Here is a 72089-nt window from a genome sequence, read left to right as displayed (position 1 = left end):
CAATATATATCCACCAATCACTATCGACATTACCACCATCAACCACCAATATATTGCTAATATCATTATTAGTCATTAAAATGTTACGCTTTTGGTTAAAACCAAAACCAAACGAAAATTTAACCAAACCGAATAAAAAAACGACATTTGGTTTGGTTTGGTTTGGTTGGTTTTAAATTAAAACCGATAATATTTGGTTTGGTTATGGTTATAGTAAAAAAAATCCAATAAATCACCAAACCGATAATTATATACATAAAATTTATAATTATTTATATGTATAATATTAACTTTTCATAAATAATTAAAGATATTTTATACCTTTTAATTATTAATTTAATTTTAGTCTACTTATTTTTAAGGTCATGTCTTAAAAGAATATGTCCAAGTCCAACAATCTAGGCGGCTAATTTTAAAAAGTATCTCCTCCATTTTACCATCATTACCAGTATATATCCACCAATGTAGAGAGAATATTTGAATTACATTACCCAAACCATCGACAATAACCACCGTGGTTATATATTGCTAATATGGTTATGGTTTTTATTAGTCATCACCACCATTATTATCTACCACAAGTATCAGTCTCCACTAATAGCCACCATGAAGCTAAGGCATCAACCCCATTGTTAACCACTACTATCAGCCACTATCACTTCTAGCTATTACGTACACACAACCAAGTCATCAGTCAACACCACTATCAACTACCATCCGTAGTCGTCACCCACATTCACCAATGTTACCATTATCGCTGCATACGACCATAACCTTTTTAAATATTTTACTGATATAATATTAGATTACATATTCTATACAAATTTTATATTATAATTTTAGATAAAGATAAGTAATATATTCATTCACTTTTGAATTCGATAATTTAAAGTCTGAATCTGCTTCAAATAACTTCTATTTTTAATATGTCATCTTAAAAACTACTTCAAGGCTTCAAGCTTTGAATAATAAAGAGGAAGAGGAGTTTAGGAAAAAAAAAAAAGGAAAGAAGACGACGGATGCAATTGGGCTAGGTGGCAGTTGGAACAATTAATAATAGTACGTGTAATATAATGCCACGTCATCAGGGGTTGAAGGAGTTTATATTACCACGTTTCAGGGAGGGAACAAGAGGAGTAATTGCAGACGTGGACGTTCTTGTCGAGTAGCAGTCGACACGTAGACAAAACAATCCACGTGGCTGTCATATTCTGGGACCCACAAAGGTGACGTGGACACCGACGCATCATGAGGTCTGTTGGTTCTTTTGGTAGCAGAAAAACATCCAACCATCCATCTTGTCTCTTTACTCTTTCTTAATCTTATAACCATATGTTAATTTATTTTTCCAATTTCTAGTCAGGAACTAAGCTTCAAGTTACGAGTTCGATAATATATATATGATTAAATAATATATATATATGATTAAATTTAAACCTTAATTATTGATACTTAAGGACTTAAGTTCATTGTAGTACAATTGAGAATCAATAAAATTTAAGTTACGAATCCGCTTCTATTTTTAAAATTTATGAGTATTAGAACATAAAATACAAGTATATATAGGAGACTTGCGAGTTTTTTTAGCGGAAGCGGAACTATATCAACCACAACTCGTGTTACCGGTCATTGGAAATCCTCACGAAGCGAGGTAATTCTCTTTCTCCACAACCTAGATATCCTCTAGCAGATACGTTTTTCGTGTAAAACTCTAACCGTCATATTATTGGTAGAAAAAATACTCTCTTTTTTTTTTTTTTTAAATCCATAATGATATATTTATACCCCAAAAGTCAGAATTTAAAAGGACAAACTATTAAGTAACGAGCTAATTAGCACAATTTATGGATGGATCCAACCAAACAACTATTTCAAACATTTGTGTATTATAAATGTGCAGTAAAAACAAAAATATAGATCTCTTAAGTAAATTCACAAAAATGGGATGAAAAGTACACTACATGTATCTTCCTCGGTGTTGATGTGTCGGTGTTGTGTTTATTTTTGAACTTTGAATAAAGACCTTTGAATTAAAGTTTTTGAAGCAAGTTTGGTTTTATATTACTTTTTACCTAATTCTTGGATTTGCCGGAATTAATGGAAGAATGAGAGAATTCCGTTAGGTTACGTAGCCGTCCAGTCGTCGTTTTGCATGGCGGCAATTTACCGCAATTATATAGATTATCACTTTTCTAATTAAGTAATTAAACTATATAGATTACAATTTATTATACCTATTTGATAGCATGGAGCCGGTTTTTACCAAAAGAAATCAAAATATAAAGAAAATAGATGCAATAACATATAGTTTTATACATAAATTTTTTAATTATCTGCGCATGTGATTTTCTAGCAAAGAGATGTAAATTGACACTTCTTACGAGAACAAGAATGGTTCCGCTACTGACCGTCGGCTGACCTAACGACAAGTAATTGGATCTACTGATCTACATAACAATTCTGATATAGTAATTTGAAAGATAAAATAATAACATGTTATAATTGATTAAATTGCACAAATAGTATAATAGGAGTAGTTTTTTCAGAATAGCATATATATATAACAAAATTTTTGATTAATTTATAGGGTCTCCAAGTTAAAAGCATTTTGTAATCTTCCATTTTGTACCATCTGTCTTTTGTATCATAGTGGCAGCTTACGCTTGATATTGATCTTTCGTTGCTTGCCCTTTCCTATGTAGTATTCCCTCTGTTTCAATTATGTAACCTATTTGATTGGGCATGGAGTTTAAGAAAGAAAGGATATTTTTAAATTTGTGGTGTTAAATAATTCACATATATTTTGTGTGACTATAAATCATTACGTAAAGGTAAATTATTTCCAACTATAATAAAAGCGTCATTCATTTTTATACGGATTAATAAGAAAATAGATTTACATAAATTAAAACGGAGGAAGTATTAATTATCTTATTATAAATCAAAAATTTTGATTAATTTATAGGGTCTCCAAGTTAAAAGCATTTTGTAATCTACCATTTTGTACCATCTGTCTTTTGTATCATAGTGGCAGCTTACGCTGCCTTGATATTGATCTTTCGTTGCTTGCCCTTTCCTATGTAGTATTCCCTCTGTTTCAATTATGTAATTTATTTGACTGGGCACAGAGTTTAAGCAAGAAAGGATATTTTAAACTTGTGGTGTTAAATAATTCACATATATTTTGTGTGGCTATAAATCATCGTGTAAAGGTAAATTATTTCCAACTATAATAAAAGGGTCATTCTTTTTTATACGGATTAATAAGAAAATAGATTTACATAAATTAAAACGGAGGAAGTATTAATTATCTTATTATAAATCAATTTTAAAAACATTTCAAATTATTTAAAGTGGATGTGTTAATTATACCAGAGCATCATAAAACATGTTATAAAACACCTTTCTCTCCTCTTGTGTTCATTTATTTTTTTATGTTTTTTCTTTTAACAAAAAGTTTGTCGTGAAAAAAAAAAAAAAAGGAAATTCCTTAAAATTGCCGTCTTAAAAAAATTAACCACTGCAATTTCAAACTCTCTTTTTGAAATTTCTAAACTATTAATTTCCATGCATTTACAGTTTCAAATATTCAATAGCCTTTTCTAATGAAGAGCCAAGCTGGAATTAAATAGAGAAGACTTTTGCGATGATTTTGAGCATTTGTGGCGAGCAATCTATCAGCCGACAGAGAAACATTTGATATTTTGTTAAAAGAAATCCTTATAATTTTTAAAAAAAATTCACCATTTAATTTTTTGTATATTTGATTATTTATTTAATTATTTCAGACATGTTTTAGGAATATGTTTGGACAAAAAAGAAACGGCAGTTATGCAATCTAGTGTGGGAGTTAGCTGGCTTCCACTTTAATTGGATGGCTTAATTACTAGCTACCCAAAAAACTGTGAGGAAATTAAATTAATTTAAGAATAAGGTTGTACTCTATATAAGTACGAATTAACTAATAATTGTGATTTGAATAGAAGAATGATTAAAAATTAATTGTTATGAATTTAACAAGGTAATACCTTGGGGAAACGCTTTCAGTTTCAACTTTAAACTATGAATTGCTATTTAAGAAAATTAAAATCTAGGGTGTGTTTGGCATGGAGGAAAAAAGTTGAATGTTTTTCCAATTTTTTCAGGGTTGTTTGGTCTAGTAAAACAAATTCCTTAAAATGGGGAAAATAACTTTCCTAGTAAAAGTAGGAAAAACAAGTTTCATAAGCGACATTCCAAGTTCATTGTTTCCTCCTCTCCCACTCAACACCTCCAAGGCCCCAACCACAACCCCAAGGCCGCCCATCCCCTGCCCTCCTGAACCCCCACTCCCCTCTCCATTTTGCTAGATTACACTATAAATGCTTTTGAGATAATGTTTTTTTGCTTATTTAGAAAATGCTAGAAAGTTATGAGTAATTAACAAACCCACAAGTTTTTCAAGAAATCATTTTCTAGGAAAATATTTTTCATGAAAAACATTTTCCTTCACACCAAAAGCACACCCTTACTTGTCATTTTAAATCACAGCAAGCAAAAATTATTGAGGAAATGTTCTCCTAGGGTCATTTGTATATTTGAACAGAAAAAAATGACATTTTCAGATCTCTTATGTCTAAAAATAAAAAACTACTTGTAAGAAGGATATAAAACCAAAGATAAATTTATTTATAAAGAACCGCAAAACTAATTGATCCAAAATTATTTAATCACTTCAAGAGTTCAAGCAAAAATAATCAAGTGAAATGAATCATCTAGAAAAGGCTTGGATGGTCTTGACTCGATCACGTGTATAAATAAACTGAAAAATCGGTGCCTTCCTGCAAATTAAATTATGATTAGGATGGAAACTTATGAATGTACAGTAATTAAGTTCTTACCATATAATTAAAAGATGGGGGAAATGTAAACGCTTCAAGTTGAAGCCAACGATCATATAAACAGTGGCGTACGGAGGATTTTTGGCAAGCAGTGTCACATTTTATATATATATATATATATATATATATATATATATATATAGAGAGAGAGAGAGAGAGAGAGAGAGAGAGAGAGAGAGAGAGAGTAACAATTCATGTATATTACTACAACTCTCTCATTGAGTTTCGATTTTTTGTAAATGTATTCAAAATAACCTCATTAGAAATAATATTAAATAGTCGTACTTTTCATATATAGGGAATTAAACGACACTAAACAATTCCTTACTTTGTTGATTTCGCAAATTGTTCTTAATCAATTACATTGCCCTGCGAGAAAGAAGGTAAAAGGAAAAGTAAATGAAAACAAATAGTACAACGATTAACGATGGAAGCAGCAACATATTCCAAATAGTTTTTTCTCAAATTAGACCACAGGACTAATTGGTTCATATTCTACAACATATGTAGTTGTTTGACACAAATGAGGAGGAAAACAAATTAGACCACAGAGATTCGAACTCGCGGTCTCAAGGTTAAAATTGAGGCGCCTAACCAAATAAATTGGGTAGGTGGTTGTACCAAACGGTGTCATTACATTTATTTAATAGGTTTTTGGTTCTGTGTTTTGGTTATATATACAAATATTTAGTAAAATTTTCCGACGAAACAGTATCACGTGACACCCCTCGGCATTAGGTAAATCCGCCCCTGCATATAGACATCTTAATTATTCTAGTGATTAGATAAACCCATCAAATATATGTTCAGTTGATCCTAAAAAATATATTTGACTTTAACCACGAATGAAATCCATTAAAATTTATCAATGAAATAGTTTGACAACGAATTAGTGATGGATTACAACTCGTAAAAGAAATCGTCATAGCTAAACATATTTTGGATCATTGGCCATTTAAAATAACACACATGTACGTAGTTCTTACCATCAAGATTGATATTTTTTATTGAGTTTAACATTTTGTTTGGTGAAACATTTTTAAAAATCTTTTATTATTTTAATAAGTGCTTATTTTAAAAAAAAAAAAAAAAAGCGAGGTGTTTGGCCATGCTTTTGGGAAAAAATAAGCGTTTTTGAGGAATGTGAACGAGTTTTTGAAGCTTAAAAAAAATAGGCTTTTTCTTACTTTTTTTTTTTTTGAAAAGCGCTTTTGAAAAATACACATAAAAGCTTTTTAAAAGCTTTTTAAAAAACATTATTTAATTCTCGCTTAAAAGTACTTTTTAAATTAATTGATCAAACACAAACTGCTTTTAGCTAAAAATACTTTTTAAAATAAGTTGTTTTTAGAAGCTTGGCCAAACAGGCTATAAGTTTTATATACTGTTAGCGTAAGAAAAAAAAAAGAAAAAAAATGCACTATCATTTAAGGCACTCAAAGGAAACTAAAATCTGTTGAGAAGTTCAACTTCTTAATCAAAATGGAACCCACAATTTGATAAAACGTTACTGAATATATTTTGAACAAATATTTCATGTCGTCTTAACTGCCAAAACTATCAAATGATCGATAGATGTTGTTGTATTTATCTCCAACCAAGTCCACCATTTCCGCTAAAATTTGAAAGGCAACAATTTGGCCAGCAGTTCAGTTACTAAATGAAGAAGTAAGAGAATATCGATATGTCTCATCTTTATTATATAAAACACATTTTATTTCTAAATTTGCATTTTATGTGGCTATATAGTGAAGGTGTTTAGATTGGATTGGATTTGATCAATAACGTTGAAAATGTATTAATGTCCATTAAGGTCTTTTTATGTCAAACTGATAAGAGAATCTCATTGAAGGTCAATCATTCATGTGTCAAATAAAATGTTGGGATTATATTTTAGGTTTAATTTATATACACTCTGCTAGTGTAACTATATTAACTGGTTTAAGAGTTTATTTACTTTAGATTACTAAAATTATATTTATAAATTGATAGTTATATGTTATTGTAAGTCATATTATTAATATGAATATGTGACGGTGTAACTAATTTACTTTTACTTGTTTAAGTTACATGTCACTATTGGAAATTCGCCAAATTTCAACTGAATACTTTTCCATTGCAATCAAGATGGGTTCCGTTGCAAATTTGAAAAAGAAAAATAGTCTGAGGGGTTGAAGAGTGAAAAAAGTCTCAAATTGGTGGTTAATGAGATGGGTGGTCTCCTAATTATATGAATTTAGGCAATTCTCCCCTCATGATCTAGTTTTTGGGGTTGATTGCCACGATCCATTTCTTACTGCACTCGTCGAAACAGACCCATCTCATTGAAAATTTTTGGAGTTGAATTAGGCCCGTAATTCATTTCTTTACAAATCAATTGAAAAAATTATATTGATTTAATTTTTGGACAAATTTCATTGGAAGTTTCGAAGAAGCTGCTTTTTAGTTGCACAAATTTCGTCTGAACCCGTTTGAAATCTCTGATTTCTTATGGAAATATTGGTAAAAATAGGGAATTTCTAGAAGTGATGAGACCTCGAAATAGTTGTGCAAAGAATAGAGTTACATCCTTGTTTGAAATTGTTATATTTTTCAGGAAGGAGTGTGTGTGTGTGTTTGGGGGGGGGGGGGGGGGGCGGCGAGGCGGGGAGAGTAAGAGTCCAAACGAAAAATAAAACATTTTCAACAAAATGCGTAATATTCTCAAGTAGATCTGGTATGAGCAAATTATACTAATAATCAACAGTAAGATAGTACATACTATAAATTTAGTAATTTTAGAATTTTGAATTGGTAAACTACTAAAAGCACAAGGTATATATGTCCATTTTCTTAATGACTTGTCTCGGTAGGGAGTTACTTTTTGGTTTAATTATTCGGTATTTGAAATTAATTAACTCGTAAATTAGTTTTGATTCGTGTTGCATAGAGCTTATTAAAGGGAAAACGCTATTTACTATAGGAGTTTTTCTATTTCAATTATTCCATCACATTCTTTGAGCATCTCGCTGTGCCCTTCTTGAATTTTAATAAAAACTTATATCAATCACTGCGACCTTCCAGCACAGAGTAGGTGTCTGACTTTATACATCGTGTTGCTACATAGCACAACCTATGTTTTAATGAGCATTTGCTACCCCTGGTATGTGAGCTTTCCTAATTAAAAAAGATAGGAGAGGACTTCTTCTCCCAAAGTTACAGGGTTGTCATTTTGCCTAACGTTCCTTCGACATGATTCTCGCAAACACCCCAATTTGAAATATTTAATTTTCTGAAAGTTTCAGTCTTGTTGATTGTGGCAATAATCACGACGAAGTTTTTCAACTGGCTAGCTATATATTGCATGGCAATTGATGGGAATTAATTAATTCCCTTTTGTACTAGCTAGTTACAACATAACTAGGAGTAATAAATTAAAGACGACCTTCCACCATGAAAATACATAAATGTGAAGATCTTTATTATATTTCATAATTACAGAATAAATGCTACCAAACTCAAGTGCATAGAACTAAGAAGATGAAAAAACATACTCATCGGGCTTAATTAATGGCCTTCCTTTAAATTTCCTTTTTCTTTTCGGATTTCTTGATCTATTCTTGTACTTTTTTCTTGTTTTTGATAAATGTAGGACCACAAATTCAAACAAAAAGAAAAGTAAATAAATAAATGAAGGAATGGGTAATGCAAGTTGAGGAATTATTAATTGCACATGAAAAGAAAAATCATCTCGTGCATGATTAAATGCAAAGACATATAGGCCACAAAATAACTCAGGCAGGTATTTCAGATAGATTTGTATTTAATGCCACGAAACTATATAGTATATGGGAGAAGCCATAATTTTGGTGAACAGCCAGTGGATCGAATAATTTCGGCATGGCTAAAAAACGTACTATATATTCCCGTATACAAGGGTTATTAATTAAGGTGGCATGTACGTTATTGATTCGAGGGATGTCAGATGTACAACTAAAAATATATAGCATGTGAAGGAATTGTCCTTAGTTTCCAAGTATTTAGCCAAAAAAAAAAAGTGAAATTTTCGTCGGTTATTCCTTTTTAGGATAATTATTTAGTAAATGTCTCTCTTTTTATTTCTATTGCAATTTATAGATCTTTTAGACCACAGTTTAAAAATATCTTTTGAGCACCCTAAAAATCTTCTGAAAAACATTAGACCACAATATAAATTTGTTTGTTATTGTTATTTAACAATTTGTCTATAAGGTTAGACAATATATGAGCAAACATTACTCGAGTCTAACGTTGACGGAAAGTGTAATTTTCCAAAAGAGATATATTTGCACAACTTTTAAAAATAAGGATAAAATCTAAATGTTGGCCTAAAATAGGGACGTTTGCGCAGAAAAAGGTTTTAACCATTTGATAAAAAAAGATAGACATATTGTATAAAAGTTCTTAAGAAAGAAACATATTGCATAATATTTGATAGACAACGAAAAAAAAAAGTTTTTAACCAAAAAGTGTTGGAAGATACTTTATATTTTTTAGTTTTCCACCTTATATTCGATATTAGTATTGGGGCTCGATTAATCTGGATTCGCGTCAAGAAATCTCATATTGGGGATAAAACACTTCCTAAATATCTAAGGTTCGAACATGAGAACTTTGATTAAGGATGACGGAATACTCAACACTCCATTACAATTATGCTCGTTAATGTTGGAAGAAACTTGATAATGTACTTGAGAAGAAGTTAGTTGGATGTATGCTTCATTATAGTTGAAATTAAACCCTAGAATGAAAAGTCTTCTAATTAAGAGTTCAACAGACCAGCAGCCGGACATGGACCAAACTCTTCACCAAAAGCTAACCCATACCAAGACAAGGAGATCTCCACCTCCATCATATGTAGGCACTCAATTAATGTTTTTTTTTTATGCCTCTCTTTTTGTTCTTTGTAAGACTCTCTTTACAGGTAACATTTCTGGTAGATTGGGAATGAAACTGTTTTTGGCTGCAAAAAAGGTTGTTTATGGCTCAGAAACAGATCCAGAACTATATTGAGTTTGAAAACAATTACTCTCTCCGTCCCAAAAAGATTGTACTCTTTTGACTTGTCACAAAGTTTAAGAAAGAAAGGAAGACTTTGAAATGTGTGGTCCAAAACAAGCTTAGATATTTGTGTGGTCATGTAAATCATCTCATAAAGTTAAATTATTTTAAATATAGAAAGGGACAATCTTTTTGGGACGGTAAAAAGAAAAGGAAGACAATCTTTTTGGGACAGAGGGAGTATTTTTTTGATAAATTTTTAACATATACATAAGGTTTGTGCAAAAGCTATTGATTTAGATGAATTCGTAGCTTACAATGATTGGCACAAATAGAACATTTTTGTGCCACTAGCTAAATATTGATCTTGTTTAGTTAAGTTTAGCAAAGATAATTTGCAAGTCAAAACTTGAAATTAATTTTCAGTTTAGAATTTGGTGGCAAGTTCTGGGAAATCGCCAGAAGTTCGGTGGATAGGCAGAGGCTTGCCTTGCCACAAGTCCCGGCGAATCACCAGATTTCAGTACAAATTGTATTGTAACTTTGGAACAAATTATTCACAATCACCAGGGGGGATTTAAGTGTAGGTGAACACCCTTGGAAAAAAATTACAGTGTATATATAGGATAGATTTTCTGTGTTTATGTACATATATTAACTTTTAAACACCCTAAGTATATACAACAAGTTAGTTCAAGTGATCCAAGGTGTTCAAAACTGTCTTTAGCATCCTAAGTTCGATTCCCATCGACAATATTATTTTTTATATTTAGCTTTTGTTGTTGTTTTTTTTTAACCTCCTGAGCGAAAATCCTGAATCCGCCACTGTAGATCACTAGCATCCAACGTTACTATTAGAAAAATGTTGGGAAGAAACAAGTAACAACCAAATTGCACGACGAGGTAACAACGGAAGAAATACACAAGTCAAAACTTCCCACACTATTTTAACCAAGAGAACACAATAAACACTAGCACAAATGAAAATCCGGGCAGCAGCTATACCAACAATAAAATAGCAAAGCAAGCAAAAATAAATCGAATGCAAGAGACACCAAATTTATGTGGTAAACCCCCTTCAAGGTGAAGAGAAAACATCCACGGGACCTCCGGCCCACAAAAGCTCCACTATAATCAACAAGAGTTACAACAATGTTCTCCAAATGGCTACAACAACAAAGCCAAGCACGGAGCAATAATAAATAAAAGATAGCACCAAAACTAGTGAAGAAAGGAGAGAAATCACCCCCAAAAATGAGCTATTGTTCGTACTAGAAAACTGGAGCTATAGACCACAAAATCCGATCTCCACCGTTGAAATCGAAGAACCAGAAGTTGAGAACCCCCAGTTCAAATTTAAGCACGATCCAACGGTTAACGAATCGAGAAAAACAATTTAAAGCGGACTGTTGTAGCAGAAAATTTCTAGACAAAAATCTGCTTTCTCTCACGTTTTTCTCTCTATATGGCTGCTATGAATTCACTCTTGTGTTCTAAAATAAGACCTAAATTGATCCTATATATAGAGGAATTTTTGGGCAAAAGTGGCCTGATCCAAATTGGATTGGGTTTTATTAAACCAATTACACATAGGAAGAGAAAACCCAAAAAACCTAACAAAAATCGCTAATTTCTAACGAATACGAACGTCTAGTCAAAACTTGATTCGTCGGTAAGGGGTTTCCGACAAAAATCCATCGAAAAAATTATCGACGAATCAATTTTCTGTCGGAATCCGTCCACAAAATAGCGATTTTCTAGCGGTAGTCAGCAGATACAAGACATTATTTTAATTGTTTGTACAATTATGCTAGCTATACTAGTACTAGAAAATAACAATAGTGTCATACACTCAAAAAAGGAGAAAGTTCTATAATGATTTGATTTTGATTAGATCTTTGAAATGTAACATTTTATTTGTACTCTTTATCTAAAAACACGTCTTCCCATACCAATTTGTTTAAATTTGGACAAACAGTCAACACATTTTTTGAAGCAACTTCACATGGCAATGACCCATCTGCCCACTCTTGTAAACATTTTTGCATGGCTCATTTGTAGAATCTGTTTTGTTCCAAAAAGAAATGCACTCCTATTTGGTGTAATTGACATAAATCTTAATTGTTGGTTGGCCTGTAGTATATGATGTGAAGTGTCACTGAAAGACTGGTTGGACCAAAATGAGCTGTCAAGAAAGAACGTACAAAAAGGAGAGATAATTGAAACTTCTAGTACAAAAAGGAGAGATAATTGAAACTTCTACAGAAATGGTTCGTCTTGCAAATGGTTGCCAAACAAATCAACTAGTCACATTTTGGGGTCGTTTGGTCGGAGGGCTTAGGTGGATTATTCTGATCTAGAATTTGGGAGTAAATTTATTCCTTGTTTGTCGGAGTCATTAGCTAAAATCGATACTAAAATCAGAAGAACTATAATCTGGATAACTTATCTCATATAGAAGGGGTCATTTCGTTTAGGTATATGCCATGTTTATTTTGGTATATAACTCAGTATTGATTTATATCATGTTTCATTCCCAGTATTAATTAAAATTCATAAAAGTTGTTCTGATTCTGAAGTTGTAAATCAAATGTTGTAAGTTGATATAATTTATACGAGATTTATTTATTATTTTGTACGAGAAAAAAAGTTGAAAAAAGTAATACATGTATTTGTAATACGTGGATAAGAGTGTGTAAAAACGAAATGCCCCCTAAAAATGATTCCATTATTATTAATTCACTGCATATGTAACAATCCTTATATTATTTACTCTTCGCATAACAATCCCCATATTGTTAGTCTTCGTACAAGCAATTCATGTGTTACAAGTTCCGAGCCAAAAGACCCCTTATGGATTCTAGTTATATATAACAATATAAATTTTTTGAATTATTTACGTAATTTAATTGCATACAGTGGATTGTTATTCTACTTTTTCGGTCATTATATCAACTATTGTATGCAAATTTGCATTGCATGTTATTATACGTCATTTTAACCAAATGGTGTTAAAATGGGTCATCCACACAAATGTCCTATTTCGAGGGTGGTTTTAAAGTTTTGCCCCTCAAATAGCTCGTCTTTATTTTTTTTTTCCTTTCGGCACTTTAAGTAATAAAAAAGTGGTCGAAAATATTTTTGAAATTTTGGGTTCTAACCCTAGCAGAGTAGGACAAAAAATTCGTATGGTAAGGTTTTCATAGAAACTACGCCTATTCGGGCAAGGTTACGCCTTAAGACATAGTTCTGTTGCATGCCTTTTACGCCGTAGTTTTGTAGGATAACTTAATTTCTACAAAACTATGCCGGACAAGGCATAGTTTCTATGTTACTATATAGAAACTATGCCGACATAGAAACTATGCCTTGTCCAGCATAGTTCTGTAGAAATTAAATTACATAGAAATTATGCCTTGTCCGACATAGGTCTGTCGAAATTAAGTTATCCTGCGAAACTATGCCTTAAGACATAACTTTGCCCCGAATAGGCATAGTTCTATGAAAATCTTACCTTGCGATTTTTTTTTTTTACTCTGCTGGGGTTCGAACCCAGAATCTCTGATTTCATAGACCAACGAATAAGGATACTTTGACCCGTAAATTTGTATTAAATGAGAAGTAGGCGTAAAAATTAAAGACCAGCAATTTGAGTGACAAAAATTAAAGACCAGTCCCTATGAAGGGCAATCCACGCAATTTTCTGTTGAAAATTCATACAAAGGGTAAAGTTCACACTTCCATAAGGGTTGGTCTTGATTTTTTAGCCCCACTTAACTTTTTTTTTTAGAGAATAGCCTCCGCTTCAGAAAATTTGCTAGGCCAAGCTTTTATTATTGTGGACATAAATTAATTTAACGAATCTCTATTTCAATTGGCCACAAGTCATGTCTTATAGGCAAGAGTTAGAACTTATGTTTGGTGGGCAACAGAGGGAAGCTTTTGTTGCCCATTAGGCATAACTTCTGGCTCTTGCCTATAAGACATGAGTTGAGGATATTTCAAAAACAAGTTCCGTCTTATTGGCAAAAGAATTTATGCCCGATGATCAACAAAGTTCTTCTCAACAAATTTTTTAAGTTAAGATTAATTTAAAAAGATTTTATTTAGGAGCGACAAAATTTTTAGATCGGACACCCTTGGGGCACCACGCTTAATTTCCACCATTTTCAATATACAAAACTTAAACATCGTTCAAAAGTTATTTTTTTTATTAGCCTCTTTTTGAAACCCCACACAACCAACAAATGAAAACCGTACTTCAATAGGTTTCACAAAGTCCACCCAAAAGTTCAATCCCGCTGATACATGTATCATGTATGGATGACATAAAATCTTATAGTAATGTTTTCTTCTTTTTTCTTTCAGATTTCATCCAAAGTTAGAATTTGTTTCTTTTTATATTTTAGATTTTTAGGTAAAATATAATCATCCAATGACTATGATTAAAGGCCAATTGCCGGACACTTCAACTAGTTTAATGAACCGGCCATAAGAAATCAAACACATGTTTCTGAAAAATATTTTTCCAGAAGTAATTTTGTCTCACTATCTTATATTTTCTAGAATTTAGAAACCACTAGCACTCATTGCAAAGGAAATTTCCAACTAGATACCAAGTCATTGGAGTGCTTTAAAAGGTAAGGAACAAGCTAGAAGATCTGTTGCAATTGCGAATTTCTAAACTGAACAGAGAAGACTGCAATTTACTAAAATTAATGTAGCGTGTAAGCAGTAAAGAAACAAGAATGTTTTTGGAAGAATTTTCTCTGCATTTGTTTAACTCTATTCTAATAGAACTACAAATCTTATATTATCATAATTACAAATCCTATTCTAATATGACTACAAATCCTATATTATCATAATTAAAAATCCTATTCTAATATGACTACAAATCCTATATTACCATAATTACAATTGTACTATCTAGAGTATTACACTTAGAATAGGGTTTTATCACACCGACGTGACCGGACACCTTTGGTCCGGTCTAATTCCGGTCATAATACGATCACAACCTATCATACCGCAATTGCGAAAATGAGCTAGCTGACAAAACATCGCGTTTGTGTGGAGAAGCACGTTACCATAGAGGTTTACGGGTGGCTATGGACCGTGCTTACGAGGCTTCATCCTCTATCACGAAGCAGGGACAAACTTATAAGACTGCGATGGCGATAGGGGCGGATGTACTCCTAGACCCTAGCCTAGGGTGTTCAGGTGAACACCCTGGACAAAAAATTACAGTGTATATTTAGGATAAATTTTTTGTGGTCATGTGCATATATTAAGTTTTGAACACTCTGAACAAATGTAAAAGACTAGCTCAAGTGGTCCAGTTATTTTTCCGAACACTTTGAGTGAAAATCCTGAATCTGCCGCTGAATGGCGAGAGAGTGTCATCCGCGATGGCTAGTACAATTTCTAAGCCAGATATATGCAACATTATTTTAGAGTTTATTTCCTTGATTAGCTTTTGATTCAGCATCATTGATATTCTTGTTGAGTGGACGGTTTGTCCTATTTCTCTTTAATCATTTCGCTTGAATTGCTTTAGATAAAGTAATTCATGTATGAGTTCATTTTCTATTTTGGATTATAGCATATAACTAAGTGTTAATTTGGTTCGTTTCAATTTAACTACTTACAATTAGGATTTACTTATTGCATGCATTACTTGTTTTGATTCCTTCTTTCTTTCACATAGTTAAGCGAAATTGGGTAATTTTCACGTTCAAAAAACTCAAAGGATACTAAATATTCCTTAAATTAATTCTCTTTTGATGGTATATTGGTGTGATAGGAATATATTCATAATCACCAACTGACTCCGCTCAAATCCATTCGAGTATATACAACAGAAGCAATTCGGTCCTTAGTTTCATAAAGAGACAAGTCATGGCTTATCCCACCCTACGTAGTAAAATACATTATTTAAGAATATAACATCAAATGATTCAATTTTAGTTACGCTGTCACTGCATTGTTCACCTATGAAGACATAACCCTTGAACTGTACAAAATACATATCCTTCTCCCCGGATCTAATTTTTCATGTGTGGAGAAAAATTATGAACAAGAGCAGCACAAATCAAAGAGTTTAAAAAAAACAAAAAAACTCAAATATAATAAGGTTTTATTTTTCCACAATTCATATGGAATAAATTGCAATGGAGCATTGACCCATTAACTTTTTCAAATGATTTTCTATTTATTTTTTAGCTAAACAATAATAAGTACAAATCTATTTTATCTACAGCACCAAGTAAAACTTGTTTCGCTAAACAATTCTTTCGTTGTTAACCACTAAGGTCAAGTCTAGCATGCCGTATATTTGCATCAACACTTGACGCAAATAAGCACAATAATAAGAAAAAAAAAAAAAGCACAATAATATTGTTCCTGGAATTATAAATAATATCTAGTATTCTAAAACCATAATAGGAATAACAAGTACCATATATTGGATGTGCCAATATACAAACATAATACATTATGAGACATCATAGACACATCTAAAGCCTTAAGAGCCCTTTGCTCTTCTAGGACATATTGGATATTACGTCACCGTTTAGCTTTTTAATTATGTTAAGCTTGGAAACTAATATTCTCGTAGCAGTTGACATATAGATAAAATGTATAAACAATTTGAAACAACTGTGTAACCTAATATTCATACTAATCCTTTAAATAATTAACTATGTTAATATTTATTTCACATCAGATTCAGAATCGAAAGTTCACTACGTTCTCAATCATAATAATAATACAATAATAATAATGATATGTTGTAAATCTAACATCAAATCATCTAACGAACACTTTACTTAAATCACATAAATTCAAGATTAAATAGGCATGAATTTTATAACAAATATATAAATATTCAACTAGAATATAATTGCATACAACATTAAATTTCAATACAATTACAAAAATATGCGAGCTTATGCAAATAGAATGTCACATACACAATTACACAAAGTAAACGCACCTTGAATTATATATGTAGATACACACATGTATTTATCGAAAAATTGCCCCAATCTCTATCAAAAGTTTTAGATTTCTCATTTTCTACCACCTTTATTTTGTCAAGGAACTAATATGGTGGTTAAAAACCAACCAACAAGGGAAATAGTTGAGAAATAATTGAGTTTGAGAAGTTTTTTTTTTTTTTTTTTTGGGCCGGCACCACAATCGCCATCAACATAAAAAAAATTTCCAAAAAAAAAAAAAAAGTTCTTTCAAGTGTTGGATTGGAACTCTTTTAAAAAGTTACTACCAAAAAAAAAAAAAAAAAAAAAAAAACTTTCCCGATTCTGAATTTATAACAGACCAAGTTTGCACTTTCGGATAAAAAGAAAAATCATTTTTTTTTTCATTTAGTGGACTAAAATTGGACTTCATCTTTTCCTTTTACTTACTGGAACAATGTTCATGTCACTAGTTGTAGCCACACAAGGCATGAAGTTAGGTGTAAAAGATTAGTTACATAGAAGAATCACGTCCGCACCTAATTATTTTAACAAAAGAAACTGGTTGCCTTAGATTGAAAAAAAAAAAAATGAGAAAAAAATCCTTTAAGAGTTTTAAAGTTGAAAACATTATTAGGACTCCTAAAATATTACTAAATATCATACGTCAAGAGATACAATTTCTTATCACACATCAAGGAACATTACTAAAATATCACTATTTTCTAATTGAATTTTCCACCCTAAAAGATGCAAACATATACCCTCCAACTTTGCGATTTTATCACACATCAAGGAACATTACTAAAATATCACTATTTTCCAATTGAATTTCCCACTGAAAATATGCAAATATACCCCTCGTTTAAAAAAATGGTGCATATATCCCGTTGTTACAAAAATGGTGCAAATATATGTATCTCTTGGAAGGATAAGATGTATGCATATCTTACCCCTGCCTTTGTGGGTAGAGAGGTTGTTTCGATAGACTCTCGGCTCAAAGAAAGTAAAAGATATGATTAATTGACAAGCTTAAATTTAGGCATTATATTGTAACCTCAATTCCTTAATTTCGGATGGGGAGAGGGGAGTAAGTTCTTTTCGTATATCATGTAAACTATTTTGGGATATCTACGTGTTACGCCCTACAGAATCACCCGTTAACACAACATAATATTGATTTATTTTTTCTTTCACCCAATATCCATAATAAATTTTTCTTCTTGTATTAAATTTTTTTTACTTTAAAAATATCTTTGTATACTATTCTAACATATGATCCAGTTATTCCACAATTTCATGTTTCAAGGAATTTCAATTTTTTGCATTTTATTCCCCTCCACTCTTTATATGTAGTCGAACATCCACATAAACAAACAACATAGAAAGACTTCAAAACAAAGATGATACTATAGTTTCAAATAGAATATCTTATTTTTTAATTGACTATCGTATTTTCTGAAATGAATACTGTAATTTTAGATGGAATATTGTATTTTTGAAGTAAATAATATAATTTTGGATAGAATACTAAAACTTGCATGGGACACCATAACCTAGCAGATTGACTTGAAGTACTCTTATTACGAATTTTGTGGCTCCTATAAACTGCACATCCTATCCAAGTAGTACTAAGAACAAAAACAAATCAGAGAACTTCTCAAAAGACTAAAAGTATACATAGATGTACAAACTACAAACCAGAATAACTAAGCTTTAGTAGATTATTCCCTCTATATCATTGTGTTTGTGTGTGTGTGTGTTATACAATCCATGTTATTTTAGTAAGGTAATTTTCTATCATTTTGTGCCGCTCCTCACTCCAGTAGTACTCCTCTGGCAGGATCAAGCTTTCCACATAGGTCATGATGTCGCCAAATATAAATTCTGTCTCTACAAGAATGTCTCTCATATTATCATCCTTAGGATTGTATGCAACAAATTGTTTGTCATAAGCCCCTATTAATAAAGCTACTTCTCCTGTCTCCGTCACGGAAAAGGGAACTGCACATTCATAAGTGGGATTTATTTCTAAATTCCTTATGAATAACAAGGATGTCCGTGATTCCTTTACTCCATATTGCTTCATGACCAATATCTCAACACCGTCCTTATCATCATCCAAGTGAGTCATATAGAGACATTCATTTAAAACTCCTAAACCAACTATAACATTCTCATCTTGATTAGGCTTAGGCTCAGGGACTGGAAACATATTGAACTTTTCAGAGATGGGATCAAAATAACTTACTTTGTTATGAGGGCCTAAACTGTCCCATACTCTCTTGAAGTTCATTATATCCATCATTGTCATCATCTTCGCCTTTATTGTTTTCAAAACACGATTTGTTAACCCTTATTCTACAGTGAAGTCGTCCCTGCAATGTAATCCCTTCACTCACTAAGGGGATATAATAAGGAATTTGATTTCCCTCCATTGTTTGTCTTCAAGACTAGCAACTATAACAAACTCACCACCATAATCTGGGCTCTGATGGTCCATAATCAGCACAACCTTGTAAATATTCTTGGAGGGGTTGAAACAAAGTCCCCCACGTGTATAATAACCATATCCTCATTCAAATAGTCAAGCTCAAGCACTTTGGTGCAAAATCGGGTGGCGGGATTCCACAAGTAGATATGCTCGTTTACATTAACGAATATAAGACCATTACAAGAACCCAAAAACATACAATTTATAGAAGTCTCATAAACACTTGAAGGATAATAATTGAGTTCTTCTAAAGTGAGTTGTTGGTTTATTAATCGAAAGGAGGGTTTAGTTCTCCTTGCCGAATCTGGATATACTTTGGCGATTGCTCCTTCTGGTCGTTGTTTTGAGAGCTGGAAGTTTGGACTTGAAATCCAAGAACACCATGGTTTAGAAACACACTTGAATCTACGTAATAGAGATTTCACTGGTAAATTTGAGAGGATATCCATAATGATTTCATTAGGAAGATATGCCATTTATATGCTATTATTAATAGTAACAGAAAAATATAACAATGAGAAAAGGTAGACATTGTTATTCTCAAGAATTGTGATACAATTGAGGTGAGACACCTATCATATTTATGGTAGAACAAAACTTGGTCTCCAAGAAACTTTCATCTGCTAATTAATATACTCACCGTATTAAGCCATTCCAGGTTCTAATATTTTTCAAAATATCTTTTTTTTTTAATAATTATTACAGTATTAGTTATATTTTTTAGCAAAAATATTTTCTTCAATAAACGAGTAGCTTTAGATCAATGGTGTCATTCCTATTTTTTAGGGGATGGTTGTTATCGTAACTAACAAATATATGATTAATTGATAAGCTAAAATTTAGGGATTTTATTGTAACGTGAATTCCTTATTTCGGCTGCTTTTTTTTAATTTATTGTTTTTGTATTTTTTTATATACCTTTTCTCTCTCCACTCTACAACAAAAACAACATAGTTGTAAATTGTAATCCCATAAGTGGGGTCTAGAAAGGGTAGAGTGTACACACACCTTATTTCTCTGTTCCGGTAGACCGTCGGCTCAAGTAAGGCCGAGATGTAACTATTATGAAAACATAAGCAATAACAACATCAGGATAGTAAGAAACTAAAGCAGAAGCGACGAAAAGTAGCAATACATATGCAAACATAGGAAGACTTCGAAACAAAGATGATTTTTTTAAAAAAATTTCGTATATGTTAAACTCAACATTGTACGCGAAGTCACTTAATTTGGTTGTACCTAAAGTGTCAAATTTAACTTGATAGTGCCTCGAGGATAATTGAGGTATAGTTTATTGATTACCTCGAGAATGATTATCAAAGATTTTCTACTGCTGAAGTAAGTATCGCCAAGCCTATTGTAATTTTTTTCATTATTTTTCTTTTTCTTCGGTTTAACATTACTAACCTTTTCTTGTGCGCCCGTTCATTTTTTTTAATAATAATAACAACAGGTAGCATGCCTTTTGCATTGTAATTTTATTTGATATTAGAACTTCGATTTAATCAGAGCATTAGAACTCGTTATCTGTATTTTCTGTCCGACTCTGTTGGCTCACTCAGTTATGTTGGTTCTCCGTAAAACTCAACAGTTAGTTATAGTCGTTGTTGAATTAGTTAGAAGCAGTTGGGAAATTAGATTCTTTCTCATCTCTACAGAAGGCATTGTATCATTATAGATTCAATCATCAATTGAATATACTACAAGTTTACAATCGAATTCTATTCTTCATCTTCTTATCTTTTCATCTCCATAGCTGTCCACTCGAGTTTCGCTGTAAAACTCCTGTCCAGCTGCTAAAACCTCGGATTCCTCTGAGAATCCCTGCATTTTGGCTAGCAGAGTTTTTGCTTCTCTTCAAATTGTTCTTAAGAATTACTAGTACTGTTTTACTTCTTTTTTTTTTTTCTCTCGGATTACCACAAACTCGTAGCTTAGATCTGATGGTGTCATTTCTATTTTTTAGGGGATGTTGTTATTGTAACTAACCCCCTGTTTGGATGATGGTTTCCCGTGGTTCATTAATGTATGGTTTTCTATGAAACCATATTTGTTTCCATTGTTCTTAAAATTATGTGGTTTTGTGTTGTAGACCCGTGATCCATCCCATGGTTATATAACCATGAAAAGTCCCAATTTTTATAACCACGAATTTGGTGATTTTTTCGTGGTTACGTATTTCATTTCTCCATTATACCCCACCCTCCACAATCCACCACCCCACAACAACTCACCCCGACCTTCATCCCACAACCACCCACCTCACACCCCCCACCCCTCCACCACCCGCACCTACTACCCCTCACCACCACCCAAACCACGTACCAGCTACCCTCACCCTCCTACCACAACCACCCACCTCACACCACCCACCCCTCCACCACCCCTACCCAATATTTACTTATTTTTTAAAGTTCCTATTCTTTACCTGAGTTTTATTAACATATATAAACTAATTTCTAATTAAGAGTTAAGGGTATTTTAGTAAACTTACAAGTTATTAAACAGTATCATACAGTCAAACAATACAAATGTTATTAAACCACAACAAACGATACAGTCTATCCAAACATTGTGTTCATTAATACAGTACACTACAATACAATACAATACAATACAACACCATACTGTACCATACCATACTGTACATTAATGAACCACGGGAAACAACCATCCAAACAGAGGGTAATAAAGATATGATTAATATAAGCTAAAATTTTGGGATTTTATTGTAACGTCAATTCCTTGATTTCGGCTGGCACTCTTTTTAGTTTTTTATTTTCTTAACTTTTCTCTCTCCACTCGTAAACAATAACGGTTGTTTCGGGTAGATCCTCGGCTCAAGTAAGGCAGAAATACAACAATTATGAAAACATAAGCAATAACAACATCAGGATATACAGTAATATATAGCAAGTAACTAAAGCAGAAGCGACGACAAGAAATAATACATACGCAAACATAGGATGACTTTGAAACGAAGATGATCTTTTTTAAATTTCATGTCTGTTAAAACTCCACATCGAGAGGTAGTAACACAGAAGGTCACCCAACTATGGGTAATGATCTCTCAAAGTCATGTTTCTTTGTTTTGTAACAACACGGTCACCCAATTATGACTAATGATCTTTCAAGGTCATGTTTCTTTATTTTGTAACAACAAGGTCACCCAACTTTCCCTATATCACATCAAAAGTCACCCAATACATATTTGACAAATAAAATATGACATGACATTTAATTTAGTCCACATGTACTTTTTCTTCTTTTTCTTCTCAGTCCACGTGCCAAAAAGACCCGACCCGGCCCGATCCAAACCCAAACCCAAATTAACCCTATTTTCTCTTAATTAAAATAGAGTTTCTCTCTCTCTCTCTCTCTCTGAAAAAAATTGGCTCATCATTTAATTAAAATCGTGTCATCTTCTTTTTCCTTCTTTAACACTTCTTAGACTTCTTGTACATATTTCTTCATGACTCTTTTCTTAAAAAGTCTGTTTCTTTTTTAAACACACATACATTAGAAAATGCAATTTGTTCATTCACACTCTCTATGACTTCAACTTGTTCGTTATTGACACCCTCAAGACCTTCTGCAACGTCCAATTTGCTCCTTAGTCATGCCAAATAAGAGAAGGAAAAGAAGACGACACGATTTTAATAAAACGATGAGTCAATTTTTTTAGAGAGAGAGAAACTCTATTTTAATTAAGAGAGAATAAGGTTAATTTGGGTTTGGGTCGAATCTGATTTTTTTGCCACATGGACTGAGAAAAAAAGAAGGAAAAGTACATGTGGACTAAATTAAATGCCATGTCATATTTTATTTGCCAAATATGTATTGGGTGACTTTTGATGTGATATAAGAAAAGTTGAGCGACCTTGTTGTTACAAAATAAAAATATGATCTTGAGAGATCATTACACATAGTTGGGTGACCTTGTTGTTACAAAACAAAAAAATATGACTTTGAGAGATTATTACCCATAGTTGGGTAACCTTCTATGTTACTACCTCTCTACATCGGGAATAAGTTTGTTAATTTGGTTTTCTGCCAGTCTCAATACTGAAGTTGCTAACACGTTTTAATATTTTATGTGCCTCATTCCACTAACATTGAATTATGCATGCGTGACTAAAGTTAATTCATATACACAAACATATCTGTTAAAAACTACTGTAATTTACATTCAATTTCAAGATTACAATATTTAAATAAAAAGCTACAGTACTTAAATCACATTCCCTATTATTGATTTTCAACACCTTCCGAAAATAATATATAGCGGACTTACAAATTGTCAAACTAGTTTTTGTTGATTTGTTGGTTTTAGGATGAAGATCCCATTAACTTATAAGTATACATAACGTCATTACAAAAGATAAAATCATACTAATAGGAGTTAATACTACATATGTAAGTGTGTTTACTAAGCCGAATACAAAGTACAGACTACAAAAACAGAATAACTAAGCCGGACAAACCAAATATAATCACAAGAGAAGTACAATAACAAGAGAATAGTACCACAAATTTTTCTTGAACTTTCGGAGCAAAGCTAATTTTTCTACCTAGATTATTCCCTCCATAGCAATGTAAGGCTTGAATCCATTACATTGTGTTCTATACACTACTAAATAATCTCTAATTTTCCCACTGAAAAATGTTTAGTGGCTATTTCATACTGAATGTCGGTAACCTAGATAACAGTGTTTTCACAAAGTTAGAAAGTTTCCCGACGTTTCAATGGGAACCTATTTCCACCATGCGTTTTCTCAGTGCTCCAAAGGATCGAAAATGCTGCATATCTTATGTCCCATTTTTTGTACATTCTGGTAAGTTTATGTATTCTGCTGTAAATTTCAAAGAGAAGAACAAAATGCAACAATTTTCGATTTTTATGAGAAAATGCTCCATACTTCCTTCCAGTCTTTAAGAACAGAGCTCAGATTCAAAGTCTTACCCTTGTAGAGTAATTTATGAAATCATTTATAACAGCAAAATTTTCTTACATATTGGCATGCACTCATCTCGGTATCCATGCTATTTTAGTACCGTTATGTTCAATCATTTTGTGCTGCTCCTCACTCCAGTAGTATTCCTCCGGCGAGATCAAGCTTTCCACATAGGTAATGATGTCGCAAAATATCCCTACAGGAACGTCACTCATATTATCGTCCTTAGGATTGTATAGAGTAATTTTTTTGTCAAAAGCCCCTATTATCAAGGCTACTTCTCTGGTCTCCGTCATGGAAAAGGGCTCTGCAAATTCATAAGAAGAATTTATTTCTAAATTCCTTATGAACATTAAGGATGTCCATGATTCCTTTACTCCATATTCCTTCATGACTAGTATCTCGACACTGTCCTTATCATCATCCAAGCGAGTCATACAGAGACATTCATTTATAACTCCTAAACCAATTATAACATTCTCTTCTTTATTAGATTTAGGCTCGGGAGCCGAAAACATATTGAACTTTTCAGAGATAGGATCAAAATAAATTATTTGGTTACGAGGACCGAAACGATCCCACATACTCTCCTGAAGTCCATTATCTCTGTCATTGTCATCATCTTCACCATCATTATTTCCAAAATAGGATTTGTTGACCCTAACACTACAGTGAAGTCGTCCCTGCAATGTAATCCCTTCACTTACTGAGTGGATATCATAAGGGAATTCGAGTTGCCTCCATTGTTTGTCTTCAGGACTAGCAACTATAACAAACTTGCCACCATAACTTGGGGTCTAATGGACCATAATCAGCACTACCTTGTAAACATTCTTGGAGGAATCGAAACAAAGCCCCCCACATATACGGTAATCGTCATTCAAGCGGTCAAGCTCAAGCACTTTGGTGCTAAATCGGGTGGCAGGATTCCACAAGTAAATATGTTGATTTAGATTAATCAGAATAAGACCATCACAAGAACCCAAAAACATATAACTATGCATATAAGTCTCATCATCGCTTGAAGGATAATAATTGAGTTCTTCCAAAGCGAGTTGTTGCATGGCATATTGTATGTTCTCAGGATTCATACGGCTTAAACTTCTCTTGCAACAAAAAGAGGATCAACTGAACCGGGTCATTACTCCTCTAACTCTCCAATCCGAGCTCGAAGCAGACAAAAAGGAGAATCTCCGGTTGAAAACTGAGCTTGACGATGTAGTCGAAAAAAGCAAAGTCCTGGAAGGGGACAACAAACACCTTAGCCAAGAGAATGCCGAATTCGCCACCATACTTGGTGAGTTTGAAGCTATCATCGCGCAATTGAGGGAAGGGCTCGATTCAATTAAAGGCGAGGCTGCAAAAATGAACGAGAAGTTCGAGCGGCTTGGTAAGAAAAGGCCATGGAAAAAGATAAGTTGAAGGTTATGGAAGAAAAGGCCGAGACTCGAGACCGGATCAATGATGAACTCAAGAAAAAGCTCGAGGTCGTTGTTTAAGCCAGTGATGCACTTCAGGTCGAGCTGGCATCTTTCAACGAGGTTCGGGTCACTCTGAGTGACATGAAGTCCGAATTAGAAGGGAAATTAAAGAAAGCTTAGGCCAACCTGGAGGAACCTTAGAAAGAAATTGAGGCTACCAAGGCTCGTTCTACCCTTTTAGTTGAACACGAGAGGTGGAAGTCTCGGAGGATTACACTCGAGGCATTTCAACGGGGTATTGAAGATATTCCGACTCGTATACTGGACGCAAAGATGATCGAGGATAGGGCTAAGAAAGCACTCAAGGATAGCTCCGAGGAAGACCTAAAGGCCGGCTGCGATCACTCGAGGTTCTTAACCCCGACGGGTAGATAGGACCATAGGAACTTTTGTTTTTTGTTTTTGATCTTCATGAAAATCACAAGTGTAAAGCTCTGGCCCATTATGCTATATATAAAATTTCGCATTTCCTTTTGCCAATATTTCCTCCACTCTTTGAGTCGGGTATATTTTATGATTATTTCGCATTGATGTTTGCTTCGTAAAAGATGGCTGAGGTTCGACCTTAAGCCCTTAAAAGATTTTTTCTTTAAAAATCGAGCCAACTTTACTTTGGAGTTTTGGGCTTTATTTTAACCCGTCCCTGTTCGACCGATGATCTTATTAATGGCTTGCCCGCTGGAGCCTTCTTATGCTTTGTGAATTCGGACGTCTCCGAATCACCTCGGGCATTTAAGTCGAGGTCTTTAATCATTCGACCTTCTCCCGACTATTTAGAGTTTTCGTAATTTTGGTTCGTTTAATTTTAACCTTAGTGCCTTCGCCTATTTTGTGACGACAGTCCCCAGTCGATGGTATCATTCATAAAAGAGCATATTTCAAAAAGTTTTTTTTTCTTCGTATTTCAAATATTTGTTTCATACAAAAACTAAGGACTTTGTCCGACTCCTTCTACTTTTGCCATAGCAATACTATCCGGGCACGATTCATTCGATCGTTTGGCCCTTACATCAAATCCTAATACAGAAGGCTTGGTCAAAAAACAAAAATTGTTTTAACATTGACTTTGTTTCTTGCTTTGCTTCTTTGAGCTTATTCTCCGGTTTCGTTTTTCCTGGCAAGGGAGTCATAGTCCCCTAGTGTTTGTTCATGAAGCGTCAACGGAGAAACACTACACGAAACGATGTTGTTGACTATCCAATCCCAAGCACTTGGCTGGCCTTCAAGTTCACGACACTTAGCCTCGTTCTTCAAAACTAAGGTAACACGCTGTACTTGTTATCTCGTTAAAAACCTTGCCGGAAAACCCACTTCGGGATAAAACCGGGCTAAGGAAAAAAGTGCAACATGTGTTTTCAGACCTAATTCTAATACCTACAAATTTCACTCCGATTTTGACCTTGCAAAGAAGAAAGGTGAGAATTACTAGAATTCACAGAGGGTTAACAGATCGTACCTTAGCAGTAGTATTTCTTTAAATGTACTACGTTCCAGTTGTTGTGCAGTTGTTGGCCGTCTCCGGTTTCCAATTAATACGATCCTTTGTCGGTTATTCCGGTTACCTTATACGGTCCTTCCCAGTTCGGATCCAACTTTCCATCATCGGGATTCTTAGTGTGTAGGGTAATTTTCCGGAGCACTAAGTCCCCAACCTGGAAATGCCGAAGGTTCGTTCTTCGATTGTAGTATCTTCCCATCCGCTTTTTTTGAGCTGCTAAACGGACCAGCATATTCTCATGTAGTTTGCCCGTTAAGTCAAGCCTTACGGCTATAGCCTCTTCATTCGACTCGTTCGTTGCATACTGGAACCTTAGGCTCGGTTCACCAACTTCTACAGGAATTAAATCCTCGGCCCCATAAACTAGAAAAAATGGTGTTTCTCTGGTACTTGACTTTGATGTCGTTCTATAGGCACATAACACCTCCGTGACAACACTTCCTTCCACTTGTGTTTGACGACTCTAACCGCTCCTCGAGATTTTGGATTATGGTTTTATTTGTCGACCGCCTATCCGTTTGCACTCGGGTGATACGGAGTTGATAAAATCTTTTGATCTTCAACCCTTCAAGGAAGTCATTAACTTTGTTTCCTATGAGCTGGCAACCGTTATCGCAAGTTATCTCTACCGATGCCGAACCGACAAACGATATGGTCCCAAATGAAGTTACTGACTTCCTTCTCTCGAACTTTTTTGAAGGCCTACACTTCAACCCATTTAGAAAAGTAGTCAGACATAAATAAAATAAAACGAGCCTTACCTGGAGCCCACGGCGAAAGGCCGATAATGTCTATTCCCCATTTCATAAACGGCCAAGGCGATAGAACCGGATGCAGCAACTCTCCTTGTTGGTGTATCATCGGTGCGATGTAGAATCTCTCCTTGTTAGTGTATCATCGGTGCGTGCCTTTGGCACCCGTCACACTTTTGGACAAAGCTTTTCGCGTCCTCCTCCGTCCGGTTCCAGTAATATCCCGCTCTAATTATCTTTGGGACCAAGGCTTCGGCATCCAAATGATTACCACGGTTCCTTCGTGAATTTTCCTCATCACATAGTCTGTTTCTCCGGGCCCCAAGCATTTAGCCAAAGGTCCGTAGAAAGACCGATGATACAATTGGTCATCGACCAAGTAGAATCTTGCAGCCTTGGTTCGAAGAGACCTCGATTCCTTAGAGTCCGTTGGGAGCTTTCCCTCTCGCAAGTAATCTATGTATTTGTTGCGCCAATCCCATGTCAGGCCCATTGAATTTATTTCGGCCTAGCCATTTTCTACTGCCGAGTTCATCAATTGGGCGACTGCGCCAGAATTGAACTCTTCGGCTTCAATCGATGAGCCTAAGTTGGCCAACGCATCTGCTTCGTTGTTCTGTTCTCTCAGTACATGTTGCATAGTCCATTCTTTAAATGGTGCAAAATTACTTGAGTTTTTTCCAAGTATTTTTGCATTTGCTCATCTTTGACCTCGAAAACACTGTTGACTTGATTTACGAATAGAAGTGAGTCGCACTTAGCTTCGATGACTTCCGCCTCTAAGCTTCGGGCCAATTCCAAGCCTGCAATCATAGCCTCATACTCGACTTCATTGTCAGTCAATTTTAAAGTTCTGATTAATTGTCTAATAATGTTCGTACGTTGGGACCTTAAGAACGATACCCAATCCGGACCCCTTTTGGTTCGATGCACCGTCTTTATACAGGGTCCAGATCCCCGAGGTTTCTCCTAAGCTTAACAAAAGCTCCTTTTCTACCTCGGGAACCATCGCAAGGGATAAAATCCGTTACGAAATAAGCCAAGATTTGAGATTTAATAGCCGTTCTAGGTTTATACTCGATATCATAACCGCTAATCTCTACAGCCCATTTAGTCAACCTACCCGACAGTTCCGGTTTATGCATGACATTTTTTAATGGGTAAGTAGTTATGACGCATATGGGGTGGCATTGGAAATAAGGTTTTAGCTTCCTTGAAGCACTTACCAAGGCCAAAACTAATTTTTCGAGGTGCGAATAACGGGTCTCCGCATCTCCTAATGTCCTCCTCACATAATAGATAGGGAATTGCATACCTCCTTCTTCTCTAACCAAGACGCCGCTTATCGCAACCTCGGATACCGCCAAGTACAGGTACAGTTGTTCGTCTCCCTTCGGTGTGTGCAGCAAAGATGGGCTCGACAAGTACTGTTTCAAATCTTCCAAGGCCTTTTGACATTCTCGTGTCCACACGAAGTCGTTATTCTTTCTTAGCAAAGAAAAGAAACGGTGACTTTTATCTGATGACCTCGAAATGAACCGGCTTAGGGCTATTATTCTTCCGGTCAATCTTTGCACTACCTTCACATTGTTCACTACTTCGATGTCCTCAATGGCTTTGATTTTGTCCGGGTTGATTTCAATCCCCGTTCGACACCCATCAAGCCTAAAAAGCTTGCACGACCTAACCGAAGGCACAACTTCTCCGTGTTCGGTTTCATGTTGTACTTACGAAGTATATCGAAGGTATCCTGCAAATGTTTCAAATGGTCCTCTGTTTCCAGGGACTTAACTAACATGTCATCAATGTAAACTTCCATTGTCTTACCTATTTGTTCTTCGAACATTCGGTTAACTAGGAGTTGACATATTGCTCCAGTATTTTTTAATCTGAACAACATTACATTGTAGCAATAAGTCCCATATCGGGTTATAAAAGAAGTCTTCTCTTGATCATCCGAGTCCATCCGAATATGGTTATACCCGGAGTAAGCATCGAGAAAACTAAACATCTCGTCGTCGTCACATCGATCATTCGATCAATGTGAGGCATAGGGAATGAATCCTTCGAGCATGCTTTGTATAGATCTTTATAATCGACACACATTCTAAATTTATTACCTTTCTTTGGCACAACGATGACATTGGCTAACCAGTTCGAGTATTTAACCTCCCGGATAGAGCCTATTTTCAAAAACTTTGTTCCCTCATCTTTAACGAAGAATACTTTGATTCGGCCATCGGCCTCCTTTTCTGTTTGACCGGAGTGAATTTTTTTATCGAGGTGAGCTTATGGTGGCTCACCTCCGGTGGCACACCGTCATGTCTAAAATGGGACCAAGCAAAACAATCGGCATTAGCTTGAAGAAATTTAATGAATTTGCACCTGAGCTTCGAGGTTAACCCCGTGCCCAGGTATACCTTTTTATCCGGTAAGTGTACGAACAAGATTATCTGTTCCAACTCCTCTATGATAGACTTAATTGCGTCCAAATCATCCGGTACTACGAATGATCTGGGCATACCAAAATCATCTTCTTCAAGGCTCTGGCCCCTCTCTTTCTTTTCTTCGTCGAGCTCGTATTCTTTCGTGCTATTTAATGTCTTCCCCGCTTTGGTTGGTTCAACGACCTTTTGGACCAGGTTTTTCTTCACAATGAGGGGCTTCTTCGATGCAAACATCTCCCTTGCGTGGATTGTTCACCTCGGACCATTTTTATTCCTTCCGGAGTTGGGAATTTCAACATACGTGTAATGTCGATGGCATCGCCTCGTTATTAATCCACAGTCTGCCGAGTAACGCATTATACTTCATCTCTCCCTCGATGACATAGAACACAGTTTGTTGAATAGTTCCATTGACCGGCAAAGAGATTTACCCTTTAGTAGTTTCGCTCGCCATATTGAATCCGCTGAGAACCCTTGTTACCGGAACAATTTGGTCCAGCAACCTCAGTTGTTCTACTACTCTCCATCGGATAATGTTGGCCGAGCTATCTGGGTCAATCAAAATACGTTTAACTTGAGATCTAAAAATAAGAACAGAAATTACCAATGCATCATTGTGCGGTTGAATGATGCCTTCTGTATCCTCGTCATTGAAGGAAATAGATCCTTCGGCCACATAATCCCTAGTTACCGGAACAATTTGGTCCAGCAACCTCAGTTGTTCTACTACTGCACCAGTAGGATAATGTTGGTAAGAACTTCAGGTGGGTCAATCAAAATACGTTTAACTTGAGATCTAAAAATAAGAACAGAAATTACTAATGCATCATTGTGCGGTTGAATGATGCCTTCTTCATTCTCTTCATTGAAGGAAATAGATCCTTCGGCCACATAATCCCTGGTCCGCTTTTCTCGAACAATCGAAACGTTTGTCCTCTTCAACACCGGTCCTCTGGCATATCCGTTCCTCCGACTATCATATTGATCACATGTTGTGGCTCCATGGGTTCGTCCTGTTTGTGACCTTCTCTACCTTTGTAGTGTCCTTTGGCTTGTTCACTCAAGAATTCACGAAGGTGACCGTTTTTTAACAATCGAGCCACCTCTTCTCTTAATTGGTAGACAGTCTTCCGTTCTACGGTTGTGAGTCCCATGATACTCATATATTATGTTTGGATCCCTTTGAATCGGATCAGTTCTTAATGGTCTCGGCCACCTGGCATCTTTGATGTGGCCAATAGCCGAGACGAGATCCGTCGCGTTAATGTTGAAGTTGTACTCTGATAACCTCGGAATGTCCCCGTTGTTGTCTGACCCTCTGGCATCACTTCTAAGCTGCAAACCCTAACTGCTTAACCCGTGATCGACTCGCCTATCACCTCTGCTCGAAATATGACCGGGTCCGGTTCTTACCTTATCCGACCTAAAGTTGGATCTCTTCGGCTGAGTATACGGTCGGTACCTATCCTTCGATGGCCATATCTCCGGTTCAAAATTCCTCCTCGATCTCTTGGAACTCTTTCCTCCGTTTACCCGGACCGAGAGAAAGTTGATCATCCTCTACCCGGATCTTAGACTCAAATCGGTTATGAACATCAGCCCAAGTTACTTCCTCATATTCCCACAAATTTTCCTTTAACTTGAATGCGGCAGTTGAGATTCAGGGGTTGAGTCCCTTAGTAAAGGCTTGAGCTGCCCATTCTTCCGGGACCGGAGGAAGTTCCATTCGTTCCCTTTGGAATCTATTCACGAACTTTCGGAGCAACTCATTATCTCTTTAGGTGATTCTAAAAATGTCTGCCTTTCTTGCCTACACCTTTTTGGCCCCGGCATGGGCTTTGATAAACGAATCTGCGAGCATCTTAAAAGAAGTGATGGAATGCTGGGGAAAATGTTCGTACCAAGTCAATACCCCTTTGGATAATGTTTCACTGAACGTTTTTAGCAATACTGGCTCGATTTCATCCTCTTCAACGGTCTTTGCCTTTTATAGCATAGGTATACGAAGTCACATGCTCCTGCCGGTCCGTCCTCCCATCGTATTTCGAAATATCTGGCATCTTGAACCTTTTTGGGATCAACTTCGAGGCCGCACTTTAGGGAAAGGCCTTTGGATGTACCTTTTCGAGTCTGGCCCTTTCAGGATTGGGGGTGCCTCCGGAATCTAGTCCACCCAAGAGTTATATGTTTCCACCTTCTTTTCAGTGGACTCGACCTGTTTAACCAAATTTTTGAGCATCTTCAAGACTTCAGCTGATGCCCCGAACCCTGATCCGTTATCGCTACCACAGGCCCGAACATCCTCTTGCCTCAGTTCGGCGACTCGACTCGGTCCTGTTAAAACAGATCTATTTTCCCCTTTTTGAAGCTGGGCTATGGCTACATATTGTTCCTGCAAGATTTTAAAAATAAGACGTAAATTAATTTCTTCCACAACATCCGGTGCTTTTCGAGCTTGTGCCCGAGGTAAAGTCGCAGAGTTGTTGCTGTTCAAGGGGTCTGGGATCGGAAGGCCGGCATTCTGGTTGAGGCCTTTAGTGGAATGATGGCATTTGGGTTAGCCGGATCAGCATGTGGTGGGATATGTAATCCGCTGTTATTGTCGTTTTCATCGATTAGCTCGTTGTTGTTCACGTGTACGTACTAACCGATTGCTTGCCATTGTGAAGTTAATCGCAACACAAACTTTCAAAGAACAAGTGAAAAGATGAGGCAATAAATTAACCACCACTATTATCTAGCCCTACAAATGGGCGCCTAAAGCTTACCTTAAAATGGGTAACAATTAAATTTGTAAGTGGTTAATAAGATATATGGTTAGATTAACTTATTGGTATAAGATAATAACAAGTAAATAGCAATATATTGATATATAATAGTAAAGGAAACTTAAGAAAACAAGCTGGGAAGCTTTGCAAATTGGTCCGGTTTGGAGGTCGCTTTCTCTAACCGAGCCAAAGCACTTGAGAAGATTTTTTTGCCACTTTTCTGATTACAAAAATTTATGATAATGAAAAAGCTAACCCACAAAAAGAAGGGTAGCCCTCTATTTATAGCTAACAACAAATGGGCCCTAGTACAATGCAAGAAAAGCCTTTCTAGAAAAACCCTAAAATGGATAAGGCTGCGTCCGTACGGTCTGACACCCGTATTGTTGTCAGCCCAAATGGCGGAATGGTCAAATGACGCGTGGCCTGCTTCATAACTCATTCTCCGACCCTATATTGAGTGTGCTCTCTTTAGGTTTGGGTTTTCCGTGCTCATTAGAATACTCTCGGTTTTAACGCAGAGTTGAATGTACTTACGACCCCTCGGTCTTCGTTCTTATCGGTTGTTACGAGCCTACTCTCCCTCAATCTCATACCAAATGGCTCTAAACTTTACCCCGATTTTTACCGGATACAAGTTGCATCAGTTTTTACCGTATACACTAGAAATAATTGATTTAGTTTTTCATTGATTAAACGTATCTCTTTGTTTTTCTTTCTCCCTTTAGATTTTGAGTGTGAATAGCATTTCTCTCTTCTTCTTCTTCTTTTTTTTTTTTTTTTTTTTTTTTTAATGTAATCTTGCAAGCTCTCCATATTTATACAATCTGTGCATTTTCTCTCTCCGTAATCCAACAAGTTTTTTCTCTTTGCTTCTCAGTTTTATTGTTTTAATTTTTGGACTCTGAGAATATCATATGATAATATACTCCATTAAATGCAGAATGCCACTTTTAATCGTTCTTTCATGGGCAATTTGCAAGATTGCCCTTCGCTGGGGGTGGTCTTTAATTTTTACCCCTCAAAATGGTGGTCTTTAAATTTTGCCCTTCAGGCAGAATTTACATGGCACAGTATTTTGCCCATTTAAATTCTACCGAAGAGCGAATTCGCATCGATTCGCCGGGACGATTTGCAGAAAGTCTGCCTTGCGAATTTTTTTTTTTTTTACTGAGCTGGGGTTCGAACTCACAACCTCGGGGTGTTAGGCGAGGGGTAAAACTTAAAGACCACCAATTTGAAGGGCAAAAATTAAAGACCACCCCAAATGAAGGGCAATCTGCGCAAAAAAATAAAGTTCTTTCATATCTTGTTCATCAATCTAGATTCTCTCTTCTTTCATATAATACACACACACACACACACACTATTATTTAATATTTTAAGAGTCCAAAAATTAAAATACCGTTTATCTTGTTTCTAGGCATAAACAAGGTTAAATGGCACTCCTTCAATAGCCTAGAAGACCATTTAAATTTTTCTCCTTTTTTGACATTTTCCCGTTCTTATCTTTTTATTTTATTTTTAATAGCCAACGGCTTTTAAATTTAATTAATCATCTTTCACCTCCCATTATAATTGTCTTCTTTATTAGATATCTTAATATGCATTTATGTGGCACCTCTCTTAGATGGGGATTCTTATTTACTTTCTCCGATTCAAAAGTAAGTGCCCACTTGGCTTTTAGCATACTCATTAAGAAAATACTAATTTCAAGAAGTAATAGATATTTTGACTAAACTATCCTTAATTAAATACTACCTAAGTAATATATTTTCTTGATTACATGAAAACTCACTTAGCTAAATAGAGGTAAATTTAGAAGAAATTAATTAATTCCTTCTTAATTATGTAAATGGATACTTACTTTGAACAAAAATAAAAAGACGAAGGGTGTGTCCGGTGTGGTGGAAAATATTTTTCAATTTTCTCATGTCTGTTTGGTCAAATATCTTTAGGAAAACAAGTTTATTAAAAACGAGGAAAATGACTTCCTTACTGAAAGTCCCACAAGTGCCATTCCACCAATCACCCAACCAACTCCCCAAACACCCACCCCACCAAACCCTAACTACTCCCAAATTTCCGTACCACTACACCACCCCTCCACCCCCCCTCCGACCCCTCGACCGTCCAAAAAAAAAAATTTAATTTTTTGTTAAAAAAAAAAAAACACCACCCACCCCTCCGCGACACACCATTGCCCCACCACCTTTCCAAAAAAATTTAAATTGTCCTTAAAAGTCCCCTTTCCGGATTTTCCACTTCATATATTTTATTTTACTTTTATAAAAAGTGAGAAATTTGGGTGGTTAAATTTGGTTTGGAGTGGGTGGTGGGGGGTTGTGGTCGGGGGGGGGGTCATGGGGTAGGGTGGGGTAAGAAAAATTTCTTATATTTTATAAAAGTAAAATAAAATACATGAAATAGAAAATTTGGGAGGGGGTGGAAGGGGGGGTTAGGTGGAGCGGTGGTATGGGATGGGGTTGGGGTGGGTGAAGATGAAGTGAGTCTGAGGTAGAGGTGGGGTTTGGTTGGGGGTGGGTGGTGGAGGGTATTATTTGAATCTTCTACGTATTCATAACGTCAAATAAGTCCGACACACCACATGCAAAAGTGAAGACCTTCTTGAGGAAACCCTTTGTCTGTCTCCTCCTTTTTCTTTTCTCTCTCGTTTTCATTGATTAGTAGACTTCTCATTGTTTTTTTTCCTCTCTCTCCCATCTTTTGTTGTTTTCATTCCTCCTTTTTTTTTTTTTTTTTTCAAGTTTTTTTCATCTCATGTGTTCTTTTTGCCTTTTCTTTTCCTTTTTAGTTTTCTTCCTCTTTTTACAACTTGAAGACTCTATCGAGATACTCTTTTGGGGTTGTAAACTTTGAATATGAAATTCTAGATTTGTGATGTGGAATTCGAGAACAATTGGTTGCTGCTATTGAGGGATTAGATTTAAAATGTTTTTAAGTTGAAAAATCGACATTAATCACTGTTGTGGTGTTTTCCCTTCTTTTTCTTCCCTGTAACATTTATAATATTTTATTGATATGGTATTTTTGTATTATTAATAACCGATGGTTATGGTGATTTTGTGGTTGTGGCGCCGCGAAGCATATGTAGAAATGTGGTGGTGTATATTTGTGTATATTCTATTGATATATTTTGTATATCTAATGTATAAACATGTATATTTGTGTATTATACATAATTATACACAGGATATACATTGATTATGCAATACTTAGGTATATAGGTGGGATGATGTGAGGTGGAGTTGTACGGAGAAATTAAACTGTTATTTGTTAATGTGTTCTTCTCTTCCAACTTTTTCTTTCTTTTAATTGTATGGATAAGTTGAAGTTAAAAGCATGTTAAAAGGAACCTTGAAAAGGATGATAACATTTATTAGATAATTAAGGACAAATATGTATATGATTTGTATAATTATGTATAATCATTATATATTTATATATATGACTTGTATATCTATGCATACCCTCCACATAGTTACAATACTTACCTTCTCAAAGAGCATATATAGTAGCATGACGTGTATCCAAATATATTTATGTATGTTTGGTTGTATATTAAGCTTGTAAAGATGGAAAATTATGTATATTTAACTTGAAAATGAGCAGTTGAAGAAAACACATCTAGCAAGGAAAAAACAATTAACCCCAAGGATGAATCTCAAAAATCTCCGCAAAACTGCCCCTCAAAACCCTTTATGTCTCCAATTGGGAATTTAAGCTTTTGATTTCCATTGATTTCGCAATGCGGCCTCACTTAACACATCACAGTCTCACACCTGCAAACCAAGTCCCGCAGAGGCGCGCCCGCAGGTGCGGCCCCAAGTCCGTAGATGCGGCACACCAGACACCAGAAAAATCTGGTTTTTCACGAAGTTCAACCTGAAACTCATTCGAGATCTCCCTGATACAAACCAGACATGCAACCCACTATAAAAAATGAACTCATCCGTGCCCTCACAATTTCCAAAATAGGTCATCTTGACCCGGTCAACCCCCAAACAGGCAAAAACAAGGTTTCCAACCCAAGGACCAAAGCACCCTTGAGTGCCTCGAAAATCGAATCAATCACCCTACCAAGTTATAATCGACCTTCTGGACCTAATGGAACCGACGAAAATCCCAAAAAGACTCATTTACCCAAATGTCAACTATCGGCCAATACTTTTTCGCTTATTCAACTTAAAGGATTTTAAATTCCTCAAAACCAACCCGATCACCTTGGGAACCGCGCTACCTATCCCCACTAGTCAAGTACAGTCTAACTAAGCTACGGGAAGGGTCATCAGGGGTAAATGGAGTAAAATGTCTAAACAACCGAACGGGTCGTTACATCTTGTTCGTCAACAGTTAGTCCTAAACACTTAGAGCTCTTGATCTTGGTTATTTTAGCTATTTTTTTCATATCATTATTATTTTATTTTTTTTCGTTATTCAAAAAATGACTTCACATCAGTTTGAGTCCTTCAGTGTTCGTTTCATTGGAAAAAACTATTCTGTTTGGGAATTTCAGTTTCAACTATTTGTTCTTTGGAAAAGAATTATGGGGCCATATATATGGAAATCATCCTGTTCCTACTGATTTTACAAAGTTAAATGAGTGGAAGGTCAAAGATGCTCATGTACGAGCATCTACACCAACACCTGAAGATCATGGTCCACAGCCGGGAGATAGAGATTCGATTGGTCGGATTTTCATTGTGACCGAGGGAGCTGGGTAAGATTTCCTTTTATTAAGTTTTCATAAAGTTTTTATCACCTTAATCATTCATGCGTTGAAATTTTTAACTGCAGGTACTACAAAAGCCATCCTGGATGTTGTTCGGAGGCTTTATGGTGATTGGTTTTATACTTCATGGGGTGAAATTCCATACGATACTCGACAGGCTATGCTTAACGAGTTTAATGTATGCATCTTATTATATATTTCATAACTTTGGTTTAGTTTTATATATCATCTGGCATTAGCAATTTTATTTGCAGATGTTGTGCACATGGGATCCAGTGCACAATTAAAGGGTTGCTGCGAACTTTGAGAAGAAGGGGAGTGCAAGGTTGTCTGACTGGGTTTCGAGGGCTACAAAGCATATGAAGAAGCCCGAATAGCTAACCGACGGACAGTGGGAGTAACTTAAAGCATAATGGCAAACTCATGAGTTTTTCGCCAAGTCTGAGCATGGAAAGACTGCCCGTGCGTCCCAGAAAGGGGGCTATTTGCACACTGTAGGTGCAAGAAGTCTGGGGCACGTGGCGAGGAAAATGATAAGTAGTTTCATACTCTTAAAGTTAGCTATGGTCAATATGTTATTATTGAGTTATTAATTTTATATTTAACTTTTTGTAGAATGAGACGTCAGGACAGATGATAACTTAGGATGAACTATTCCTAAAGACCCACACAAAAAAGAAGAAGCAAGAGTCGGATCCGATCGAATGGGTCAAGGGCAGGGCTGAGAATTCTTATGTAAATGATATTTTTATTATTTAAGTAATTATATAAGTCTAATTATGATATATTCGTTATATACTAACTTTTATTTTTTAAATAGATAGAATCAGTATATGCAACAAGTGCAGGAGTACAACCAAACTCAGCCTGAAGGCCAGCGACCAGCCCTCCATCGGAACTAGAGATAGAATTTTGGTGTACAGTAGTTGGGGGAGTTCAAAAGCGTAGAGCTTAAGGTCTAGGCCTACCAAACAACTTAAGTCACATTCAGTCAGGACTACGAGGTAAAGGGTCTTCTCGACAGGCCGAGGGAGTTGATGGTGTTCAGGTTGCAGCTATGGCGTAGCAAATGGAACAACTTAATCGAAAATTAGCGGCGACCGAGGCAAAAAGAGTTGAGGAAAGTAGGGCGATGAAAGCGAACCTCAAATTGCTTAGGCACAAGTTAAAAGCCACATTGCAGGTGGACGATTTGGTGTGCCCCCTTCTCCCCCTCCCGACCTAGAAGATGATGAAGACATGGATGAGAATGGTGAATTCGTAGCCTGAACACCGGATGATGAGTTGCCTTAGTTTGGATTTCAGTTATGGACTTATGCTTTAAACTTTACAGACTTATGTTAAAACTATGTAGAACTAGTTAATAGTACTTTTGGTGGAATCCCTTGAATATTTTGAACTTATGGACTTTTTAGATCTTATTTGATGTGTTTAGATAGTCTTTGATGTGTTTGATTGTTACTTAGGATGATTTTATGTGTTGTAGCTCTATTAGAATTGATTTGGCAGCATTTAGTGCAGGTTTGTAGTTGAAATTGTATTCTGGTTTGTGCTAGTTTTTTGGTAGGTGTGGCTGTAGCAAATTACTGCTGGTTTTTTTCTAGAAAATTGATTGAAAAACCGACGGAGTTTGTCGGTATTCTGGATTATACCGAAATAATTTCCAGAAAACCGACAGACTCCGTCGACTTTATTAAAAAAATTATAAATAAAATTGATAACCGATGCAGTCCGTCAGTTTTTAGTAATATTTATATTATTTCTTTTTAAATATAAAATATTGAAGGAAAATAAATATAAATAAAATAATTAAATAACCGATGCAGTTCGTCGGTTTTTTATACTATTTTATATCTCAGATTTAAAAACGACGGACGTCTTAACCGACCCTGTCCATCGCAAAAGAAACGACACAGTCTGTCGGTTTTCAAAAAGCGATGTAATGAAAACCGACGAACCGTGTTTCGTCGATTTTTCGTCAATTTCTTTAAAAAAAATCGACGTGGTCCGCTGGTTTTTGTCTGTTTTTTAGTAGTGTTTGCAGTTCAACAAGTGAGTCAATTTATGAAGGCACCGCGCCATCTACATTTGGTGGTTGTTCATCGCATCATTCGATATCTATTAGGAACATCTACTCTTGGATTTTTCTTTCCTAGTGGTTCTCCTATTCGTCTCAATGCTTTCAGTGATTTTGATTGAAATTTGGATGTCACGATACTCGTCGTTCGATCCTTTGGTTATGCTGCATGTTTCTTGAGAGTCCTTGATATCTTTCGAAGAATAAGTATAATACCGTACCGTGTGTCAAAATCTTCAACAGAGGCTGAATATCAAGCCATGTCTAATGCTTGCTTCGAGATTGTTTGGCTTTTTGGATTACTTGCTGAATTTGATTCGCTCAATCTAATCCTACTCCTTTCCATGCTGATAATACAAGTGCCATTCAGATTGCTACTAATCCTGTTTATCATGAGAGGACCAAACACATCGAGGTAGACTGTCATTATATACGAGAAGTTGTTGATAATGGTGTCATTACTCTTCCACACGTGTCCAGTGATCTTCAAATAGCTGACGCATTTACAAAATCCGTGGCACGACGACATTGTCAGTTTCTAGTAGGCAAATTGATGCTTTTTGATCCACAAGCATCAATTTGAGGGGGGATGTTAGCATGATGACAAGATATTATAGATATTTTAAACATAAATAGAGATACTCTAGATATGTGAAAATATACTTAGAGATATTTCATATTTATTGTAGAATATTGTGTAGCATTAACTATAGAATATTATGTAGAATATTTGGTAGGATTTACATTAAGTGTAGGATATTTTGCTTCCTTTTATCTCCTCCTCCTGTGTATAAATACCTATGTAATCGATGTATTAAATGAAAAAATTGAGACACTCATTCTTCAATTTCTCTCGTGTTTTATACGTGTATAAAGGCTTCACAAATGTTTTGACATCAACCATTGCTTACCGTATACCGCACCCGACTTTTGCAGGAAATCACTAACGCTATAGAAACTTTGACGCGACATCTCAATAGAATAAGACGAGAATATAATATAAACGGTTAGTTCTCTTCCTCTTTTATATTTTCCTCACTTTATAGGTATGTGGACCTGTGGTTATATTTGCTCTTCATTTTCTATAATCAGGAACAGAAAACAATGTGAATGAGGTGCTCAGAAGTACATCCAATCTATCTGCTCCATCGCAAGGAAATTCCAGAAGTTGAAGAATTAGCAAGACTGATGTTGCCCACTAAGGATATGCTTATAAACGAAACTTCACAGCTCTTTCTGTGTTTGAGTAACTGTTATCCAATTAGAAAGTTCGTTGTTAGTAACTAGTGTTGATCGATTTAGTGGCAAGCCCGCGTACACCAAATTTTTTGGCTTGCACGATGTCTTATTTCATTTGTGAAAGAAAAGAACGGGCGCACATTTTATACCCTTCTACTGTTCTTTCTTACTTTTGACTGCCTTCTACATGCCCCTAAGAAAGACTTGTGATAATGTATTCTAAGAAGCCAGACACTTTGACTGGTTGGCTTTTCTGTTGGAATAGGACATTGAAGAGGATCTACGCCAAAATCTGAATGTGCATGATCCAAGGGTCCACCACAGAACAATGCGAACACTAGAAATACTGTTCAACTATCTAGGCACATATTTTCGTGAACTTGGCCTCGCAATGGTGCACGTTCAGATGGGTGAAAATGGGGTATGATACTTTGCTCGCTACTAAATTATTTTGGCTTTTGTGGCCTTTGTGGTCAATGAAGTGGGTTGAGAACCATGAGATCTCAGGTTCAAACCCCACCAGGGACAAAAAAAAAAAATCTATATCTGACAGCTAAACTTTGTAACTCTAACGTTCTCTCCCATAACAGGACGAAGGTTCTAGACTGATCAACCCTGGTTTAGCAAATGAGAATGATATTGGGATGCGCCGAGGCAAGATTCTTTATACGACGGCAGTTGAAATGCGGTGGGAGTAAGTACCTATTTCGGTAGGAGGAGATATTGCGCCTAATACGGATAACGAAATTGACAACGCAAAAGGTGTATCTTCCGACCAACAACCGTGAACCTACAAGTGCTCATGTATCACCGATGAAGTAAGTGTATTTTCAACCTCGAATATTAAATGCAATCTTCCAAATATTTCAATTCGTTTCGATTTTGACAACCATCTTTTGCTCGGCACTTGCACAACCTACATAGACTTTGCTTTCTTTGTCCCCCTTTGCTTTTACTCTAATCATCGATGTGTATGCGACACGGCTAACGAAGATGTTGGGACCTCTCGTCAACGAACAAGTTGATTTTCCGAAAGCCCACACTCGCAAAACAACAAAAGGGTATTATTCTTTCCGTTGACAGCTTGTGGTCAATTTCTTTCATACTCTGCAGATAACACATGTTCGTTATCCTCTTCATTGATAACCGTATTTCGGAGTGCCTCGCTCTCCTTTCTTCTCGCGTGACCGGGGTATAATACGGGTCCACGTTAAGTTTATAAGTCATGTATAATTTAAGGAAGACAAAACAAGGTAACACGAGAAAGTGTCGTAACTACAAACTGTCTCAACTTCAAACAGAATAATAGTACAAGTCTCAGACCAACTCCTCCTCAAATCCTTTAACCAGTGGCAGAGCCAGAAATTCTAGTATGGGATTCACAAAATAGAAGAGAGCCAAAATTACCCTCCAACTATCAGAAATAGAGCATTTTTGCCTTCCATTTTAGATGAGGGCGGAAGTGATCCAGTTTTAGACGACGAGGACATTTGTTTATACCAAAAGATAATGGGGGTAATAGTGCTCTATGTCCGATAGTTAAAGGGTATGTTGGCCCTCTTCTGTTAACAAAAATACAAGAATGACATACTTGGGATTTGAACCTACAACTTAAAGTAACTTTTTGAACCCCCCTTTACTACTACATTAGAAGTTTCTCTCATGTCAAAGGGATTCAACTGTTTATATTCATATACAAAAAAATTGTCTTTGCTTCCCCGTTTACGCAAAAGATAACGAGGTGGATTCGCTTACTGGAGTTGACATAGGAATTTTGTCTTTCGACTTTAATAGTCTCTTAGTAGCTTTACCATGGATATGTATGTTTTGAGTAGATGTGTATTCTTAGTATATAGATAAAAACCTTACCAACAACGGCGTTCACAAATCAACGCATTTGCGTAGGAAAAAAAGTGTTTCGTAATCGCAGACAAATTGATTTTTGTCTTCGTAGGTAAATAGATGGAAAGAGATAGAAAAGAAAAGACTCACATCAACAATTCTTTTGTTGCGTTTCTCCGTAGAAGCACTCATTTCTTTTTCTCACAGAACAAGAAGAAGCACGCAATGTGGAAACCAAATTGAGCAACTTTTGTGTTATTGGGGAACAATTTCAAAGTGTGTGAGTAGGACCGAGGTTGTCTTAACTAGGTAAATTTTCAGGTTTGCCTCCGAGGGTATACTAATAAATGATTCGTTTACAAGAATCTCATACGTATTCACTTCTTATACGCCCTTTGTGTTGTTTAATTTCATCTTTTCCTCTCCATGTCCATGTACGTTTGTGGAGGAAAGACAAAAATATTTAATCTTCGTTTTCTTGTTTTTATGCGGTGGTTGTAAGTGTTACTCTATAGAAATAATATTCACGATATATGAAAATACAGCTTAATCAACAAGAATAAAAAGAGTTACTAATGACACCGAGTCGATATGAAAGAATTACTATCACTATAGCAAGCAAGGAATTTTACACTTTGTAGGCATGAGTAAAATACTCCAAGGACCGGTACACATCCAAAAGAAATAACCCTCTTTTGATTTTCCCACCTCACTAAAATATCGCTCACACTCTTTATTTTCCGCAAAAACTATTTCTTAAACCCTGTCTGTGATGCCTCAATCTTCTTTTCTCTTTTGATTGGGCGTGATTACGATAGAAGAAAACCTCCTCTATTTGAATAATTTCTTAATTCTTCAACGAGGTGGAGAGTTGAAGTTCTCTAAACAGAGAATTTAAATCCATCACTCCAAAAACCATTTATGCTAATCGTCAACTATGTAATTTTAAGAAAAGGGTTATTTCCAACCATTTTGTGCCGCTCTCCTCACACCAGTAGTATTCCATGGTGAGATCAATCTTTCCACATTGGTAACGATGGGGCTAAATGTAACTTCGTATCTCCCTCAACAAGAATGTCTCTCGTATTATCATTCTTAGGATTGTATAGAACAACCGTTTTGTTAGCCAATCGTCTAGTATCAAATCTATCCGGCCTCTTATCACGTAAAAGGCGCCGTGTACGGTAAGAAGGATTTATTTCTAAATTCCTTTTGAAAAATAAGGATATCCATGATTCTTTACTCCATATTCCTTCCATTCAATATCTCAACGCCCTATCATCTTCCAAACAAGTCATGATACAAAGGCATTCAATTAAAATTCCTAAACCAACTAACAATCTCTTCTTAATCGACGTAGACTCAGGGACCGTAAACATATGGAACTTTTCAGAGATGAGATCAAAACATATTGGAGGGCCACGTCAATGCCACATTTGTGCCACATCAGCGTTTGTGTTTACTTGTTCAACTTTATACAAGTTGAGATGCCTACTTGTGCACACCCAAAGGTGGCATATACGCCACCAAGCCAAGTTTAAGGGCCTATTTATGTATTATGCCTTTAAAAAATCAAGAGATAATTTAATATTTTATTCTTGTTTTACCTTACTATTAATTATTGGGTTGAAAATTTTAATAAATTGTAAGTGGACAACTTTATGTTACGTTTTTCTTTTTCCTCACGATAGCAATATTCCTTTGCTAATTCTTTCCTCACTAAGGGGAAAAAAAAAAAAAAAAAAACTTTCTTGTTACCCTGCCTGGCGCCATTCATCTCCACATAGTAAATGTGCTGCTGTATGAGTTACCTTTTATGTTCTGTGTATGGCTTGTTTTTGCTAGAGAGAGTAAACATTTCCTTGTCGTTGTGGAATCCTGCCACTAGGGAGGTGAGGCCGCTTCCCAATTTCGAGCTTCAACATATGGTCTCATTCCAATTACGAGTCGATTGGGGTTCGACATTAGACCACGTCACCGATGGCTATTAGGTTGTTTGGTTTTGCTTTTTCCCCCGGTATGAAATCTTATCTCATAGAGAGTATATGTGTTAATCTATGCCTCGTTCGAGGGTGAAGGAAAACACACAATCCACGAGAACACATAGTTCCCCCAAGTTCACTATTTGTGTCACAACCCAAAATCCCAAGTCATGATGGCACTAGCCCCACCGTAGTAGTAAGCCAACACAACCATAATTAAAACAAAATCTAAGTGCTTTAAAATAAAGCATACAAGTCATTTCATAAGTCTTAATAAGTCTCGAATAAAATACTAAGTAATAATTACAATTAAACCCCCAAAATCAGATCTCACCATAATACAAGGATAACTAAGAGTCATAATAGTCTAATACATCATAAGATGTCTGGAAGTAAGAAAGATAGTGTGAAATAAAGATAAGGAGAAATCCGAAGCCATCGTAAGCCACAGCTCACCCCGAATCTCAACGAGCCGCTCTAACAAAGTGAAGTCGGTAGTCGCGGCCTCCACTAGTGCTGGGATCGAGTCCGCACACAAAGAAAGGTGCAAGCAAGCGTAGCGTGAGTACAATAAACAACGGTACTCAAAGCATGCATCTTGACCGACCCTTTCCGTAATCTGAGACGTAGGTCGTGTCTTCGACATCATAACCACACATGTCCGCGATAGTCCAAATACAAGAAAATCATAATAACAGCTAAACCCACGTAAATGCATGTATTTTCAAGATAGCCAACAAAAGACCAATAATAACAACAATGTAGAAAATGGATGAATGATATGCAATGCAACGCAAGGCCTTTGTTTCCACTTCTTGATATACACACGTTCGAATATTAACGAATCGTGACCCATGGGAGCCTCCATGAGGTCTATATATCATCGCTCCGCTAGTTTCTGATCACGACCCCAATCATATCATATCTCAATAACCTCTCTCATAGCCAACCGGGCTCAAGTGCCAATATAATGTGCCAACATCATCACTTGTCCAGAACAAGATCCCATCATACTCACAATCATATCCTCAAATCGCATGTATGAATACATGTAAAGCATGAATATGGCATGTATCAAGTCAAGAACAAGTATAAAAGCATGGAATCCATTTTCATATTCATAATACCATAAAGGCTTCACCTTTTTACTTCTTTCCATTTCAACGAGGATATATGTATTTATGATACGCACACGAATTGAAAAGACAGTAAATAATAATGATAAGAGACATAAAGTACCGTGACGTGACCAATCACAGATCCAAGGGATCATAATATTCTATCGCCTAGTGCCCGCATGGCATTCTAATTAACTATACAACGAAATAGCACAAATACCCAAACATGATTGACTCGCATCCGATACTAGCCTCGTCACCTCACCGCATCTAACCCCTTAATTCGCTCCAAATCCCTCTTATTAGGTTCATTTTAGCTAACACACACATTCAATAAAGAGTTCAAGGTCTCAACACGCCTGATAAGCCGAATCCCGAGTCACGACGCTCCTTGCCACTTCGAGAAGTCACGTTAGAACACGAGTCCAACAACATCCATATTGCTACATAATCCGAAACCCCCAAAATAAGCCTCAAAATTAGGATTCCCAACCCAAAAGGGCAAAACAATAAATTACGCCTAAAATCATGATCCTTATACTTCATAAAAATCATCCATAAACAATTACGAATTCATGCTCAATTGATCAATTCTCAATTTGGGTTAACAAAACCCTTCCATAAACCTCTTAATTTCAATATTCTAAGCATGGATTAAGGATCTAACTCATTGAAATAATCATAAAACCAAGTTAGGACACTTACCCAATGATTCCTCCTTGAATTTCCTTCAATTATCCTTTAATAATGCTCTCAAACTTAGGGGTTTTTGAATGGAATTCTAAAGGAAGAACACACTAAAGACCACATTCTGTTCAGCGATTTACGCACCTGCACACTTAAGTTCCCACCGGCAGAACAGACCTTACCTAGAAGAACCCCACAAAATATCTCGGCTCCGCTGCTCGCTACGGCGCACGCACTCCTACGGAAAATCTTCGCAGGGGCGGACAATGACCAAGTCCACAGAGTTTCGCTCCTGCGAGCCTCCACTCGCTGGAGCGTATCCACAGGGGCGGGACCCTCTCACACCTGCGCATACACCAGAAACCAGAAAAATCTGGTTTTTGACTCTCAACCCCTATAAAACGCGCTACAAACTCACTCACACTCTCGAAATTCCCAAAAGAGGTCTCGTTGACCAAGTCAACCCCAAACGAGAAAAAATCAACTTTCCAAACAAATGACCAAAATGCCCCCAAGACCCTCGGGAACTGAACCAATTACTCAAACAGCCTATATTCGATGTTCCAAAGCTAATGGAATGGATGAAAACCCTAAAAGAGGAAATTACCCCCGACGATGCCTAAAGTCAACCTAACACTTAAAGATTAATCAACTTAGCAAATTCCGAAAACAAGAAAAAGGGCGATTTCACAAGGGCAAAATAGGCAAAAATACGAAAGCAACCAAAACAACGTAACAGGTCGTTACAATTTGTTTCACTAGTCCACAAAACAATCACTTGTATAAAGAACACGAATTGTATCATATAGTTCACAGTCTAAGTCGTACCTGTTACGTGTAAGATTATTCCGGTATCCGATAAAGATCACTTTAATCTTTATAGGAATCTACCACCGTAAATCTTTATAGAAAAGAAGAGAGTTTGTTTTCTAGCTTTTGGAAGAGAAATTATTCTTCTTTTCAGATGAAGAAAAGAAACACTTGTTTATGGGAAAGAAGAAGAGTCTCTTATAACCAAACAACTTTTTGTTTATATCTTAAGTTACACACCCATTGGAAAGGGTTGTGTCTCTTCTCCGTTTATTTTATTTATTCCTTTTTAGATTGACCCACATGGCTGCCCTAAACGTACTTCCAACATCTTTCAATCACTTATAATGGGTCAACTCTTATTCCTATTCTCTAACATTCATACGTAACGGCTAGACCGTGTCACCAGTGCATACTTTGAGAGCTCAATTGCTACATATATGTTATGAATATATAACATCTCTATATTCAAAACTTGGAGTAAATTTCAGTATGCAATACCCTAGACCATTTATCACGTTCACATCTCTCACAATCTCTTTGTATTGAGTTCATCATTATGTTCTTGTCTCAAACGACAAACATAAAGAATCGGTCAATGAACACAATTAATGTGATAATATATACTCAATGATCTTCCTCATCTCATGATTCTCTTAATCTCAATCTGATATGATTTTCTAGAAATGTACCACCGTAGATACATGATCTCTAGGCAACACCATAAAATAGCAGACACCAAATTGAATCTCAAGAAACAGATTAAAATCAAGAGGGTACAAAGTCAAAATTACTAATAATTTTTAGGGCTTCACACGAGATTGAACTTGTATCGCCCTTATAGGTCATTTTATTCATATGTGGTACGTATCACGTATCACAGTATTGACTCCTTTCACGTGGAGCGTATGCCTTTTGCATATTTAAATATTGTACAGATGATAGTTCAAATAATTCATGTCTAACTTCGAGTTCACCAAATCTACTCAGACATTTTAACCATCAGAAGTCACATCTGGTATTAAGACAGGCTATAAAACTTAATCACACATGAATAACCATAAAACAAACGACATTCATATTATAAACTTTGAGCTCTCTATTATTATCATGTCTGACAATTATAAGTTTATAATTATCTCATCTCTATTTGTCACCTAGACAATATGGGTGATTGCCCATGTGAATAGGCTAATATTTGTGTCTGTCCGACATACTTACAGTTGGAATTTATTTTCTAAACATAAAAATTATGTATATGAAACAACAATAATGAATAATTTAGGCATCAACTAACATTTACCTCAAAATGAAGTTTTTACGTGAATATGATCCAAAGAAATTAAGAAATATAAATAAATCATCACAACGCAAACCCAACGATATCATATCTTTCATAAGAAACAAATTATATGGATTTTGTTAATAGGTCTATTAGCTTTGTATCATCTTAACTGTTTTCCGTTATTATTGTCCAGTGGAGTCAGAGGCCACATCCTCCCACGTAAAAATTGTGTTTAGAAATATGAGTGTTTATGGATCAATCTTTTGAATCGTAAATCCAACAATATATGATTCTTCACCATATCTTTCGATATACCATAAGCCTTATGTTATAGTTTGAGAACCCCACTTGCTCCCACTAGCTTGGGCCTATATCTAGATCAATAAATACCAACACTTGGTTTGATTCATCAACTCCATGTCATATTTCACTGTTTATAACTTTTCCTTCCTTAGTAGGATATGTAAGAGCCTACTTTACACTATGTGGCTCTTTTCTTTGTGTGGAGTAACTATATATGTTTCCCCTTCAATCTTAAATTGATGACGGGGAATGCAAGAATGACTGGTGCGTCGAGGTTGATATTGACAAACTAAGTATCAATTAATTAATTACTTCCCCCCGGGACCAACACTATTAAAAATGAAGGTAAAATTACACTCTATGTCTATTTTTGAAAATATTTAAGTCATGTAGCCCATACTTTGTGTATAAACACCCGATTTAGCTCATATTTGTGTATAAACACCTTTTATACATTTTATACAAGATTGATACATTAAGTATAATGCTTTCCCCATGTATAATCTACGTGGCGTAAATATTTTCAAAAGCTATATATTTATGAAAATATCCCCTACAAGCCAGTCTTTCAATTCTCATGTGATAAATAAAAAGAAAAAATTTGTTTTAGTTATTTTGTTGTTAGTTTGACTCATCTTTAGGCTCTATTTATACATTATTACACTTCGTTTTAGATTGTTTACTTTTGGTGATTTTAGATCTTTTCTTACTTTAAATAAATTTCGCTTAGCCTATGTCAATAATCCACTATAGTCTAGTTGATTAGGATACTCGGATCTCACCCGAGAGACCCGGGTTGAAGTCCCGGCAACGGAACTCTTGTCTTTTTTGGGCCGTTGCATTGTTGGGGGCCCGAGATATCTTTTGATAGGAACTGATAAATCGGCCCAATCAATTTGGAGGCTTAATTTGACCCAAATCGATTTGCATTTCTATGTCATCTTTTTGCACGGATTGTTCTTCAAAGGCGCTGGTCTTTAATTTTTCCCTCCGCTTGAAAAAGCAAATTGCCCTTTCCTAGTTGAAGATGACATTTGCACTTTTATCCCTATTTTGTGCTTCCGGGTCTAACCCATCACTAAGTATAAGAAATTAAAGAACAAAAAAAAAAAATGCGCGGGCAAGGCAAGGCTTCTGTTTGATTCAAACACCAACTGAAAAAAATGTTGATTTGGGTGATTTTCTCGATTTATTTTTGCTCTTTGTTGCTATTATATCTCCGTGTTTGATACTTATTGTTAAGAAATTTTGTAGCTTTTTTGGTCAAAGGATTTTTTTTTTTTTTTTGCTCTCTTTCGACATAGTGGAATTCTACAAAAAAGTTGAGGTCTTCCATATTTAGCCTATAGGCCTAATTAAACAAAAATTATTTTTCAAACAATGACCCATTCCCCTTCCTCCCCTCTCTACGAAATTTCGCTATCTTGCGATTTTTATATTTTTTTTTGAAGTTCGCCATTGCCTCCTTTTCTTTTCTTTTTTTTTTAAAAAAAATTTTTTTATTATTTTTTTTTTAGTCAACATTCTTTTTTTTTTTTAATTTTGTTTTAATTTTTTTAACATCTTGATGTTTGAAAGATTTTTGCGATGATCGTATATGGGTGTATGACAAAAGCTTTAAAGAACCACCCCCCGAATTGTAAGGGCACCGTGCAAATTGCCCTTTCCAAGTTGAAGATGACATTTGCACTTTATCCCTATTTTGTGCTGGTCTCAAAGTTTTGCCCCTCAATGCAAATAACTTTTTCGCGTGGCATATATTTATATTTTCACATCATAATATCTCACACGTTATTACTCCCACACCTCCATGATCTCCCCCATCACGTAAATGCATCTTAAAGAATCCTAATAACTTATGCATCACTTGGCATAAATTTAATTTTTGAGGACAAAATTAAAGAACATCCCATTTGAAGGGAAACCGGCCAATTTCTTCAACTTCACAATGCGCGGGCTAAGGAAGGAAAAAGAATCAATTTACATCGGTCCTTCTGGTTGATTCAAACACCAACTGAAAAAAATGTTGATTTGGGTGATTTTCTCGATTTATTTTTGCTCTTGTTGCTATTATATCTCCGTGTTTGACACTTATTGTGTAGTTGTTTCGGAGAAATTTTTGTAGCTTTTTGGTCAAAGGATTTTCCACGTTAAAATTTGGTGTTTTTATTTTCACTATTTTTGAGTTTGCCTCTTTTCGACTTACAGAGGTATGTATAATGAAAGTCACCCAAATGAGGGGAAGTATTGCAATTTGATTATTTATTTTGTCCTTTCAAGGCGATGGAAATCGTTTTTCAAAAAGAATAAAAAAATTTGAGATAATTACGTATGCAGTTGGTAGTAAGTCGAGTGAAATTGGTGATTGAAGTTCATCTTGCCACCATATTTATGCCCTATATTTCGCGACCAAGAAGGTAAGAGTTTTTCGTACACTATGATGCTAATATAAGATTTTGGGTTCAAGTCATCTTTCAGTATGGATAAGACGTTGGGTTTGAGTCCTAAAAAATTATTTTTCAAACAATGACCCATTCCCCTCTTCCTCCCCCTCTCTCTCCACTGCCTCCTTCTTTTTCATTTCTTTTATTATTATTATTTAATTTTTTTTAAAAAAATTGTTTTTGGAGTTTGCCACTGCCTCCTTTTTTTTAATTTTAATTTTTTTATTATTATTTTTTAATTTTTTTTTGGAGTTCGCCACTGTCTCCTTTTTTTAATTTTTTTATTTAATTTTAATTTAAAAAAATTTTTTTTTCGGGGAGTTCGCCACGCCTCCTTTTTTTTCTTTTCTTTTTTTTTTAATTTTTTATTATTTTTATTTTTTAGTTTTTTTTAATTTCTTCATTCTCTCCTTGTTCTCGTCAAATTGACTCGTGATCTCCCATTTTTTTTTTATATATATAAATTTTGTTTTAATTTTTTTTTTATTTCCCCTCTCCCTTTGTTACGTACCGCATCGATGTTTGCCTCCAATTATAGAACAATTGGTTGAGTCAAAAAGGTGGTAAATGGAGTTCGCAACGAAGTTATAAAAGTTCCTAACTCCTATCGATGATGGATCGTATACGGGTGTATATGAGTGTATATGATAAGTGGTATAATATTGTATGAATTTTGTATGATTGGTGTATGTCGAGAACAAGCTAACTCCCTTATACGGGTGTATCAATGTACAAGCATTATATAAATAGTAATTGTATATGAGAGTATATATGGATATACGGGTGTATAATATTGTATATGGGTGTATTATATTGTATATGAGTGTATATGGATATATGAGTTATAATATTGTATAATACCGTATAGCCTTTCAAGTGCATAACCCAAGGGTATATGAATATATATGGGTGTATAATATCGTTGTATACAAAGCGTTGCTGCGCATTTTGGTACTTGAGTATATGGATATAAGGGTTATAAAAATATTACCTTGGTCCCTTCCTTCATGCTAAATCTTGATTTTATTCTCTTTCCTCTTATATGGCTTGTATAATATTTAGCCGTAAAATATATAGGTGTATATGAATCAAATGCTTTATAGTGGTATATGGATTATAATGTTGTATAATATCGTATATGCTCCATAAAGCGAGTATAACAAATTGGTCTTGATCTTTTCCTAAAGGAAACCAATTAATTCCTTCCGTCAGATTTGAGACCCTCTATATGAATTATAATACTCTATTAAAAAAAAAAATTGAAAAAATAATAATAAAAACATTTTTAAAAAAGTAAATATCCTTCCTTTCCATGATTCTGTAACTTGATTTGGGAAATCTTTTTCTTCCATATCTTCTCCCGTAATTCCATCTCGTAATATCTTCTTCTTCATATTTGCTTAGAACTCACAACTTTTATTAAAAAAATAATTAAAAATTAAAAAAAAAAAAATACTAAAAAAGAAGTCCTTGAAGGACACCCATGGAGAGAGAGAATGAGAGAGCAAATGATGAGTCATAACAATTAGGCAAGTGCAGAAATTGACGACTAACACTTCATAAGACCTGGGAAAGGTTCATGTACATGAAAATGATTTTAAAAAATGAAGAGATCTCGATTTTGTCGAATTGAACCGATATCAAATGAAATCTTTGAAATAATGTAGCGCCGACATTATATAAATGTTTACGAGATCTTGAATTCAAATCACAAAAGAATGTGGACAAACATATATAATGATTGGCCAAATAAAATTCATATATATTTTGTTTCACCTAAAAGTGATGTTATCACAATCAAGGTACAATCAGGTACAAATGGGTTCTTGTGCGAAAAGTAAAATGAGAAATAAAACCGTAAATATAAAGTATCTCATATTGTTCTATTCTTACAATGATATAATTTCAAGATAATTTTGCTAATCCGAACCGCATCAAATTTAATACAACTTGTTAGTAAAAATAAACAATATTGATGAAAACAAGTAAACCCAGAAAACAACTTATTAAATCACGGTTGCATCACAACACAAGATTCACAAGATTTCAACACCGCAATCGAAAGAAGGATTCAAAGCGATTTCGGACAGTAGTTGCGTCACAGCATTTAGACAAATCGTTTTTTCGCTTCCTCGCAAGGTTCCACAACACTCTCAAACACTTGCACTAGTGTCTGAAAGTTTGGAGTTTGCACAAACTTCCCGACATACTTAAAAGAGAGGAAAAGAACAACTTTTAAGAAGAAGAAGAGATGTTTTCGGTGTGTGTTCAAGAAAAATATCTACCAGTATTTATAGGTAGAAAGCAAGACCTCGGTAGTCAAGGCGAGATCCGAAACGTCCCCTAACGTTTGGAAAATAAAGATCATCATTAATTCGGAGTAATGGACGAAATAACGTTGTACCAAATAACGCTGAAGTAATGAGCCTTGACTAGATTTTAATTCTAGGGAATGAACTTGGACATTACTCGATAAGCATGTATTTGGACAATTTCGGGTAAACTCAAAAATAGCAAAATAAAGATCGCCATTGAGTCAGTGTAATGGACGAAAGAACGTTGTACCAAATAACTGTGTAGTAATGAGCCTTGACCGGATTTTAATTCTAGGGATGAACTTGGTCATTAATCGATAAGCATTTGCACAATTTCGGGAAGCTCAAAAATAGCAAAAAATAATATTTTCCAAAACTAGAACATAATTAGGCCTCTCATATACCTCGCGCGCGGGAATGGGGGAAGGCAAATCGACCCATTTCCCATGTGCACAAGGCCACTCCCATTTCCCAACTATTTACAAACCAAATCATGCACAATTCAATATAACGAGGAAGAGGGAACTTTCCACCACCAATGTGGTACAAAATGCATTTCACATAAGACAAGAATGAGAAAATGAAAAGGGACCAACAAAGATTCGTTGGTTTTGTATTATTTAGAACAAGAGAATAATGGCAAATGGGTAACTAAATCCAACACAACTAATACTAGCAAAACAAGCATTTTATATTCAACAATTTCAAAATATGTTGTGAAAGTCTAATTTCAATTTTCATGAAGGATCAATGGGATGTTTATCAATCAAGTCAAATAGTTCATCTCCAATCCCAAAACCAAGCATTCTTGCCATGTCTTTTGTCTTCAGCCTTGGCATTGGAATCTCATTTTGCTTCAACCAAGAATATACCACAAACACCTTATTCATCACAAACAATTCTAATGCCTCTGGATTGAATACTACTCCCATTTTCATACTCATCTGTCAACAAAAAGTTTGAATTTAAAAAAAAAAAAAAAAACATATCAACAAAAAGTTTGAATTAAAAAAAGGCTGCATTTAGCTTAATTGATCTATAGTTCTTGGCGCAATGGTAAGAGTTATGGTCATGTGACCGAAGGTCACTTGTAGAATTAGTGATGGAGTCAGGATTTTCATTAAGAGGATTCTAAATATAAAGAAGGAAACATACAAAAGAATTGTTCTATTTACATTATGTAATTTTCCCTCTTAGCAGTGTCAATTGACTTCCCTTGGACAAACGGAGATCCGCTCTGGGTGAAAATAACCTCTTGAAAAAAATGCAATGTAAGACTACGTATAACAGATATAATGTGGTCCAACTCATCATAGGGACCCACCGACAGGGGCGGAGATAGGGGCCGCTAGGGGATTCATCTAAAAATAACATTGTATATACAAAATTAAAATTATATTTATGTATATATAGGAGATCTTGAATCCCCTTGACTTCTTTTATATATTTCGAATTCCCTCGATGAAAATCTTGATTTCACCACTGCTCGCCGATAGTGTGGACTTGGTGCACTAGCTTCCCTAATTTGTTTAGTTTAATTATTCAAGAATTCAATATCGGGCAGCTAGAATCGGTTAAAATACATTAATTGTGTAAAATATGTTTACACTATCGGAGTATGTAAGTAAAATTCAAAAAGAAAAGGTGTAGAATTTAGATTAATTAAAGAATTTGATACCTGATGAGGTACCAACATTGCTGCATAACGTGCAAGTTCTCCAGCTCTCCAATCCAATAAAACTGGCAACCATGGATAAGTAGCATCTAATCGAACGAACCATAGTCTTATATCTGGAAATTCTGATAATTCCCTTGGATCATATTTGTCTTCTCTTTTGTAATTTATTGTAAAGCCAATTGTCCTTTCCAGATACTGTTTGGGCTTGGCTATTACGTATTAGCAACATCATTAGCATCATACAAAGTGATTAGCAACATCATTAGCATCATACAAAATGGTAATAAAATATTTGGAAAAGATTTTTGTGTTTAATAAATCAGTTGAGTATGCATCAAACACTTTACCAAATTAAGGAGACATTAATTTGGAGGGATCTTATCCATCCTTTCCACCATAACCTTTGGTGATTAATGTCATTTTAGAAAATCAATAAATAAATAATTATTTTTTTCAATTTTACGTTTAACATCAGTTGATCTATAAAGTAAGAAGTTAATTGATTAGAAGTATACATTTTCCGAAAATTCTTGGTCAAAGAGTACAAGAATTACTAATAAGAATAGATTAGTTAAATTACTCTTCTTGTTAATATTTTCTTAAAGAATATGCAAAAGTCTGGCCTGATAAGTAAACGGAGACAAGAGAGAGTACTTCCTTAATTTCCTACTCCTTAAAACACTCAACTTATTAATTAACGACTTAAGTTATATACACTAATAGTCTAAAATTTCTACAATATCGTTGAGTTTTAACATTTGGTAAGATATTACTTATAGTATTATTTTTACTAGAATATCAATTACAGTAATATTTATCAAGAAATTGACCTGTAACTACCTAATAAATGATATAATTATGTAAATATTTTACACACCATCAACATGTACAGTTTAAACGTGTTAATTAATGAGCTGATACTTACCAGATAAGGGTGAAGATATTCCAGTTGCATTCTGAAATGTTGATAAGTCAAGACGTTGAATTATGCCATTATCTATTATAACTTCATATCTACCTTCTGATGGAGGCATTGGTGGAGGTGCCACTTCTGTATCTGTTAATCATCAAAATTACTTTTAATTAAGCTAATTAGAAAAAATAAAGATGTCTCATTATGGTGCATTCAGTAGGAATCAAACATGATGAATTGACCCATTAGAAGCTAATCTTATCCTTTCAGAATATAATATACGGATAATGTTCAATTGGGAACATTGAAATATGAAATAAAAATAGATTGACTAGAAACGACATATGTTATATTAACAAAACAGAATCAATAACAAATTGGGATACTAATTAAGAGACAAATAAGGTAGTTTCATTGTTGTGCATTCAGTAGTAATTGGACCAACGAGTTGACCAAGTTATGAGCTAATCTTATCCTTTCATAAGACCTATGGACAACATTCAATTGGAACATGAAAGCATGAAATTAAAAGAAATAAACTAGAAACAATATATGTTATGTCAATGGTAGCAGCGAAATTTATTAAATGAATAAAATTGAGATATATTAATGAAGTAATGTGCGTGCTTACTTTCTTGGTCATCATACTTGAACGACAAATAAAATTGTCTCATTGTCGTGCATTCATTAGGAATTGAACTGACGAATTAATCAATTATGAGCTAATGTTATCCTTTCAGATAATAACGTGAGCTAATGTTATCCTTTCAGATAATAACGTTTGGATAATATTCAACTAGAACATGAAAATATATGAAATAAAAAGAGATAAGACTAGATACAACATCTGTTATGTTAATAATACCAGCCAGATATAATTAAATGAACGGAATTGAGATATATTAATGAAGTAGTAAAGTGTGCCTACTTTCTTGGTCATCATAAAGGGAGAGGTCAAAATTCCCAGAAGGATTGAATGATACAGAGGCAGCAACTTGTCTCAACTGTGAAGAACAACAAGAACAAAAAGTGAAAGAAACTGAATAATCTAAATTTGATTTGTGTGAATTAATACATGGAACTAAAGAAGGAATTGTTTGTTTGAGTGTAGAAGAAAATGCATGTAATGGTCTTATTATGGAAGCCATGGATAAAGGAATGACTAATGTATTTTGTGCCTTTTTTCTTTTTACAGTTAAATAGTTATTTTTTTTATTTAGCTTATCACCTTTTTATTCTGGCCTCATGTTCAAAAGACTTATATCCATACTGGCTATTTTGGAAGTATTCTTTTCAAATTGCAGAATTGGACTTGAACTATTAACTTTTTGCAATTTCTTCCACCCTCCCACATATGGATGACAGGATGAGGCAACAATTGTAATGGGAATTTGTGTAAGAATAGTATTAGTTGTGCAAATTTTAAAGGTGGTCACATCTCTATAATTTTTTAATACCAAAGTCACATAAATTTATTTTATGACTTAAAAGTTATAACATTATCACCTTGGCAACCAAATGGTTACAATAGGCAGAAATGTAACTTTCAGTGGAATTTTTTTTTACCTTTTTAACTTTTTTAAACAACCGTTGAAAAAATGTAAATAAATGGAGATTCACCAATAAGCACTTGGCTAGATTTTCTTTTTCGTCATTTTATTTTTATATACTTTATCAGGATAGATTTTAGAATCAAAAAAATATTTTTTTCCACCATTATTGGAATACGGAAAATTCAAAATATTTTCTTGAATTTTATTGGTGTTAGCTCATGTGTTATCTGAGTATATATTGAGAGGGATGTGGAAGAGACTGTGGTATAGGTGTTACCTCCACATTTGCATGGTATGCAGGTGGCGGCCGACACACAGTTGAAGCAACTCTTGCCAACTACTAGATTTCCGGAAAGATTCATTTGTTGATCTTTTACTATTATGCTTTCTTCTAACAGTAAAATCAATTGTAATGGCTTGTTGAAGCCATGGATAAAGAAGAACGACTTTGTATTTTTTTACGGTTAAAACAGTTGTATGTTATTAGTTTTATCACATTATGTTTAAAATTGCTTATATCCTGACTGGCTATTTTGGAAGTGTTCTTTTTAAATTGCAGAATTGGACTGGAACTATTAACTTTACAATCCCTTGCCCCCTCACCCCGTCGCCCTACAGCACCACCCCCCCCCCTCCCCCGCACCCCCCGATGGATGAGGCCAAATTTTGTAAAAATGATATGGGCTAGTCACTTTTTGGATCAATTTGAGAATAGCCAATAAAATTTGACAAAATATAGTCACTTTTGATGCGGTAATACCGTTATTATCTTGTGGATTTCCAATTAATTAAGCAACAAAATCTAGGATTTATTCTCGTAATCTAGGAACTTAACAAAAGAGAAACTTCATGATAATGTTCTGGATTTCGACTAGGATAGTCTGATGGCAAAGTCGGAACCAGGATTTGAAGCTTATGAGCTTGGAATTCTAATCCTTAAAATTAGTGAGCTCTAAACAAATAATTTGTACTTATTCAATTGACGAGTCACTGCATATATAAATTTTAACTCGTACTCTATCAAATAATAGTGTAGAAAGATGTTGAACCTACAGAAATTGTGTTCAACATTATTTTCTTTTATTCAAAAACTTGCGGAGACCCAATATACGTGGCTGGCTTACTCAAGTTTAACATTAAAATGGACACTGAAAATACATGGGCTCTATTATCTTTTCAGCGGGTAGCCAATATGGTGTTCCTTAGCAAAGTATGAAGTGGAAAGGACAATTTGCAGGATTTCCCTTCGTCGGGGGTGGTCTTTAATTTTTGTCCCTCAAAATGGTGGTCTTTTTAGGCAGAATTTGCACATGGACAGAAATTTGCAAATTTCTGCCTTAAGGTAGAATTTTGTAACTTTTGCCTTGCGATTTTTTTTTTTTTTTTTATGGAATGATTCGAACCCACAACCTCGCATTGTTGGCAAGAAACGAAAAGCACCATCAATTTGAAGGACAAAAATTAAAGACCACCCTAAATGAAGGACAATCCGCCCAAAAGAAAAAAAGAAGTGGGAATACATAGAATACAAGTTGGGCTCACAGAAGCTCTATATGAATGGGCTGACCACTAGGTTTTGTTTGGGTCCCCTTTTTTGTGTTGATTAATTGGTGTGAAAGTCATTTTAAGGTTGTTTAAAACATAACCAATATTTTTAATGTATTTAAAAGAAATTCATACCTTAAAAAGTGTTAAAAGACTTGCTTCTTCTTCTACTTCATCTCATCCTTTGCACAAATAAGAAAGAGAGTAAATGCACAAGAATAATATCTCATACGAAGTACTAGGGGTGTACAAAGTAAACCGATAAACCGCACCAAACCGATAAACCGAGAAAAAAACCCGACTAGTGGTTTGGTTTGAAGGACATAATTGGTTTGGTTTGGTTTTAACTAAAAAAGTCAAAAACCAAACCAACCCGACATTACATGTATTCAATTTTTAAAATATTTTATACATAAAAATATTTATTTGTAAAGTAATTTATAAATATTTCTTAAATTTTTTCGTAATTTTTTATCTATTATCATATTATTCAAGCTTGAACTTAGAATTTTGAATGTCAATAAGTTTTATATCCTATGGATGTTAGTAACTCAAATAAAGTCCAAATCAAAACCAACTGAACACTAATCCTAACAAAAGAAATTCAATTTACCACTAGAAATGACAATAATGTTGGATATCTATTCTTTAGTTTTGCATAATTGATTTAGAGAGTAAAAATACATAACTTAAGTTTTTTTCTTTGTCATATAATTAATACTTACTTTAGCATGACTTAGTATTTTTAGATTATGGTCATTTTCTTTTATGGCTTGTTAATTATCAATATTTATTTTAACCGATTATATTAGCTTTTGTTGAATATTTTAATACAATGTCATCACTCTTCTCACATTTTGTGTTATTTTCTTAAGAAACACCTTAATTATATAATTGTATCTTACTGGACTAAATATTTAAAGTAAAGGTTATATGTTTTGTATCAAGACTATTCGAAAAAAAAAAACCCGAAAAATCCGAGAAAACCGAACAATCCGAACAATGAGAAAAGAGGTTGAAAAACCCGAATTTTATTGGTTTGGTTTGGTGTATAAATTTTAAAACCCGACGCAATTGGTTTGGTTTGGTGTTTAAAAATCCGAACCAACCCGAAGTACGTAAGCATCTAAACATTTATGTTGAAATTTAATTAACTCGTGAACAAGTGTCTATGTTCCTTCAGGATAGTTTAAACAATAGTAGTTGAAACTTGAAGCTTCAGGATACTATGTCTTGATGTTCGTACTCCACCATTCAAATTTCAAGACACTATGTTCTACTAAAGTTCGAAATGTTCAAGACACTGCTACAATCAAGAGATATGTTGCCCCACGTTAACTCTTTGTTGGTATATGAACCCAGATTTGCATGGGATGAAGGTGGTGGCCGACAGACTGGTTATGTTTTCTTGCAAGGTATTGATAGTTGAGAAATCTCTTAACAGTTACAGATATTTTAGAAAGTTTCATTTATTGATCTTCTTCAACTTTCATGCTTTTCTTCCAACAGAAAAAATTTATAACTGAGGGAAGAAGAAAAGGATTATTTTGAAAATAAAGGAAAAAGAAATAGCCATCCAATTTTTTATGAACAACTTTGACACATTCATGGGAAATTTAAAATATTCTCTTGAATTTTTAAGGGTGTAAGCTCATGTGTTATCTAAGTATATATTGAGAGGGATGTGGGTGAGATTGTGATGCAGGTGTTACATCCACATTTGCATGATATGCAGGTGGCGGCTGACAGACAGTTGAAGAAGCTCTTGTCAGTTACTAGATTTTCAAAAAAAATCATTTATTGATCTTTTACTTTTATGCTTTCTTCCAACAGTAAAAACAATTGCAATGTCTTGTTGAAGCCGTGGATAAAGAAGAACGACTCTGTATTTGCTTTACAGTTAAAACAGTTGTATGTTATTAGTTTTATCACCTTTTTAAATTTGGCCTTATGTTTATCAATTTGAAAAATAGCCGATATTTAAAAATTTGACAATAAATAGTCACTTTTCATCGGAAATACCAATATTGTCTTGTGGATTTCGAATTAAATAAGCAAAAATCTGAATTTATTCTCGTAATCTAGGAACTTAACAAAAGAAAAACCTCATGATAATGTCTTGGATTTCATCTAGGATAATTTGACTGCAACGCTGGAGCATGGATTTGAAGCTTATGCGTTCGGGATTCTAATCCTTTAAAATTAATGAACTATAAAATATCAAATTTTTACATATTCAGTTGACGAGTCACTGATTTATATAAATTTTAACTCATACTCTGTCAAATAATAGTATAGAAAGTTGTTGAACCCACAAACACTACAAAAAAAAATAGGGATTTTCGACCACACATGGTCGAAAAAGCCAATATTTCGACCAATTCCTCGACCACACGCGTAGGTTGCTAACACGAAGGTCGAAATCAAATTTCTACCTAAATTAAGAGAAACTGTTTTCGACCTCATGTGGTCGAAAATATTATTTTATAATTAAATTATATTTAATTTTTTCGACCACACGTGGTCGAAAACATTATTTATCTTTAAATATTTCGACCTCCTGTGGTCGAAATCTGAAAAATTTAAATATAAAAAGAAATTTATTTACACAACTATTGTAAATTCGGCCCAAAATTTCGACTACCAGTGGTCGAAATTGTAAATTCGCGTAATTTTGACTACCGTGGTCGAAATCGGCAACAATATTAAATTTCGACCACATGTGGTCGAAATTGTATTTTTTCGGGTACAATTTCGACCTCATGTGGTCGAAATTTAAATATCTAGTCGATTTTTGACCACTGTGGCCGAAAATCTGGAATATTTTTTCCAGCATTTGCCTGCTTTTGACGGCCCACCTGCCAATTTCCAAACAACCAAATTCATCAACCAAAACAACCATCCAATTCATCAACAATGCGACATAACAACCATAAACAATGGGGGCACTGCGACATGGCCAGTCGGCTAACTCCATGCCAACCCATCTGTAAATTGTGTCATTGGAGGGCCAAGTGATGGGAGGCATAGCGCAGGATCTCTAGCTCCAATCCGAAGGGACGTGTCATTATGCCCTCTAGTGGTATATACGGACTCTTCTTTTTTGACTTTTTCAGGGCTTTCGCAATAGCCTTTCCCCTTTTATCACCCACTAGCTACAAAATAAATAATGTAAGTATTGCAATATTGATAGGAGTACCAAAAAGAATCTCTTTTGGAAGTATTTGTTCATTTCTCAACTGTGAAGGAAAGCCTACTGGCATCTTTTTTAAATGACAAATGTTTTGCTACACAAGGTTATGCATCTCATTATATCAAGGAAATGGTTTATTACAAAAAAAGAGATTACAAAAGGACTGAAGAAATTCCGAATTTAGGCATAAAAAATAAACAACATTAATGCATACTTAATTAATCAAGATTCTACTACTGCTGCTGCTGCTGGTCTAAGCTTCTAAGAAGAGCAGTTTTTTATCCATCTTGTACCTAATCCTTGAGAAACTTTAACAACTATGTCTTGTAACATTAAATCATTAACATTATAAAATTTCACTAATCAAAGCTTGTATACCTTTAATAACATTATTCCTCTCTGTTGGTTGTTGTAAACTAATTTTTTGTTCCTCCTCCTTTTTTAACTTTAGTAAACTAGTTTTTTGTTCCTCCTTTTTTAACTTTAGTACCATATATAAGAAATAATACCTAGAAATCGCATATACTATGAAAAGGAAAAGAAAATAAAAGCTAATCTATCAACAAAATTGAATAAACACAGTAACAGATTTTCCAGCCAACATACTTAAACCCCAAGATCCATCCAACAACAAAAGCCATCCTTAAAAGTCAATTAAGATCCAGATACTTATAAGTCTTACAATCAATTAAGTAAAACTACACATATTTAATAGTTCTAAAATGAAATACATGCTAATTTTTATCATTTTCTTCCTCGTCTGACCACTCTTCCTCATCGCTTGTTTCATTTCATCATTTTCTTCGACTTCTTCAGTAACATCTGCTACATCGACTTCTTCTAATATATGTTTTGGATGCTGCAGTTTAGTTTCTAATTCTGGGTCGACTATTTGGTTAACATGTGATATGTCGTCATTCTGAAAGGCAGCAGGCAAATCATTCTCAACTTCCATACGACCAACAAGCTTGGTTTTAATTACCACCCACCAATCAGACTTATCTGGTCTCAATGGATAAGGGACATAGTACACCTGATTAACGTTGTGTGCAATGACGAAAGGATCATAACCTGCATACCTCCACTTGTGCTTTACTTCAATTATATTGCACTCCTTTAGTACCCTCATACCTCTTTTTGGGGTTGGATCAAACCAGTTACATAGGAAAAGAACAATTTTTTTGAGAGGTCAACCAGAATAATTTAACTCTAAGATCTCTTCGATTACACCAAAATAATCAACACCATCAGCACCTTTAACCCACACACCACTGTTATTAGTTTTCATATGGTTAGCACATTTTTGGGTATTAAATTTGAAACCATTAACCACATATTTGTCCATACAATGAACACTAGTGGGTCCCCAAGATAAGTCCCTCAAAAATTGTTCATGAAAATCACACGGATTATTGTAAACCTATTAAAAGGTAAGAAATAGAAAGTTAGAAATATTAGAATTCAAAACTTAGTACTGTTGATAGCTTTGGTTAGATAATTATATATAAAACTTACGTAATTGTTACACCAAGGTGCAAATTGGTTGGACACTTTTTCTTGACCATGTATATCCACAAAGAGATTGTCCAACAAAATGGAATTTAGGTTAGCGCCTTTTCTCATTTTAAATGATAAATTTTTGCAATTTTAGTTAAACTTTCTCATAATAAGGTTGAACTTCTGGACAATTTAACAAGATATGTGTCGAAGCTGATTTATACTCCATTTGATTCAAAGGTCTCTTACGTTCTTTTGACCCATTACCTGATCGATTAAAGATCAATATCGGCTTCAACAAAGAGTTATTCACACCTCCATCGTAGTGTCGATTAGGCTCCGTTTTCAAACAAGTTACATCGTTCTGAAAGTGGTAAGAATAGAAATGGGATGTTTCCTTGGTAAGGTATACTTCGTACATTGAGCCTTCCACTTTCGATTTCTGCTTGATAGCCTTCTTTAACTTACCAATAGACCTGCATTTATATTGTGTTAAGTCTAAAAAAAAAAGAGTGATTATATAGGAACAAATAAAAAAAATGACTCATTACCTCTCGAAGGGATACATCCACCTATATTGAACTAGGCCTCCGAGCTCAAGCTTCGTATGCAAGTGCGTGAATTGCAAGCATGTTCCATCAAATCAAAGAACCCCGGTGGAAGAATTTTCTCCAACCTGTTTGTGATAACAGGAATATTTTGATGCATCCGAGAAAGGTTGTCTTCCCTAAACGTACTGGAACACAAGTCTTTGAAGAACAAACTAATTTCTGTCATAGGTTTCCAGATTCGTTCGTGCAAGCCATAAATGCATAGGAGTAAACTTTCCATGAAAACGTACGATACGCATGACTTTTCATCCCATGTATCCCGCCTTGCTCCATATCAACACATGATCCGAAATTTGATGCATGGCCATCGAGCATCTTCAAGTTCTGGAGCCACTCACAAATCTTTCGCTTCTGCTCCATTGTGAAAGAATATGAAGCAGCAGAGAGAAGTGAATCTGTCAGAACATAAACCCAACCTAACATTACGTGGTTCGGCCTAAAAGTCTAGATAGGTGCTATCAAACAAGCCAGTGCCTCACCATCCGACGGATGACACATAACACCTATGGCCTTCAATTTTCACCGTGCCATCTCATATATGCATGAAAGCAGAGCTATTAGATGCATACAACCTCTTTAACCTTGGTATTAGAGGTAAATAATGCATCACCTTAGCAGCAACTCTCTTCCCACTGCGAGTATCCTTAAACCGATCACTACCACAAAACTTACAAGATTCTAGATCGACATCATCCTTATAGTATAACATGCAACGATTTTCACAACAATCAATTTTCACCGACCAGAGTCCCAACTTAGGCACCATTCTCTTTTCCTTATAGTAATTATCGAGTATCTCTAGAGTCGGGTCAACCAATCTACGACGAGGTCAATCACAAAATCCATTACCCCTTCGGGAAACATTGTAATCTACTTTGATACTCAATAATGTAACAATGCTGATAGATAATCGTAGAGTGGTAGAACCATCATGTAAGGGCCGACTAGCTTGATTTAGCTTTTTATAAAAACGTCTGGCCTCTTCATTGGGAGGTTCTTCAACATGGTCACCGGATTCAAAGCCTGAATGAATGCCATAAGCATCCCGAACCATGTCGTGCATTCTAGAATTCTCGGACATTAGGTTCTAGTGCCCTACTACTTTCACCCACAACAAAGTTCTGAAATCTACCCAAACTGTTACGCGTTTCTCCATGACTAGTCCAAAGTGTATAATTACTTTTAAAACCTTCATCCATTAGATGTAGCCTAACAATCTCTGGGGTCTTGAATTTCATACATTCACATTTGGAACAAGGACACTTAACCACACCATGAATTGTAAAATCCTCAAGTGTTTTAGCATAGTCAACAAACCATAAACACCGGCTACAAATTCATTCTTCAACCCAAATCGACCAGGATTAGTTCTATCGTAAATCCAACTACGAGATTCCATCTACACAAATAGCACAAAGTTTGAACTTGTTAAACAATCCCTAGTTTATCTGATTAGTAACTAGTGTCAAACATTATCTCCAAGTTCTAAAAGAACATACAATACCATTCAGGTCACAAGCAAAAATTTGTCTTCAAGTTGCCTAAAAATGATAGTTGACCTTTGCTGGAAGTAAATGATGTTTAAGGATCCACTATTACGAAAAAATGTTACTTTAGCCACTAAAACTACAGTTTCTGATTGATGGAAAATACAATGTTTCATCTTTTGATTAAATTCTCCCTTCTTTTTTTTCCGTTTAAATCTTAAATGCTAGGATATTTTTATGAGATAAGTGGCCAATCATAAATGTTTCCACTTTTTCTTAAGAACTGGAAAACAAGGATGGATATGTCTTGGTGGTACCATCATGTGCATTACAGGTAAGCCTCGTCATTGGTGTGGTCTGCTATAGTTCTTCATTTAGATTTTACATTATGACATAAATCCATTTCCTCGTGTTTGTTCTGCTTGTTTGGAACTTCACATGCTTCATCTAGTATGGGCCTTGAAATACTAGTTTCTTATGATAAGTGGTAAAGTGAAATTGGGGAAATTGGAGAACTTAATTTCAACACAGCAACATTCAATATCAATATTTCATTCAATTTCAATTTACCCTAAAATAAATAACATAATATAAATTCTAAAACAAATAGTGAACACTAAATAAAGTTATCAAATCTACTAAATATAGAAGGTAATGCAACTAATAACATGAGATTGAAATGCATGCTTGGGAACTAGTTCAATGTGGGGCTTATTCATAAGATTGAAAAGAAAAGAAAAAAGTACCTGGGGCTGCGCCACCGTCGGTGGGCTGCTGGTCGGAAAGGCGGTGGGGTTCGTTGAGCGTCTGGGGTGGTGGGGCGGTGGGGTGGTGGTGTGCGTAGAGAGGAGAGGGAGAGTGGAAAGAGAGAGAAGGGGGGAAAGGTATAAAAGAAAAAGACCCGGTTGGGTCTAAATGTAATACAATTAATTAAGCTAATTTGACTTAATTATTTCGACCCTGTGTGGTCAAAATTAGTTTTTTTTTTTAACTGATTGTTTCATACTTATATAATCTGTAAATGTATAAAATGATTTTTTTTTCCCTTTATTATTTGTACAAAAATTAATTTCGACCACATGTGATCAAAATTCTATTTTCTCGTTAAAAAATTGACCCCGTGTGGTCGAAATCATATAAAAATAAAATAAAAATTAGATTCTTGAAATTTCGACCGCGTGTGGTCAATTTTTTCGACCAATAGTGGTCGAAATTTCGAGGTCGAAAATGGCATTTTTTTTAGTAGTGAAATATTGGATTCAACATTGTTATTTTTTATTCAAAAACGTATGGGGACCCAATATCTGTGGATGGTTTACTCAAATTCAACATTAAAAATGGATGAGAAAAGACATCTTTTCACCCCTAAACTTGCACCGAAAACTCACTTTAGCAATTAAACTTTACTTGTAATTATTTACCCCCCTAAATAACTTATACGTGAATTAAACTCAACCTTACGTTGCCCAGAGCAATCTTACAATGGGCTGTGTAGAACACTCTCCGCCACAAGAACGCCACGTCAACAATTGATTAAATTTTAAATTTTTACTCTTTTTTCTATTTTTTTATTTTCATTCATCTTTTTTGTTTTTAAAAAGTCTCAATTCAATTCCTTCTTCTTCACCCCCCCACCCCCACCCCCAACCAAACCCACCTTCTCTATTCCTTCTTCTTCACAACCCCCCCGCCCCAACCCACCCCACCCCACAACCCACCTTCTTCTTGCTGCTCTCCCCCGCTACCTTCTTACACCACAAAATTGCAAATTGTGACAGTTGCAATTTATTTTATATAAAATTATTATATTTATAGTCGTCAATTTATTAATTTATTTCTCTCCAACATTTAGTCCAACAATGGTGGTCATGGAAATGATGCAATAGAGAGGGTAGTGGCAATGGAGGAGAAGGTATTTTGGAGAAGACAATAAATAAAGAGAAAGAGAAATAAAAAACTTAAAAGGAAAAGTGGGACCCACATATTTTATTGTCTCAAAATAAAAAATTATATAATTAAAAAATATTAATATATCAAGAAAAAAATATTAAAAGTTATGTATTGGCCATTAAAAAAATGAGATGGGTATTATTTTATCGCTTTTTAAATTTTTTTTTCCTCCTCACTTTGCTTTCCGTGAAGGTGAGTACACTTTCTACTTAGGGGGATATTTAATATACTATCGACAAGAATAGGTGGATAAATAATTACAAGTAAAGTTTAATTGCTGAAGTAAGTTTTCGATGCAAATTTTGGGGGTGAAAGATGTCTTTTCTCAAAATAGATACTGAAAATACATGGACACTGAAAATACATGGACTCTATTATCTTTTTAGAGGGTAGCCAATATGGCTATTCTTAGCAAGTATGAAATGGAAATACATCTATTATATATAAGTGGTGAAGATGGACGAACATGGCTATTAATATTTGTACCAAAAGGCTATATAAATTGTACACTTTAACACAGCAATGAATACTTGTACCAAAAGATATAAATTGTATTAATTTTTAACCAACTACTTCTTTATCCCGTGACATATGTCATAGTACCGAATATTTATTTTCTTCTCATGTATATAGGTATGCACTTCAATTTTAATTCTCCGACATATTTATTTCCTCCTTGCACTTTTACTTGAACACTTTTGACTTTTCATGTTCTTTAAGTACTCCCTCCGTCTCATATTACTTGGTCACATTACTAAAAGTATATGTCCGAATTACTTGTTCATTTACAAAATCAAGATAAAATTAATTAAATCTTTCCCATCTTACCCTCTCCGCCCCATATTACTTGGCTACTAAATATTTATTCTCTTCTCATGTATACACGTATGCACTTCAATTTTAATTCTCCGACATATTTATTTCCTCCATGCACTTTTACTTGAACACTTTTGACTTTTCACGTTCTTTAAGAATTAATAAATGAAGACTCCCTCCGTCCCATATTACTTGGCCACATTACTAAACAACTTTTTTATCCCGCGTGGACATATGTCATGGTACTGAATATTTATTCTCTTCTCATGTATACACGTATGCACTTCAATTTTAATTCTCCGATATATATTTATTTCCTCCGTGCACTTTTACTTGTTCACTTTTGACTTTTCACGTTCTTGAAGAATTAATAAATGAATACTCCCTCCGTCCCATATTACTTGGCCACATTACTAAAAATATATGACCAAATTACTTGTTCATTTACAAAACCAAGATAAAATTAATTAAATCTTAATTTTGATTTCTTTGTAACAATCTTTTTATATATAATTGTTAATACAAAAAATTATAATGTAACTAATTTATTATAATGTAACTAATTTACCCCTTATTAACATATTTTTTAATTAATTTAATAAAAATATTTTATTAGTTTTGCTTTTTAAAAAATCCAATATATTCAACAATGGTTCTTATGTTTGGATCTCAACAAGCTAGTTAATTGAGATGGATATCAACCGTTTGCAGATACATATATAAGATATTAAAAAATTTAAAAGAAAAAAATTTAGAATCAAAATATTAATTTCCCCTCATATTCTTACTAATTTTCTTTTTCACATCGATGAACAACGTTCATTGTCATGACAATGAGAAAAAAGTCCGACTCTTTCCATCTCAAAGACTTAATTCCATCATTTTTTAATTATAACTAAAGGGATGGTACATAAAATACATTTTGTATATGTTGCTATATATAATAAAAATTAGAATGTTTTTAAAAGTTATTTATAAAATACAAACCTTAAAGACTGGCTAATTAAAGTGACGGAGTTTAAGAAATGAAGATAGACTTTTTAATCTTATGGTTCTAAATTAAAAATGTGTATAATATAATAAAATATCATTTGAATCTTGTGATTATAAACTTGACATGTAGGATATTTAAATTGTCAACTTACTAAATATAAAAAGAGGCGGACATAACCAAAATAAGACAAATTTTAACAACAATTGAGAAATTAAGGGGAAAAATAAGGAGGAAAAGAAATAAAATATGGAGACATCATCATGAGAATCACTTCGTATCCTCAGAAAATATACAAACCATAAAGACTAAACTAAAACGAAAGAACTAAATTAATCATTTAGCCTTTGCATCGCACGACGGCATAGTTTGCTAGTAAAATACAAGTTGGGTTGTAAAAGCTCAACATGAATGGGCTGATTTTAAGGTTGGTGTTTAAAACATAATCACTATTTGTAATGTATTTAAAAGATATTCACAAATTTAAAAAGTGGTTGAGACTCGCTTCTTCTTCTCACCCTCCTCCTCATCCTTTGCAATAAATAAGAAAGAGAGTGAATGTGCAAAAATTATAGCTCATACGAAGTACCTAAACATTTATGTCGAAATTTAATTGGCACGTGAACAAGTGTATATGTTTGTGTTCAGGATAGTTTAAACACTCATAGTTGAAACTTGAAACTTCACAATACCATGTCTTGATATTCGAACTCCATAGTTCAAATTTCAAGACACTATATATTCTACTAAAGTTCGAAATGTTCTGGCTGCAATCATAAGATATGTTGTCCCACCTTAACCCTTTGTTGGTATATAAACCCATCATTTGCATTTGTTTAATCCAGTGATTTCAAGCAGATATTTCACCTTAAAAAAAATATTTTAAAAAAAGTAAGAAATTGTATTTAGTAGTTCAATCCAACAACCTTAAGGGATTAAAGGTAGACTTAAAGCCGGGTGCTCCATTTGGTCTAGTTTGAGCATGTGTTCCTCTAGTTAATATTAGATATATTTACTTGATTATATACATAATACACTACAAAAAAAATGGATAATGAGCTGTAAGTTGCCGAAGGAGGTTTTAGCCTCTTCTAACAACTAGAGGAGGCTAAAACCTCGCTGACCAGTTAACTTTCAACCTTGTAGAATCACCCATTTTTTCAGAAGGCGACATACCGTAGCTAATGCGTTGATAGCAAGGTGTTCACGTCATTTTTTATACCTAGGTTCGCCCCTATTTGCATGGGATGCAGGTGGTGGGCGACAGACTAGTTACGTTTTCTTGCAAAGTATTGACAGTTGAGAAATCTCTTGTCAGTTAATGATATTTGAAAAGTTTCATTGATTGATCTTCTTCGACTTTCATGCTTTTCTTCCAACAGAAAATAAATGAGAGGAGAAGAAAGGGATTATTTTCAAAACAAAGGAAAAGGAAATATTCATCCAATATTTTATATATGAACAACTTTGACACATACACGGGAAATTTAAAATATTTTCTTGAATTTTATAGGTGTTAGCTCATGTGTTATCTGAGTATATATTGAGGGGGTTGTGGAGGAGACTGTGGTATATGTGTTACATCCACATTTGCATGGTATGCATAAGGCGGCCGACAAACAGTTGAAGAAGCTCTTGTCGATTACTGGATATATTCTGGGAAGATTCATTTGTTGATCTTTTACTTTTACTCTTTCTTCCAAAGTAAAAACAATTGTAATGGTCT

The 72089-nt window shown here is 34.8% G+C and overlaps 2 protein-coding genes across 2 annotated transcripts; both read right to left on the bottom strand.

Annotated features, from left to right (window-relative positions):
* Positions 1–24399: 24399 nt before the first annotated feature.
* LOC132039168 (uncharacterized) lies at positions 24400–25392 on the bottom strand. The gene is made up of 2 exons (XM_059429711.1): positions 25150–25392; positions 24400–25011 (listed from the first exon to the last, which is right to left on the bottom strand). The coding sequence occupies exons 1-2, from the start codon at positions 25390–25392 to the stop codon at positions 24400–24402; spliced, it is 855 nt and encodes a 284-aa protein (XP_059285694.1).
* A 29310-nt stretch (positions 25393–54702) lies between these two features.
* LOC132040672 (protein CHLORORESPIRATORY REDUCTION 6, chloroplastic) lies at positions 54703–57918 on the bottom strand. The gene is made up of 4 exons (XM_059431327.1): positions 57649–57918; positions 56733–56864; positions 55808–56016; positions 54703–55073 (listed from the first exon to the last, which is right to left on the bottom strand). Exons 1-4 carry the CDS (start codon positions 57866–57868, stop codon positions 54867–54869), a joined length of 768 nt encoding a protein of 255 aa, XP_059287310.1. The 5' UTR covers positions 57869–57918; the 3' UTR covers positions 54703–54866.
* Positions 57919–72089: the final 14171 nt, after the last annotated feature.

The sequence above is a fragment of the Lycium ferocissimum genome, chromosome 12, assembly GCF_029784015.1.
Source record: "Lycium ferocissimum isolate CSIRO_LF1 chromosome 12, AGI_CSIRO_Lferr_CH_V1, whole genome shotgun sequence".
Taxonomy (NCBI): domain Eukaryota; kingdom Viridiplantae; phylum Streptophyta; class Magnoliopsida; order Solanales; family Solanaceae; genus Lycium; species Lycium ferocissimum.
The sequence above is the reverse complement of the archived record's forward strand: the minus strand, read 5'-3'. Positions and strand labels throughout refer to the sequence as shown.

Coding starts and splice junctions, on each gene's coding strand:
- LOC132040672 (XM_059431327.1), bottom strand. CDS start 57,868: ATGGCTTCCATAATAAGACCATTACATGCATTTTCTTCTACACTCAAA. Junction 56,865..57,648: donor CCTTTATGATGACCAAGAAA/GTAGGCACACTT, acceptor GATGATTAACAG/ATACAGAAGTGGCACCTCCA. Junction 56,017..56,732: donor AATATCTTCACCCTTATCTG/GTAAGTATCAGC, acceptor AATACGTAATAG/CCAAGCCCAAACAGTATCTG.
- LOC132039168 (XM_059429711.1), bottom strand. CDS start 25,392: ATGCAACAACTCGCTTTGGAAGAACTCAATTATTATCCTTCAAGCGAT. Junction 25,012..25,149: donor CCTCCAAGAATGTTTACAAG/GTAGTGCTGATT, acceptor ATTACATTGCAG/GGACGACTTCACTGTAGTGT.